The 72089-nt window shown below is 40.6% G+C and overlaps 2 protein-coding genes and 1 pseudogene across 5 annotated transcripts; 2 read left to right on the forward strand and 1 right to left on the reverse strand.

Moving 5' to 3' along the window:
* The first annotated feature begins 3568 nt into the window (after positions 1-3568).
* On the forward strand, positions 3569-4329 carry LOC127217876 (N-alpha-acetyltransferase 11-like; annotated as a pseudogene).
* Positions 4330-7494: 3165 nt separating this feature from the next.
* Zc3h12b (zinc finger CCCH-type containing 12B) lies at positions 7495-27307 on the forward strand. The gene is made up of 6 exons (XM_051178868.1): positions 7495-7587; positions 8194-8953; positions 21918-22057; positions 23457-23691; positions 24265-24371; positions 25519-27307. The coding sequence occupies exons 2-6, from the start codon at positions 8349-8351 to the stop codon at positions 26937-26939; spliced, it is 2508 nt and encodes an 835-aa protein (XP_051034825.1). The 5' UTR covers positions 7495-7587; positions 8194-8348; the 3' UTR covers positions 26940-27307.
* Positions 27308-34069: 6762 nt separating this feature from the next.
* Las1l (LAS1 like ribosome biogenesis factor) lies at positions 34070-53742 on the reverse strand. 4 transcript variants are annotated; one of them, XM_051178869.1, is made up of 14 exons: positions 53504-53742; positions 52693-52818; positions 51404-51473; positions 49117-49198; positions 47807-48088; positions 47425-47471; positions 46497-46606; positions 44573-44658; positions 44195-44245; positions 43680-43886; positions 43197-43344; positions 37793-38376; positions 35725-35875; positions 34070-34397 (listed from the first exon to the last, which is right to left on the reverse strand). In XM_051178869.1, exons 1-14 carry the CDS (start codon positions 53692-53694, stop codon positions 34274-34276), a joined length of 2259 nt encoding a protein of 752 aa, XP_051034826.1. In that variant the 5' UTR covers positions 53695-53742; the 3' UTR covers positions 34070-34273. The 4 variants fall into 4 exon arrangements, with proteins under 4 accessions (XP_051034826.1, XP_051034827.1, XP_051034828.1 ...); XM_051178871.1 differs by lacking the exon at positions 34070-34397 and adding an exon at positions 34658-34765; XM_051178873.1 differs by lacking the exon at positions 34070-34397 and adding an exon at positions 35322-35456.
* Between the last annotated feature and the right edge of the window lie 18347 nt (positions 53743-72089).

Below are 72089 nucleotides of genomic sequence, written 5' to 3' on the forward strand. Positions count from 1 at the left end.
TCTTGAAGTTTTTTCTATCAAATAAAGTAGGTCACTAGTCTTTAATTCAGTCTAACATTAATTCTTAAGATATAGGCAGAAAACAGCTACATTCTTTGATAAAATATCACATTAATGGGCTATTGCCAAAATGACTTCATATTGACATGCCTAGTCTTGTGTAGACTCCACACAGATAAACGCGGCTGCTATGAGTTCATGAGCTCTATGGCATGTCACACTTAAAAGACATTGTTTGACCCCTCTCCTCCCTAACATTTGGATCTTACATTTTCTGCCCCTCTTTTACAGTGTTTTTTAAGCCTTGGCAGGTCCTATGGATGTTTCATTGATGACTGAGCACTCAACAGTTACTTATTTTCAGCTCCCCAGGAACCCCGAGTCTGTACATTAGCTGCCATTGGTGGCAATAAGAAGCTTCTCTGATAAAGGCTGAGGGCAGCACTACTCTATGAGCATAAGCATACTTATTTAGGAGGCAATTTGTCATGTAGTTTTATAGTTTGAAAAAGTGAATATGTCTTCTTTTTCCTGACATGTGGCTGTTGGGGTGGCGAATCTCTTTTTCTACACATCTGTCAATAGCGTTCATCAGCAGAAGTTTGTTTTCAGTACTACACTTTCCCACATTAAGCATATATAAACTCATCAGCTCTTTGTCTTATTTTAACTTGCCACCATCTTGATTAATTTCTCTTCACATTGATCCATTATACTGATAGTGTTATGTTTATTCAATCTGATATTTAAGAAGAAACAACTATAGTAGAATTTATTTAAAAAGATATTTTCCAGACAGAGTATGAAAAACCTCACTACTACTCAGGGACTTTCTACACATGATATTTCTAGAAGGTCCAATGACTTGGGACCTTCTAGGTGAAGAGTATGTCGTACTAATTCCTCCTATAGCCAAGGAAGAGACATAATGTTTAATGACCCTCTTTCTATTTGAGAATCACCACTCTGCTGATTTGAAAGTGTTACTCTACCTCATTTACCATGTTACTCAAATATCTGCTAAATTTGGGCAGTTATTGGAAAAGAGAAGACTGTGGAATAGCATAGGGCTGCTCTGGAAGCAGTTTTTCCAAATGCACCATGATAATCCAGTAGGTCCAATGGTACTTGAAACAAAAGATGAAGATAATATTATTTTTCAATTATGGACATTTAAAGGAATGAGAAATTGTGATATATATATTAGGAAAAAGAAGGAAATAGAGATTTCCTTACAAAGAAACAGGTGCTGTATTTAACAGAAAAAGATTTCATGTTTGCCATTTGTTATATGACAGCATTCTCCTCCTAAACTTTCAATTGTGAAAGTACTAATTATCTGTACTTCAAAATATTGACTTATATAAAAATCATTTGGCTTCAGATGTAATTAGATACATTAACATAGAACCAAAACTTGAATATGATAGGTGTCCTCACTTAAAAAAAGGGGGTAGGGAATTTAGACACTTATGGGTATGGTGGCAGATTAAAAACTTCTCTATGTGCTCCAGTGAATGGGAAAAGTCATAATAAGAAAAAAAAATAGACTCAATTCCAAATGGAGATATAAAGGAAAAGCTTGAAAATTCAGAAAGGTAAGAAGGCATCCAAAAAATTAAGAAGAAAAGGAAAGATGTAATGAAAACAACAAGCCAAACCTTAAATGCCCTTCCCTGATAATGAGATTGATAACTACCATATATGCCATCCTAGAGCTTTCATCCATTAGCTGATAGAAGCAAAAACAGACACCCACAGCTAAACACTGAGCCAGACTCCTAGAATCCAGTTGCAGAGAGGGAGAATTAATAAGAAAATGGGGTCAAGACCTGGCTGGAGAAACCCACAGAAACAGCTGACCTGAACAAGGGGAGCTCATGCACCCCAGTCTGATAACTAGGAAATCAGCATAGGACCAACCCTGACTCCCTGAACTTGGGTGTTAGTTAGGAGGCCTGGGCAGTCTATGGGGCCTCTGGTAGTGGATCAGTATTTATCCCTAGTATACGAATGTACTTTGGGAGCCCATTCCACATAGAGGGTTACTGCCTCAGCCTAGACACATGGGGGAGGGCCTAGGCCCTGCTCTATATGATATGACAGACTTTGAAGATCCTCATGAAAGGCCTCACCCTCCCTGGGGAGCAAAAAGGGGAGGAGATAGGGGGTTGATTGGAAGCAGGGGAGGAGTGGAGGGAGAGGGAACTGGGATTGACATGTAAAAGAAGCTTGTTTCTAATTAAATTTTTTTTTAAAAAAAAGTAAAAAAAAAATATATAAGCCAAGCCAACCATAGCTCCAGCCCTGTTTGTCCACATAATGAGAAGAAGCAGAAGCTTCCTTTAGAAGATGATAGGCTAGGGGATATGTGATGGTTAGTGTTAATTGTCAGGTTGACAAAACGAGAATTACCTAGGAGATTGTCCTCTAGTTATACCTATGCAAGATTTTCTTGCTAATATAATTGGATGTGCAAATATCTGCCCACTATGAGAGAGCACCATTTTCTCGGCAGGAGATCTTTAGAGAAAGTGAGCTAAGTATTTTCATGCATTTATTCATTCCTCACTTCTGACTATGGACATAATGCAACCAGCTGATTCAAAGCTCCTGCCACTGTGACCTCCATACCATAATGGACCGTATCCTGAACTGTGAGCTAAAGCAAACCCTTCAGTTGCTTTTTCTCAGAGTATTTTATCACATCAAATTGAAAAGAAATTAAGATAAAGTCCTAGAGAAAACATTTGCACTACTACTGAAAAGACAACCCACAGCTATCAAAACCCTCAAATTCAATTGCAAGTTCTGATGAAAGAGTGATTATGCCAGCAGATGGGTCAGCATCATCAGTAATTATACTAGAAAAATAGTCACAGACTGAAAGATGCCTAGGAAAACCTGAATGTATGCTCTCATGCATCTTGAGACAAGACAACAGGAGTATAGTGTCTCTTCATTCATAAGAATGTATCATTAGTCAAAGAACTAAAATAAATAGATTTTAAGTGACTATGGAGAGCAGTAGTTGATACTGAAACTTCACACTTCAGATGTGACTTACATATCAGTTATTACAGCATTAAACATTAATCAAAGTTGCTAAGATATAGAGAAATCCTGGATGACCATCAGCAAACAAACAGAAAAGTATGGTATACCTATGCATACTTACAACAGTTTGATTTAGCAGTAAAATGAATGTGATTGTGCTATTTGTATGGGAATGGAGGTAACTGGAGACCAACCTGTTAAGTGAAATAAACTAGCTTTAAAAAGATAAATATGGGCTGGCGCTGCGCGGAGGAGCGGGCAGGCGGTCGGGCCGCGTGGGCTCTCACGAGGCGGCGCGCGGCCGCGCAGCAAGGCGCGCTCAAGATGTCGTACTTGCTTCCGCATCTGCACAATGGCTGGCAGGTAGACCAGGCCATCCTTTCGGAGGAGGACCGCGTGGTCGTCATTCGTTTCAGACACGACTGGGACCCCACTTGCATGAAGATGGGCGAGGTTCTGTACAGCATCGCCGAAAAGAAATGGAAGATAGTGGGGGATCTTTCTCATCTTGTATGAGTCCTGTTTGGATATCCCAGCTGTTTTAAAGCAAACGGTGTTGGTGTCGCTTGTGCTCCGTGGCATCCTCTCTTGTTCTCCGGAGCCTGACAGGCCTATCTGCTACCACAATGAATATCCGGCGTGCTCGGCCCGAGGACCTGATGAACATGCAGCACTGCAACCTGCTGTGCCTGCCCGAGAACTACCAGATGAAGTACTACTTCTACCACGGCCTCTCCTGGCCCCAGCTCTCCTACATCGCCGAGGACGAGGACGGCAAGATCGTAGGCTATGTCCTGGCCAAAATGGAAGAGGATCCTGATGATGTCCCTCATGGACACATCACCTCGCTGGCCGTGGAAACGCTCCCACCGGCGTCTCGGCCTGGCCCAGAAGCTGATGGACCAGGCCTCCCGGGCCATGATCGAGAATTTCAGCGCTAAATACGTATCCCTGCATGTCAGGAAGAGCAACCGAGCAGCCCTGCATCTCTATTCCAACACCCTGAACTTCCAGGTTAGCGAGGTGGAGCCCAAGTACTACGCGGATGGAGAAGATGCGTACGCCATGAAGAGAGATCTCTCACAGATGGCAGATGACCTAAGACGGCAGCTGGTGCTGAAGAAAGGCAGATACATGGTTCTGGGTTCCAAGGAGAGTCAGGGCAACACACTTGCTGGGTCTTAAGAGGCCTGTCAGCAGGAGAGCCTGGCTGGAGAGGATAGTGGGAGTGACTGCAGAGAAAGCTTGCAGGACGTGGGTCCCGCCTCCTAGAGCCTGCTTGAGAGTGATAACTTCTGGTATTTTTTAGCCACATTTTTCTTGGGAACCCTGGCTGTACTCTGCAGTGCCTACTCTGGGGTCATCTCACAGTGACCCAAATGGCTTCTCATTTCCAGCGCTTAGCAGCAACTTTCCACATGCCTGATTTGATCACAGAGGCACTCCTGGACACAGCCTGCTGTGCAGGAACCAAGGAGTCTTGAGGACTGCCATGGCAGCCCCTGCCTTGGCGTCTTCATGCTGCTGTTGCATTGTTTGGGGCTGTCCTGCATCGATTGTGTGTACCCTAGGGTTTTGTCTAGAATGCCAAACCGGAAGCAGGAACAACTCGGAACGCTCCCCAGCTTTTCGCCTTTGCCATTTATCTGAGTTTTCATTGAGTAGGCAGGACCATCAAGTTAGTCCTTATGCCCTCTGCCTCTGTCTGGTGGAAGTTAACTACTCTTCCTTTCTCTGGAAACTGCCCTGCCCTCTCTCCCTCTTTCTGAAGAAGTGTGTTCCCTTTCCCAGTGGGAGAAGGTGATTTGGACTTCTATACCTGAGTGTTTGTAGATCTTAAGGGAGGGACAAGCAGAAATGAAATTGTAATCTCTAATCTGAAGAAATAAAGTATTAAAAAGGAAAAAAAAGATAAATATGCTCAGACAAATATCATGTTACCACTCATGTGCAGAATCTAGACGTAAACATATATATGTTTACTTAACAATACAATGAGTATTCTGTTGAATAAGTAAGGAGTGTAACAGTGGGGGAACAAAGAACAAGGGTAATAGAAACAAGAAAAGACAAATATTGTCCATTATGTCTTATATATGAAATCTAGGTTTCAATATGTGTATAGCCTAATATTGGTGGTACATAACTATAACTCCAACATTTCAGAGGTGGAAGCAGGGGAATCAGAAGTTCAAGGTCATCCTCAGCTATATGTCAAGTTCTAGACAAGCTTGGGCTACATGATATTATATATATATATATATATATATATATATATATATATATGATAAACAAACTGGAGTGTTGGGGGGAGGAAAGGAACCAGAGAGAGGTAGAGGACAAGGAGGGATGAATATGAGCAAAGTAGAAACACTTTGAGTGTGTCTTACAATTACAATTATATATAAATAAATGAAATTGACATATATACAAGGTAAAATTACATATAAGAAAGTATCATAAATTTTAAAATTATGTGTTAAGTAACAAGTAATTAAACAATGATTATAGATATAGAAATTTGTTTCAGATTCCATTCTGAAACAAATAAAAATATGTGGCACATACCAATACAAGATATAGGACAAATAATAATTTTCTTTAAATTGCTTAATGGTTTTAAAGGTTGATCTAAGTTTATTTCTATTGAGCTATTTTTTCTCTTTGAGTAGGAAAATTTGCAATAACTATGAGTTAGTTCATTAAGAGTTTCTGGTCTATGTAGCATTTTCTGTGAGTTTAATCATATTATATGTCTTCATTAATATGGTAGAAATTTTCACAGAATATCAATGTATATATTGAGGAAATACTTGATAGAAGGAAACCAATATATAGCATACTATGTATTTGAAAGCAATATATACTATACTAAGAGCAACAAAATAGTCCTTTATAAGTACTTAATAATATATGCCGAAAATAAATATGAAGTCTTATAAATGGTTGTTTGTAAGTGATTTGGAGCTTTGAATAAATGCTAGATAAAAACATCAATACTCTTTGTACACTAGGTATTATTCCAAAGAAAGCAAAATATGAATCAATGAATGCAAAAATTACAAAGGAAATGAGCTTAAAAGTTTGAACAACCCAGATAAATGAGAAAACAAAATTAAAATTGGTAAGTTTGTATTGGCTATTTTGCTAAAGGAAAGTTTTTTTGAGACGTGGTCACACAGTATACCAGGCTTACCTTGAACTCATGGAATTACTTCTGTATCAGACTCCAAGTGCTGGAATTAGAAGCATGGGCCACCATACCCAGCTAAAAGAAAAATATAAAGCCAAAAACAGTAGTGTAGTCACTAGAGAAATCATTACACACTTCCTTAATACCAGTTCAGAAATTTCATTTCTGCATTAATGTTTCCAGATATGAACCCCAAAGTAAAGGAATAGTCATAACATTGTTAGACCTATTTGTAGCTTGTCTTCTTGCCTATGTAAATACAATTGACAATGAGCTGGAAGTCTCGGGTATATTGGTTACATAGATAACCTTGTTTTAGATTAGTGAGCACGGCTGATGTCTGAAAAGGTTTCCCATATCCTTTCTCTACTTTTTCTAGAAATAAACAGTATTTAAGAATAGTTCAACAAAGCTGGGCATTGGCCGTGCATGCTTTTAATTCCAGCACTCAGGAGGCAAGGGCAGGTGGAACTTTGTGAGTTCAAGGCTAGCCTTGTCTACAGAGCAAGTTCTAGGACAGGCTCCAAAGCAATACAAAGAAATCCTGTCTTGAAAAACCGAAAGGGAAAAAATTTCAATGAAAAAGAGGCCTTAAAACTCATTTAATTTAATCTCAAAAGTAAAAAATATGAAAGTAAACAAATAGGTGAGTATGGTTGTACATGCCTTTAATTCTGAGAGTGGGTAGGCGAGGCTTGAGGACTTCAATGAGTTTAAGGCCATTCTGGTCTATGTAGCAAGTTCAAGGGTAGCTAAGCTATGTGGTGAGAACCTTCTCAAAAATAAAATTAAAATGTAAAACCATCTGTGAACCAGATGTATTAACTTATATTTATAATTCCACTGCTCAGGAGGCTGAGCCTGGAGCATTCCTATGACTTCACAGCCAACCTGGGCTACAGTGACAGATCCTGTCCAAAAGAAAAACATTGTGCAATCTGGAATCTGCTGCTTCCTTTGAGAATTTTCATTGAGAATTTACTACATCCTATTTACTTTTCTAAACATCTTAATCACTCTGTGTACACAGTTCTTATAATTATTTTGTTAGATACCAATGATCTTCACTTTACAATTAAGAAATACTCTAATTCCTAGAAGAGAAAGAAAAAAAAAGAACTGAAAACTGCTGGGACAGGTGAGGTATGTGCTAGAAAAGTTAGAAATAAAATTGTATCTTCTATAATTAATATTTTAATGTTTATCAAACAAGTTAAGTTGATTTTTTTCTTTTTTCTAATTCACAGGGTCTCCCTCTGTTGCCTACGGGGAGGGATATCTCTCCCAAGGCTCAAGGGAACCTCCTGTCTTGGCCTCCTGAAATAATGGGACTTGAGGTATGCATCACTCTGTGCACAGCTGGTTTGCTTCTTTTGTTTACCAGTTACTATAAGTAAAAGAGGTGGCAGATATTTTCAGGAATGCTTGTGCTTACATGCACACACACAACTTTCCCATATCTGGAACATGTGTTTGTAATGTTTCCCTTGCATGATACTTTAATTGTCAAAAAGCAATTTTAGTCTTTATTTAGTTTCCTTAAAATATGAGATTCCTGACATTGTCTAAAATGTAATGATGCTTCTCTGGAGTAGAGCACATTCATAAGGAGGAGAATCTGGTGGGGTATCTAGAAATACTTTCCTAGAAAAAATGGAAGAAAAAGAGTCCTATCAACAACCCTCCCAAACACACACACGCACACCATTTGAGTGCAATTTCTTTAATTTGCAATAATAGCTTTAACTGTGCTTTCAGGAGTTATACCTTTATTACCCCTACTGAAATTGTATCTATATTTATGAGAATTAATGACTGTCTTTACCATTGTAAACAAGAATGTCAAATGCCAAATAGTCTGTAATTTCTGAGGGAAAAACTGTGTATTATATTTTTCCCAGAAGCTTATTATATATGATTATGCCATCTGTGTTTATTTTTAGAGACTGCCTAGCATCTAAACAGACAAAACCAAACAGACAAACTCTTGCACCATCGCTACCCCAACATTTTACTCTAGAGGAATGTCGCAGTACATGGATTCCAAGCAGGTTAAAAAGAAAACCAGCTGATTAGATCTGAGAACCCAGTGAACGGGATGACGGCCACAGCTGCACTGGAGACACCAAAAATGGAGAAGAGTGCTTCCAAGGAAAAGAAGCAGCAGTCGAAGCAGGAGGGCAGCACAGGCCGAGGCAATACTGATTCTGAAGAATGGGTGAGCTCCGAGAGTGACCCTGAGCAGAGAAGCTTTAGGACTAGTCACAACAGCTACCAACCTGTAGATACTCAGCTGAAGAAGAAAGAGATGCCCTCCAAGCCACATCGCCAACTCTGTAGGTCACCCTGCCTGGACCGGCCAAGCTTCTCCCAGAGCAGCATTTTACAGGATGGGAAGCTAGACTTAGAGAAGGAATACCAAGCCAAGATGGACTTTGCTCTAAAGCTGGGCTATGCAGAAGAACAAATTCAATCAGTGCTTAATAAACTAGGCCCAGAATCACTTATTAATGATGTGCTGGCAGAACTTGTGAGACTTGGAAACAAAGGTGACTCAGAAGGGCAAATCAACTTGAGTCTGTTATTGCCACGAGGGGCTAGCTCCAGAGAGATTGCAAGCCCTGAATTGTCTCTTGAAGATGAAATAGATAATAGTGATAATTTAAGACCAGTTGTTATTGATGGAAGTAATGTGGCAATGAGGTAAGCCTGGTTATTTTTTTCTCTGCTTTTAAAATGGAAATTGTCTGCCATTGCAAAGCACTATAGTAAGTTCTCAGTTGTTGTATGTGTCTTGCATTCCTATATGTGGAGAACTATCCTTCCCTTGCCTCTTCATTCTCCTTTGAAATTGCTGCCATTTTTTTCCTTCAAGTATCTTTGACAAAACATTACAGATTAGTGGCGCTGCGTCAGAGAAAAAATATGTAGTGCCAATGTCCTGTCCTTTCTAGATTAATCATCCTCAAAACTGCTGCTTATATATTGCCAGTTGAAGGCCTACTTAGGGACTTTCTGTAATTCCCAATCACTAGTACACCACACTGGGCTCTTTCTGTCTTCCTTCAAGGCAAATTGCGATCTGGAAATTATGTTGGTTTCTATACCTATAACCTGTATTCATGCCATTTCCCAAACCAGAAATGATGTTCTTCTTATCTTCATACCCTTAAAGATGCACCACCCCACAATGACAGCTGTGGTTTTTCTAAACTCGGTGATTATAGTAGAATAAATACTTCTGTGCTAAAGATATCCACATGATAATCCCTGAAGCCTGTATATCTGTGAAATAGTAAAATAGACATTATGTAATGTATTTAACTTCAGTTTTAGCTGGGAAACATTACCTTGTATGATTAAGGCTGGCCAAGACTTGTTGCTAGAGGAAGGTAAGAGGATCAGAAAAAGTATTAAGATGCGCTATGGAAACAATAAATGGAGTGTAAAAAGGGGGCCATGACGACAGGAATGAGAGTAGAATCTAAAAGCTGAAAGTCAAAAGAAACATTTGAAGCCTGAAGAAAGAAAGCAGCTTTACCAAAACTTCAATTTTAGATTCCTCATCTCTTCAACTATAATATAATACTTACTATACATGTAGCAATTTGTTATAACAATGTGAAACTAATACACTGACTCCTGATGAGACTGAACTAGTGTCATCATTTATGTGAGTCAGTGTGCTTGTTCCTGAAAAAACTAAAAATAAAAGAAGATATGGTCCAAGTGTACCAGTCCTAGGGAATATATATATATATATATATATATATATATATATATATATATGTATGTATGTATGTATGTATGTATGTATGTATGATCCAAGAAGACAACCAAGATACTTTCATATCCCCATTTATTGATACATTATTCAGAAAAGCCAAGATACAGAACCAGTCTGAATGCCCATAGATCAATTAGTGAACAAGGTAACCAGTGTATACAGAAAAGAATTTTGTTTTGGTTTTGTTATTATTGATGTTTGTTTGTTTGTTTGTTTTTTGAAACAGGGTTTGTCAGTGTAACATCCCTGATTGTCCTGAAACTCACTCTGTAGACTAGGCTGGTCTTGAACTCACAGAGATCCACCTGCCTCTGCCACCAGAGTGCTGGAATTAAAGGTGTGCGCCACCATCGCTCAGCTCAGAAAAGACTCTTATTTGAAGGAAAATTGAGTGAGCCAGAGATTATCATTTTAAGAAAAATCACTCAAATTCAGAAAAAAGAAAAGCTGTTTTTTTTCTTCTCTGTCTAATATAGATATAAATGCATAATTATTATTTATGAACATAGTAGAAAAGATGGATGAAGGAGGAGGGAGAGTTCTAAATTGAGGAAAAGGGGGAAAAAGAGTGTACTAAAATAAAAGAAAGACAGGCTATCATATATTTCTTTTATATTCATAACCTAGGCTTAAATATATACATTTATATGTACATACGGTATGGGTGTGTGTAGTCACACCACAGCAAATGAGAAAATTGGGAGAAAGAAAACCATTGAAAGGCAGGAAGAGGAGGGTGGAATATGTTAGTTATTTTTCTCACTCATATGACAACATATCTGACAAAAGGAGCTTAAGTAAAGAAAGGCTTACTTTGGCACACAGTTTGATGGTACAGTCCATTAGTTAGGAAGGTGTGATGGTAGAAACATAAGGCATTGCATTCACAGTCAGGAAGCAGAGAAAGATGAAGATTGCTGTATGGCTACAATGCTCCTTTTGTTCAGTCAAGGACTGCTGTTAATTCAGGGTCTATCTTTCTTCATCAGCTACATGTAAAACCTAGCAAGGAAACAGCAAATCCAGTCTTGGTGTCTTGTTGCTTGGATTTATGATGGCATCATCTGGGCTCCAATGAGCTTGAGAATCCTTACCCCTCCAGGGCCTGTTACCTGTAACATACAACTTCTCTTTGATGATGACTCCATTGGTACCCTCAACTTTTCTCAGTAGGTGTCTTTATAGTACCAGTACCTCCAACATCCTGAAGTTCCGGTTGGAACTTACACTACACCTTCCCTATTTCATGCAATGGAGTTTTAGGACCACCTTGTGACATTGGTACAAGACTTGATGAACCCAAAGTCTTTCATTTTAATGTCTGTGAAAGCATTACCATGAATATGATGCTTCCCAGTTCAGCTGGGATATCTAGATATAGTCTAACTCCTTTCTATTATGGCAGTATTAGCCTCTAGAGGCCATTTTTTGCTGGACCTGAAAAAAAACATGATCCTAGACAATTATTATTTCAGTAGAGAAATCCTTCAGATGAATTTTCAATTTAAGTTCTCTCCTTAAAATGCCATTACATTATCACAACATGGAACCTTACACCAGGGAAGTTTAGCCCAGAAAGAACACTTCTCATCAAGGGAGATTTTTCTTTAACATCCCTAATGTCCTTAATGTATACATACTTTGTCTCCACCTTCCTTCTCCACAGCTCTAAACATACTCTCATTTCCTCAACAAACTTTACATTTTTCATGCCTTTATGTTGTACATTTTCCTTTTAAAATATTTCTTTTTTATTTTTATTTTACATATCGATCCCAGTTCCCTCTCCCTCCCTCTTTCCTTCTCTCCCACCCTCCCATACCTCATTCACACCCTCCCCTCCCCCCCAGTCCACATGTAGGGTGATGCCTTCCAGGAGGGGTCATCTAAATCTGTCAAGTCATTTAGAGTAGGGACTAGGACTTCCATCCTGCCTCTAGGTTAAGGGAGTATCCCTCCATGGGGAATGTGCTCCCAAAGTCCTTTTGTGTACTAGGGATACATCCTGGTTCCACTGTCCGAGGTCCCTTAGTCTACCCAGGCTATCTAACAGAGACCCATGTTCAGGGGATCTGAGTCAGTCCCATGCTGGATTCCCAGCTATCAGTCTGAGGGGCCCATTAGCTCCTCCTTGTTCAGGTCAGCTGTCTCTGTCTGTTTCTGTAGCCTGGTCTTGTCCTCCCTCTCTTCATCTGGATTCCAGTTCGGCTCAGTGTTTAGTTGTAGGTGTCTGTTTCTGTTTCCATCAACTACTAGATGAGGGCTCTATGATGGTGGATAAGTTAGTCATCAATCTCATTATCAGGGAAGGGCATTTAAGGTACCATTTCCACTGTTGCTCAGATTGTTAGTCATCTTTGTAGGTCTCTGGGACATTTCTGTAGAGTGAGTTTTCTCTTCATGAAGTGAAGAACAATACACTTTTTAAAAAATTTCCTCCACCAACAATTTTAGTCATTACAGTTTAACTCAGTTCATTACTCAGTAAATTGTAGCAGAAATGATTCAAGAGATGGCTCAGCCATTAAGGTCCCTGGGTGTTTTCTGGATGACCCAAGTTCACATCTTCTTTATTTTATTTTCTTTTATTTAACATTGTTCTTTCCTTTTACATGCCCACATTCCTTATTTCATTTTTAAAATTACTTTTCTCCTAGTAGATGTAAAACTTCATAGCTTATTCTGCATTGTCATTGCCACTTTATTTTCTAGTGTTGTTGGCATAGAGAGGGCTTGTCTAGCTTTAAATTGTACCTTGCCTTATGGTTTAGTTTGGTGGTGTTGCTGGCACAGAAGTTTGATTTTTTCCCTTCTTTCAGTGTTGTGTTTGAGACCTCAAAATAAGGCTGAGGGGTAAAATATCACCCCCCCCAAAAAAAACCAAGAGGCACTCCCTTCAACAAATGTACAAACCACAACTTAAAACAACAGAAATATGAAACACACAAGAAAACACAACTCTGCTGAAAAATCACATTGCCTAATGGTTAAATCTTAACATATTGAAATTGTTGACTCCTACACAATGAAGTCAAAAGTTCAGTTTGGAAAATGGCCAGTGACCCAAGGATAGTTCATATGGATACATGAAGAATGGAAGCCAATTTAATGAGTCAATTCAAAGATTGCTTCAGAAAATCAGAAACATGGATGAAACAATTGAAATACCTAAAGTATAAACATTTGAAATGAAAAATTAAATAAAGCAAATTTAAATACAGCAAGAAGCATTACTGATAGACTATGTAAAGCAGAAGACAATTCGATATTGAAGACAAGGCAGAAACTATGATGTTCACGCAGCAATAAAGAAAAAATAAGCAAATATAAAACTATAGTTTTCAAGGATTTCAGGATAGAAGAGAGCAAACTTAAGAATACATGAGGTAGACAAAGAAGCTGAAATACACATTGCATGCTCCAAGTACATCCTTAATGAAATATAGAAGGAGATGGAGAAAAGTTTTGGAAGTTAGGGGTACTGACTGCTCTTCCAGTTGACCTGAGTTCAGTACCCACATCAATGAAGTAGCAACAAGAGGACATACCTTCAGCCACAGGGGATCTGACATCCACTTCTGACCTTCGCAGACACACTCACCCACACAGTGTACACACACGCATACACACACACACACACACAGAGAGAGAGAGAGAGAGAGAGAGAGAGAGAGAGAGAGAGAGAGAGAAAGAGAGAGAGAGAGAGGTGAAAAATTAAACCTCTTTTAAAAATAAGAAATTAGGGGCAGGAGAGATGTCTCAACTGTTAAGAATAGTTGTTGCTCTTGTGAAAAACCTGGGTTCAGTTCTCAGCACCTACATGTTGGTTTACAATGATCCATAACTTCAGTTCCAGAGGGTTAAATGCCAGTTTCTGACTTCTGCAAGTACTCGGGAAAAATTATCATAAATATAAATATAAAATAACATATATTTAAAATTTTAAAAACAAATTTATTGTATAAAACTCCCAAATCTAGGGAAGAATGTAGACATCCAGTGCAGAGATCTGTTTGGTATAAGAAGATAACTGGCTTCTGCAAGTTGGACACCCTATACATACACAGAAACACTCTCTGTCTCTCTCTCTCTCTCTCTCTCTCTCTCTCTCTTAAATAGTTTTAATTCTCCAATTTAAAGAGAATAGTAAATGATTGGTTTAAAAAGCAAGATCCACTTATCAGATATCTGTAAGAAATACTTTATATACACACATGGAATTTGAACATTGGGCTCTTGAATTTTTAGTGGGACATTGAAAAAAATCAAGGATAACTTTAAATTCTAGGGTAAATTATAATAAAAAGATGACTTTTCAGAAATTTTGGGATAGAGTACTCTTATATTTTCGAAGTTTATAGGTATGGTTGCCTATATCCAACAAAGTTTTCAGAAAGAACTCAAATAAATAATCTTCGATATCAAGGTCTCAGGAAATCAAGAAAAAGCCAACTCCAAAACAGTAGATGGAAAGAATAATAATATTATGGCTGAGCCTTAGTTGACTCCCAAAGTTGAAGGTAAGTTCCTATTGCTAAGGACAATACACACTTCAGATACAAGACTCTTAGAGGAACCAAAGACCCCACCATTGGATACTCACCTTCATAATACCAGAAGGTACTGTGCAATGTGCCAAGGGAGAAAAGCATTCAGTAGTCTTACCTAGCTATGACATTGATAAATTACAACAGTGGTTGACAGGGCAAAATAATCCCACAGATATAACAGTGAGACTTATATCTTGGTAGTAACAGCTGCCTAATTGGACTTACGGTCCACTCAATAGGATGGAAATCATGACTGATATTGTAAATATAGCCAACTGGTAGATCTCAGAGGAGAACCAACTGCTGCCATTTTCCTAATGTACTATAAGCCCCAACTACATTTGAAATATACAGATAACTGTAGCTCTTTCATCTTCCCAAAGAAGCTTCATTTCACAACAGTTGAAGAGCATTAAGGAAAACCACAACTATTCAAAATGCTGAGAACAACTAACTGTGGGATCCCATGTCCCACTGGATAAATCTATAATATAGCCCCAAGACTTAAGGAACTGGAAACATGGACGAAGCAGCACATAGATTGTAAAAGCCAGACACCCATGAAATCTGCAGCAACATTGTTGTCTCCTAAATATGGTAAGGAACTACACCCATGAAATATTAACAGTATGCTTGTTTAAACAAGTACTGAACATCGATAACATGGATGGGAGAAATTGTATAGGTCTCCATTCCTATATGAGGATCTACAGGCAATTAAAAATTACTGAGAGAAAGAGTATTAGTTTTCCCAAGGGAGGAGCTCCCAAAATGGTTATCGAACCTCAAGTGGTAACCTTAAAAAGTATACATATCTGTACATCATTAAACACACTCAGCAGGTTGCATTCATATATTTATTAACAGATATATATGTGCATCAATAAGTAAAGAATAAGAAGCTATGAGTTTGAAAGTGAATAATGGGTATGTGAGTAAATAGAGACAAGTCCCAGAGATATGGTATAAGTGTATAATTATATTTTAATCAAGTAGAAAGTCTCTAAATTGATTTCAGTATTATATAGATGTACACAGTTTACAAAGAATAAAAATAAGAATAAAAGAAAAAATAGTTATTTGAACAGGTAAACAATATTGTTAAACTCTTAGTCAAATCAATCAAAAGAAATAGAAAACAAATTAGCAAAATTGAATATGAAAGGAAAAGAGGGAGATTAAAACAGACACTTGTGAATATTAGGGGAAATGTTACAGAATACCCTGAAAATTTATATTTAAAAAAAGTTAGACTTTTTGGTTAAAAATACATGACCTATCAAAAATTGTAAAAGGAGGAAAAATGCAATGCACGTCACCCATGCAGCAGTTGCTACAATCTCCAGAAAATAAACAAGGGATAGTCAGAGGCCAGCTATTCTGTGAAGCAGGTGGCTGTAGTAGGGTCTTGCCTGTGAGCCTATAACAGTGGTCACGCCTCTTTGGGCGTGGCTTTAGGTGTCCAGAAATGGAAAGAAGAAAGCATGAGGTGTGGTTTCTCCTCTTTCTCTTGGGTCAGCAGACCTGATTGGAAGAGCAGAGAATTGCTGCAACAGTTCTTTATTGTTATGTGTAAGTGTTTCCTAATAAACACCCATTGATCATTTATCTTGGGTCTAGTGAAATCTTTACACCTACACTTTCAATCTGAACTGGATCTTCCTGATCAAGCATGTATTCCTCCCCTCTCCTCTTCCTCCTAGCTATCTCCCTCTTACATCCGTACTCCCAATTTGCTCAGGAGATCTTGTAGAAACTGGTAAGTTTCTTAATATATATGACCTAACAAAGTTAAATCAAGATCAGATAAGCAATTTAAACAAACCCTTAACCCCTAGTGAAATAGAAGCAATAATCAAATGTTTCCCAACTAAAAAGAGAGAGAGAGAAGAAAGAAAGAAATGAAGGAAGGAAGGAAGGAAGGAAAGAATACTAAAGAAAGAAGCCTGGGGCCAGATATATAGATATATACAACACAGAACACTGCTACCATTAATACTCAATAACAATTAACACTCATACTCCTAAAATTATTCCACAAAATAGAAAAAGAAGGGACACTATCTAATTATTTTTACAAGGCCAAAATTATCCTGATACCAAAACCATAGAAATACTCAATAAAACCAGAAAGTTATAGACCAATATTCCTTAAGAACATAAATACAAAAATTCTTAATAAAATATTTGCAAACTGAATCTAAGAACAGATCAAAGATTATTCATTGTGATCACTTAAGATTTATCCTAGAAATGCAGGAAAAGTATAAAATACATAAAGCAATAAATATAATTGACCACATAGACAGAAAGACAGCAATCATAAGATAATTTCATTAGATTCAGAGAAGTACTTTGTCATAATCCAACATTCCTTGATGATAAAAGTCCTGGAAAGACTAGGGATAAAAGGGACATACCTCAACCTACTAAAGTCAATTTAGAGCAAATCCATAGCCAACATCAACCTAAATGAAGAGAAACAAAAGCATTTTTATTAAAATCAGGAACAGGAAAAGGATATCAACTCTCTGAAAACCTATTCCATATAATATGTAAACTCTTAACTAGAACAGTAAGAGAACTTGGAAGAATCAATACACTACAAATAGCAAAGGAAGAAAAAGTAACTTTATTTGAAGGTGATATGACTATACTCTTAAAAGACTCTAAAATCTTCACAGATAAACTTCTACAAATGATGAACACTTCAGCAAAGTATCTGGATACAAAACAAATTCATAAAAATCAGAAACCACCCTAAATACAAATGACAAATTGACTGAGAATGAAATTAAGGAAACAGAACCTTTTGGTTTGAATAAGAATGTTCCCCCCATAAGTTCATATATTTGAATGCTTAGTCACCAAAGAGTGGCACTGTTTGAGAAGGGTTAGAAGGTACAATGTTGAAATAGCTGTGGCCTTGTTAAAGGAAGTGTGTCATTGTTCGTGGGCTTTGAGGTTTCAAAAGCCCATGTAAGACCCAAGTCTCTCTGTGTCTTTGTCTCTCTGCCTCTGATTCTCTGTCTAGCTATGGATCAGGATGTAGCTCTTAGCTACTTCTCTAGCAACACACATGGCTGCCTCCTTAATCCTTGCCATGGACTAAGCCCCCCAAACCATAAGAAAGCCCCAAGTAATTGATTTCCTTTTTAAGAGTTGCCTTGGTCGTAGTGTTTCTTTGCATCAATAGAACAGTGACTAAGATACCAAGCAACTGAAAGACTTGCATAATAAAAAAGTTAAGACATTGAAGAAGATATCAGAAGATGGAAAGACCTCCCATGCTTTACAGTCCTTAAAAGAACAATACTCAACTTCATATGAAACAAACAAACAAACAAAACACTCTTTTGGAGGTATCACCAGTCCTGATTTCAAGCTCTATTACAGAACTATAGTAATGAAAACCTCATAGTATTAGCGTGAAAACAGACAGATGAATAAATGGATTTGAAATGAAGATCCAGAAATAATTCTACACACCTATGAACATCTGAATTTTTAAAAAGAAGCCAGAGTTATACAAAGGAAAAAAGAAAGCATCTTCAACAAATGGTGCTGGTCTAACTGGATCTATGCATGTAGAAGAATGCAAAATAGATCCATATCTATCACCCTGCACAAAACTTAAGTTCTAGTGAATCAAATAACTCAGCATAAATCCAGATTCACTAAACCTTATAGAAGAGAAAGTGAGAAGTAACCTTGAACGCATTGGCACAGGAGACAACTTCCTGAATAGGACACCAATAGTGCAGGTACTAAGAACACCAATTAATAAATGGAATAGAATAAAATACGCAGACATAAGGCTGTACAACTATGCCCACCATATTTTTGACAAAAATGTCAAAAATATTAATTGGAAAAAAGACATCTATAGTTAGACATCTACAACAAATGGTACTAGAAGACTAGATACCATCATGTAGAGGAAAGTTCATATCTTTTGCCCTTTGCAAAACTCCAAATGATCATATGGTGCTCTAAAACTCCTAAAAGAAAAAATACAGAGTGCAGAAAGGACTACATATCCTGCTACAAGAATTATTTTCACATATATGTTCATTGCTGTTTTAATCATAGTATTTAGAGAATGTAATCAACTGAGACATTAGTTACCATTCCGTTGTGATAAATACATTTATAAAAGAGTCTATTTGGGCTTATAGTTCTAGAATGAGTTGGAGGGGGAAAATGAGAGTGGATATTTTCAAAATACACTATATACCTGTTTGAAACTCTTAAGAATAAATAAATACTAATTTTAAAAGGTGAATAAAATATAAATCCTTATAGCTTCAAAAACAAGATATCTATAAATAAACCTAACCAGGAAGGTGAAATGCTTTTACAATTATAATTTTTAAATGGTGAAGAAAGAAATTGAAGAAGACACTACAAGAATCAAAGCCCTCTCATGCTCATGGATAGCAGATTTAATATCATGAAAATTGCTGTTATCAAAGGAATAAATGCGATCTCATTCAGTATTTCAAAGGAAATCCCTGAAGAAATAGAAAAACAAAACATAAAATCCATAAGTAAGCACAAAAGACCTGGATATTCAAAATAATTGTGGCCAAAATAACCAGGTACTTTATTTAAACTCTACAGAGCCATATTAGCAAAAACAATAAGGTGCTGGTAGAAAAACTGACACATAGACCAGTATAAAGCATTATGCATCCAGAGGTAAGCCATATAGATACACCAAAAAAATACATATTGGAGAAAAGCCACACTCTTAAATTACGTTGGGAAAGCTAGAATCTAATATATAGAATAAAATCATATCTCTGTCTCACCCTTTATAAAAAATAAAGATGGGTCAGTGGCATTAATTTAAGGCCTGAAACTTTGAGTCTTTAAGAGAAAAACAGAGAAACAGTTCAAGACCTGGTTATAAACAGGTTGTGGTGTCTAGTTTTCAAATTGACATAAACTAGAGTCATTTTGGAACCAGTAACCTCAACTGAGAAAATATTTCCACTAGATTGATTTTGGGCAAAGCCATGGAATAGTTTTGATTGATGACTGACATAGATCAGCTCACTTTGGCCAGTGACATCCCTGGGCTGATGCTTCTGGGTATTTAGTAAGCAAGCCATTGGGGAGAAAGGTAGAAAGCAGAATTCCTTCATGGCCTCAGCTTCAGTTCCTGCCTCCAAGTTCCTCCCTTGTGTTCCTTCCCTGATAAAAGAGAAAGTGGGAAATGCACTTAAAATTATTGAGACAGAAAAGGACTTTCTGTATAAGACTCTAATAACATAAACATTAAAAAAACTAATGAAGGAACCTCGTTAAATGAAAAGACTTTTGTAATGCAACAGACACCAACCATATTTGAATAAAGAGGTAGCTTACAGAATCGGAATACCTTTACTTGTTATACATCTGAAAGAGGGTAAGTATCTCGAATATACAGTGAAAAAAAAAACCTAAAAGAAAATCAACATCCCAACTAAAAAGTGGGTCATGGGGCTAGAGAGATGGTTCAGTGTTGAGGAAGACAGTAGAAGATGGAAAGACATCCCAAGCTCATGGATTGGTGGAATTGATCATATGAAAATTAACAAAAAGCAATTTAAAGATTCAGTGCAATCCAATAAAAATTCCTAATTATTTACAGAAATAGAAAGCACAAAACAAAATGTGTATGTTATATCTTTATAAATTATCCCCTTTATTAATAGGTGGTGCCCTTCTATATATCTTCTGATAAGCTTAGGATTGAAATCTACTTATCAGATTACAGAATGATTATGTCAGCTTTATTTTAGTTTCCATTCATTTGCTAGATAGCTTTTTCCTGATTTCACTGTTATTAGTCTTTGTGCTGTCATTATTATTAAGGTAAGTGGGGTGAAGACAACAGCCACTCGTGTTTAAAATAGTAAGCAGCTTGCATCTCTTTATTGGTTAGTTGAAGCTATTTAACTTTCAAGTTCTTATTGAGCTATAGTTATTAATTCTAGTAATTTGATGACTATCTTACTTCCATTTTGGTAAGAAAAAGCAAAGTAATTAAGGTTATACACATACAGACAGATGGCAGCATGCTGAGAGCTCTGAGAATTCAGGTCCACAAGGCAAAGTGAGAGTTTCTTCTTATAGGTCTCAAAGGGAGAAGGTTTCACAGTAGGAGCAAGCTTGCAACCAGACTTTATATCTTCATGGAAGGGTGACGTGAATTACAGGTGTAGGAACAGGTGACTCTGAGGATGGGGGGGATGCAAAGGAAGGGCATATCTTAGTTGAGGTGTACCCACTATGCAGCTAGGGGATGTCTTCCAACTTTAGGTGTATGGAAATCTTTTCTTATTATATTTCTATTTACTTTTGAGAATTTCATGCAGTTTGACCAAATCCACCCCTTCACTCCCTCACCTTAAATTTCCACCAGAACTATTCTACCATGACTCCCTTCCAACTCCATGTACTCAGGGCTTTTTTTTGTTTTGTTCTGTTTTCTTCGCACTAAGTCCAGTTTTTGCTGCCAGTATGATCATGAGTGTAAGGTCAACCACTGGAATATGAGCAGCCTATTTGGGACCATATCTTAATATATAGGCTTAATGGCTGATAGTATGACACAGAAGAGACCCCTATAACATGACATTGTAGAGTGGTGTGTGTGTCTGTGTGTGTGCACGCACATGTGTGCATGTGCTTGTGTGTTTAAATTTCACGTCAACTGTGTTCCACATAAGCTTTATCTAAACCTGTGATAATTACCTTTCTTTTTCAGTATGTCATGAAGAGAATACATGAATCTTTGAGCAAAGGTGGCAGTAGAAACAGAAAGAGGAAAATGAAATTTAATCATAGTTATCGTGTCTCCTGTTAAGTGGAGGGTTGTTATTAACTACCTTTGACATTGAATTAAGTTTATAATAGTACAACAGTCAATTAAAAAGAACACAGTTTTCTCTTTTTAAAAGTGTTCTTTGGAATTGAGGTGTGACTTAATAGTAGCAAGCTTATAGAGTTCCTGAGTTTGATCCTCTGCACTTGAAAAAAAATATAAGTTTGACATCATCAAGAAAGAAAATGTTATCCAGGAATGATATTGGTACTCTGTAATCTCAGCACTTGGAAGGGTGAGGCAGGAAGATCATCACAATCGGGAGGCCAGCCTCTGGATAGCAAGTTTCACCCCAAACTATGCTATGTAGTAATCTGTGTCAAGAAAATTGTATAAGAAAAATAAGAAAAAAATGTCTTTCATTAATCTCAGTATTGAGAAAAGGGCTGGTAGAGTGTTTCTTTTTTTATGTCTATTTTTAATCTTTTTTTCTCTTGTTCTCTATTGTTTTTGAAGCCATGGGAATAAAGAAGAATTCTCCTGCAGAGGAATTCAACTTGCTGTGGATTGGTTTCTAGACAAAGGCCATAAAGATATCACTGTATTTGTACCAGCATGGAGAAAGGAGCAATCCCGCCCTGATGCACCAATTACAGGTACTGTTTCAAATTTAAAAAAAAAAAATCTTTTCCTCGAGGGTCAAAGATAGAAAGATAGTTTGGAGAATGGCACATGGTCTCAATTTTGATGATTACTTTTCTAAGTTAAATATCCTAATATGTCTTTTAGTAAGTGCATTTTTTTTTAAAATAAAGTGACCCATTATGAAACCATCCTTGTTTTGTGGTGATAGTTAAATAAAAACTTCAATTTATAAAACCATAAGGCACATAACTTTTTATGGAAATGGTGATGTGCACCTGAAATCCCAATGCTCAGTAGGCTTCAGCAGAAGGATGATGAGCTTGAGATTGACCTGTGCCATATAGTGAGTCCCAGGGAAGCCTGTTTGATAGATAATACATTTTAGACAATATGGAATAAATAGGGTTATCAATATGACTAAATTTTGCAAGAAACTAAAGGTTACATGATATATAGGCAATCTTATTTTGTAGCAAAGAAACATGTGGTGTTTACAAATTAGGTGTAACAGAGAGGAGAAAACACCACAGACAGTAAGAACCACTCTGTGTCCAAGGCAAAGAAGGATTGGAGCCTAGAGATAATCACACTTTTTAAATCTCCACAAAAAAAGAAAATGTTTTCATTTTTTTCTTTCACATAACAAGAAAATAGAGAATAGCAATGAATATACAATAAGACACTTAATTGAATTATGTTTGTCTTTATATTAGTGAAATTCTACAATGAACTTTTAATATTATTTCTTAATGGAAGAAAGAACTCATGAACATAAAGGTGTCTAAATTCCACAAGAATCGTGATGTGTATCCCGTGCAAGTAAAAGTAAAAAATGAAAGTCTTTGCTATTTCTAAACCTAAACAGTCATGAGCGGGGCTAGAGATAAGAATATGGAACAATGGTGGAGCACTTGCTTACTGTGCTCTTAATTCAACCCATGGGAAAGAAAAATTTGATGCTTCAGAAAATGGGCAAGACAAATATCAAGACTGCTGGGGTCAGTTGAAACTGTTAGCACTCATCTGTTATCACTGCTCTTATGCCATTGATATAGAAGATTATGAGGTCCCAGGTCTCAAACAAAAAGAATGGTATATCAACTGTTAGTTCTTACTCTTTGTGATAGTTTTTTAAAATTAAAATTAAATGTGTCTGAATATAGGTGTGGTTTTTTTTCATTTTACTAAAAAAAAAAAAAAGACAACAAAAAACCACTAAAGTCTGAAAGAGAAGATGACTTATCTAAAGTCACAATCTATTTGATGTTGCAGCCAAAAAAGTAGCACACTTGTTCTCCAAGTACAAATAAAAGATTTATCTAGTGCTAACTTTTGTTTTGGTAATATGGGGAAAATGTGGTAAATTTCCAAAGATGATTTCTACTGTGTGGCATAAACATATTTTGATAGATCAAGATATTCTACGTAAACTGGAGAAGGAAAAGATTCTCGTCTTCACACCATCCCGAAGGGTCCAAGGCAGAAGGGTGGTCTGCTATGATGACCGGTTCATAGTCAAATTGGCTTTTGATTCTGATGGCATCATTGTGTCCAATGATAACTACCGAGACCTTCAAGTTGAAAAGCCAGAATGGAAGAAGTTTATAGAGGAGCGGTTGCTGATGTATTCTTTTGTGAATGATAAGTGAGTTTCTTTCTAGTAAGCTCTAAACAGTTAAATACAAATTACTACTAGTAATGTATTACATTTCAATAAACATATACTGAACACTTATTGTATACCATGGATTATGCTGGTTGCTACAAAAATAAAAGTCTGAATAGGAAGCAGGAATCACCATCAAGGGGCTTTAAGTTATTTGAGAAGAAAGGTAGAAATAGGGGATAGAGACAATAATGACAGGGTGTTAAAAGTTGCTTTATCTTTTGAAATGAACTTCACAGAATAAAGAGGGCTGCTGAATATGACATGTGAAAAGAACACTGAATAAATCTCTGAAGGGATGGAAGTGGCTGGTGTACTGGGCAAAACCAACATTCATGGCAGTATGACTGGTACATGAAAGAATAATTCACAAGAAAATAATCCTTTCTGTGTGATCAAGTAGAAACAAAAGGAAGAAATACTGTCTTGGGAGGTAGAAAGCACAATTAGAAGGCTACGACTATAGTGCAGGCAAGGAGACGGAAGGCCTGAACTCTTATAAACTGTGGTAGTGACAGAAGGAAACACGTTCACTTCTTGTCTTGCTTTCAGATTTATGCCTCCAGATGATCCTTTAGGACGCCATGGTCCAAGCCTTGAGAATTTCTTAAGAAAGAGACCTGTTGTTCCTGAACATAAAAAGCAACCATGTCCTTATGGTGAGTACTTCTGGACAGAATTAAGTTCTGCTTGAAGGGAAACATACAGATTCTTTGAATACTTCTCATTTGGAGAATTCTCTTTCAAGTGAAAAATCTTGGTTTGCACACTGTCTGTGTATGGAAATCTGTGTCTTTATGTACTCCCAGTAAGGTACATAAGAAACATCTTAGAAACTGCATGAGTCAAAGGTAACTAGAATTGAAGGGGAGATTATTTGTCACTTGTGAAAATGTTCTTTAGATGCCTTAAGTCCTGAATGATGTTGCTCGAAGTAAGGCCAAGCAGAAACTGCATAGCCTATGGAAGCAGAAGGGACAGTTCCAAAGGGTTAACCCTAAACGAGATCATGTTTCTCAGGCAGATGACTATATCTTCTGTCAATGAATTATAACATTTTTTTTCTTCCCGCTTGCACTGCAGTTGCCTCCATTGTATCTAAAATACAATTCTTGTGCCCTAACCAAAATCCCCCTGATATAAAACTTATGAGCCTAACAGTGCAACATGAACTGTTTAGTCTGAGGCTATTTAGGATGTTTATGTTTGTTGATTAATTACTTGCTGAGGGGTGTGTTATTTTTGTTGTTGTTGTTTTTGATTTTGTCTGCGATTCATGTTCAAATCAGAGTATCTTCATGTGTGTTGTCTCATTTCATCTTGACAAGGACCCTGTAATATAGACATGATCATGAATCTTGTTTACCAAAGAGGAAAATGAGCCTTAGAAAATAGTCTCTCGTCCAGGTCCCACAGCCAGTGAAGTGCATAGCTGCATTTGAAATATAGTTCTCACTCGGCTCTTCCCACCACATCATTCTGCTTTCTGTTCCTCTAGGCTGCCTCAACATAAAGATTATGCCTAAGAAAAGTTGTTCATCACCAGAAAACTAAGGCTAGTCAACTCCTCAGCTCTTAGCTCTTAACACTGCAATTTCCTGCGAAGCTTTCCACTCTCCCTCTCCCCTCACTGTATGTGGTGACTCCTTGGTGTTGTCTGTTGCTCATCTTTGTGGAGTTAATTTTCTGCCTTAACCCTGAACAGTATAACCCTAACCTGTGTGACCAGAATGTTAGGACAATTTCTGGAACAGAGGGTTACATCACTATGAGAGAGAGTCTTACCCCAAGGCATTATTTTTTCAGGCAAAAAATGCACCTACGGCCACAAGTGCAAATACTATCATCCGGAGCGGGCCAACCAACCCCAGCGTTCGGTGGCTGATGAGCTCCGCATCAGTGCCAAACTGTCCACAGTGAAAATAATGAGCGAAGACACCCTGGCCAAGTGTGGCACAGGGATGTCTACCGCCAAAGGTGAAATAACCTCAGAGGTCAAACGTGTGGCCTCCAAGCGCCAATCAGATCCCAGCATCCGGTCTGTGGCTGCAGAACCTGAAGAGTGGCTGTCCATTGCCCGTAAACCCGAGGCCAGTTCTGTTCCTTCACTTGTGACTGCTTTAAGTGTCCCTACCATCCCTCCCCCTAAAAGCCATGCAGTGGGTGCACTCAACACCCGTTCAGCCAGCAGCCCAGTGCCAGGGTCCTCCCATTTCCCACATCAAAAGGCCTCTTTGGAGCACATGGTCAGCATGCAATACCCCCCTATCCTGGTTACCAACAGTCATGGTACCCCTATTAATTATACTGAGCAATATCCAAAGTTTGACACCATGGGGGACCATGACTACTATTCAGTGTTAAGCGACTTCTCCAAAGTGAGCATCAACAGCATGCATAATCATGAGTACTATACAGCTGAAGCAAACCAGGGGGTATATGTTCGGAGTCCCAGCCTATGTACTGACAGTCACATGAGCCATACCAGGAATGACAACTATTCCTCTTACAACAACTTGTACGTGGCTGTAGCTGATGCCCATCCTGAAGGCACTTTGAAGCTGCACCGCTCAGCATCTCACAACCATCTTCAGCCGTTTTCCCATGGTTACCATGAAGCCTTAGCGAGAGTGCAAAGTTATGGTTCAGAAGATTCCAAGCAAACACCCCACAAGCAGTCAGTCCCTCACTTAGCTGTACATGCCCACAACTCAGCAACTGGAGCACACTCTAGCTGTTCTGGAGACTACACTATGCCTCCCAATATCCATCCTGTGGGACCCTCCCAGCCAGGCCGTGCTCTGGTGATGACTCGAATGGACAGCATTTCTGACTCCCGCCTCTATGACAGCAACCCCATGAGGCAAAGGCGGCCTCCTCTGTGCAGGGAACAGCATGCTAGCTGGGACCCATTGCCCCGGGCAGCTGACTCCTATGGATACCACTCCTATCCCTTAGGTAACGGTCTCATGCAACCATGTTATGAACCAGTCATGGTAAGGAGCATGCCTGAAAAAATGGAGCAGCTTTGGAGGAATCCTTGGGTTGGAATGCGCAATGATGCCAGGGAGCATGTGATACCCGAGCACCAATATCAGACATACAAGAACCTCTGCAACATCTTCCCTTCTAACATTGTCCTTGCAGTGATGGAGAAAAATCCCCACATGGCAGATGCTCAGCAACTGGCAGCCTTGATTGTTGCCAAGCTTAGGTCTGCTCGTTGACATAAGACTTATTTCTTTACATAAATATGAATAGTAATAATACACGATACTATAATTCTAATAAGTAATACTTTGTGTTGTACTTTTAAAATTACAGAATGTTTCTATCATTTTAGTACATAACAACTCTGTGAGGTAGATCTTGGAAACATCTAATTTTAAATAGAAGGAAGCTGAAATTTGCTGAGATTAGCTGACCTGCCAAGGCCACTGCTAATAAATGACCAAGTCAAGACACAAACTTAAGTTCTCTGGCCCAGTGTCCCATGCCATTTCCACTGAAGTGTGGAGATAATGGAGGACAAAACCCAGGCTTTGTCTAAATGCAAGAAACCCCAAGGGATTTCATTACCATTCTTTTTTTTTTTTTTTTTTTTTTTTTTTTTGAGACAGGGTCCTTCCTTGTAGTAGCACAGGCTTTCCTGGAACTTGCTATGTCGACCAGGCTGGCTTTAAACACACAGAGTGCTAGGATTGAAGGCATGTGCCACCATACCCAGCCACCAGTGTTTTCCTAGTCACACATTCCATATTATAAAGTATGGATCATCTGTCCAATTTAGAGAGCCAATACATGAGGATCAGCTTGTATTGTGAATTAACCTTTTAAGGGTTTTATAATAGAGGTATTTAAAACTAAAAGTAAGCACAGATTTTATTGCATGGGTATCTGATCATTCAATATATTTAGCCAAGTATAGGGTCACATTGAAGCTTCTAGAGATATAGTTTAACCCTCCTCTTATCAATTCTACTGCATGTATGAATTTATATATTTGGTTTGAGATGTGTTTGTATCTCTGGTATCAACTTTTCTATTGTGATAATAAGACGGCAAGCTCTATACAGTCTATAGTTTACACCTGTATAGATCACAAATACAACTTGATTTTGTCACATTTTATAGTTTCAATTTGATTCAAAAGTGAAGTCACATGGCAACATTTAAATTTTGCTTTCTTAAGCACCAGAGTAAAGCAGCTGTATTTCCTTTACATATTTTACTTGACCATGTTTATTAACCATTCTTAGCTTTCAAGTCTCTTCACTTTAGCAAATTAGGGGTCAGCCTGAAGCTTCTTATAGCAGAGGTACTCTTGAAGTGCATATTCAACCCTTAGTATGTATATAATACACAAGTACTAAAGAGCTGGACCAGGTCCAAGGAACTTACTACCAGAATCTACTTCCCTAATCCCAGGAGGGTTGACATTAAGCGATATTTATCAAGTTGGAATTTCTGACCAATTCAATATTACAGGACAAAGCTTAGCAAAAGAGAGTGCATAGCCATGTATGACCACTCTCTCCTGTTGTCCGTTTGAGCAATAAGATCAGTCATTGGTGGAGCAGAATTCTTTTAGGAAACAAAACCAGGGTATTTATTTTCTAGGTGGCAGAAGAGCAGCTTCCCAAGGGGAAGTGCTCTGCTATGCAGCACTTCAAATCCATGCTGAGGGCACAGTGGGGTAGATAATTCCGAGGTGCATTATTAAGGAGGGTCTGACTTTTACATCAGGCAGCACCATTTGCACAATTTGAATCTTCCTCTGCATAGAATTATTTGTAGCTTAATGCCTCTACAAGAGGTCTTTATTGTTTTGTTTTAAGATGCGCCAAATGAGCCCTCCTTTCTGAATCCATTGTATATTTCAACATTTTGAACGATGACCAGCTTGCAATTTCCGATGCTGGAACTTACTAACTTCTACAGTCCTTTTTCATGAGAGTTGAGAAGGCCTGGCCTTGGCCTTTTGTTTCTTCATGAGAAGGTATAATACTGCCTATAAATGTTTCTTACTGTGAAACACTCTGAATGTGAGATGTAGTCAGGGTTGTTTCTGGTAGTTTGAATAATGGCTTTCACGCTGCTTCCCAGCTTTCTCTCTGTGAAAGTTGAAGAATAGTAAGTACATCTTAAACAATAGTCATTTAGCTACAACTTTACATCTATCTCTTCCTACCTGCTAATTCTTCCATTCCCCAGGATACTGATAAAGTGTAACATTATGTTCTATCAGTTGGTCCACACAAACTGACAATTGTCACTGCCATGCTTCCTATCTCAGGCAAGCATGGCTTCATACCCTGAATTTCTTGGCCCTTCTAAATCTGCCCCTTGACTAAATCAGGGTCTTTGACAATCTCAGATTGTTCTGATGCCTTTGTACCAATCAGTTCATCTTCCTACCAATGACACTGCAGTGTCCATTAGCCTCCCATATTATAGGGAAACACAGGGTTGACTTGTCAGCTGCAATTCATCTTGGAATATGTTCCTGTTTAAAATGTGAAAGAATAGTAAGCTCCTCCCAGTAGGGGGAATTTTTTAAGATAGCATATGTAATTTTTACTTTCTAAGAAAGGATTGCCATTCTTCTCTCCTCGTAATATGTATATGAACCAAAGCAGCTAAGAGCAATGCCTCAAATAACCAGAAATGACCTTTTGTTGATACAAATTGTATCTCTTTTCTCCTGATTGTATAGAAACAAATATACAAAACTCATCTTAAACTATGTTTAGTACTTAATTTTCACCATATTTGTGGCACTGTGTGTCACAGGAAAGTAGCCCGGGGGTAACGAGGGAGCTTTTATTTCCAAAGGGCGGTAGTAGTTTATAGACAAATACAGTTTTCAAGGCCTCTTTATTGTTAGATGCACAACTATTGTGTGTACAATCTGCAACATTGTGATTCTCTTTAGCCTATTAAATTTAATATGTCCTTATAAAGGGGATTTTTATAAAGTGTTGATAGTAATAAACCATATGTAAGAATCTTTAATGGAGCTGTATAATTATGAATGCATAAATCCAGTGTGGTTCTTACATTAGAGAATTTTTTTATAAGACCTCCACACTTCTTGACTTTTCCATTTTGTCTATAATTATAAAATAGTAATTAAAGAAGAGCACTGAGAGCTTGTTAGCACCCTTCAAGGGGCTAAGTGTGTGTCCTTCCAGTTACTTACCTCCAAGTACACAGCAGGGGTTAAGGCACAGTGTTCCACAGTTTTCGAGAAGCAGCAGATTCTGTAAGAGGTGCTTTGTCATTTGAATTCCTTCACTGATTTTCTGACCTCATAGCAAACCTGTGCCTGTTCAGGCCTTAGACTTTGTAGATTTTCTGATTTTCGTTTTCTTGTTGTGACCTTATTATTGTTGTTATTTTCATTGCCACCTAAAAGGAGAAATGTGACTCTGGAGAGGTATGGTCAATCCAGTGCACCCTTTCTATAAGACAGCTCAAAGAAAAAGGAGCCTTTTTCAAAGGTAACATGGAAGTAGTGAACTCACATAGGGTACCACATAAGGAAGGGTAAATGGTGAATTACTTATTGAAATGGTCTGTATAACTTTTTGTCTTAAGTAATGAAGCATATAGCATGGTTTTTTTCTCTCCCCTCTTATTATCTCAAGCCCTTCTAGTTTCCAAGAGACTACTTCCCTACAATCCATTTTTTTTTTCATTTTGGAATAAACGACCTTTATAAAATAATTCAGTCACTCCTATCTATTCCTCTCTGTTCCAGTTAACTTCTAACATGGAACAGTTCGTTCTGAAGAGGCTTTCAGTTAATATTCTGTCTGTGCTCTCAGTGTGCAGTTTTGTACAAATGGCCTTTTGGAGGGCCGACAGTTTCAACAGTTTGTTTTGCTCTGTAAACCAGGTTTGGATTTGCACAGGGAAAGTAATGCCAAGTTGTCCAAAGAGCCCCCTGCTCAGGTCTTCTCCTAAGCCTTTTCTTCCTCCTCCTAGTTTGCTTCTCTTTGGGTATGAAACTGAGGAGTGCATAAACTTTGACTGACTAAAATGGCACAAGTGTTAGTTTTTATTGGAAACAAAACCAGTGTTTCTCTAAACCTTGCTTGTCTAAAGTAGTCAATGCCTCCATGAAGACTCTGCATATTTGATATCTACTGTATTATAGCTAGCTATACACATAGGCAGATTGACTATTTTTAGTCCTGGTTTGTGTATCATTGAGCTATAGTAATTTGTTTTATCCATTTGTGGGATTAAACAGTATTGTTTAATGGTTGTAAACTTTTTATAAAACCACTTTGGGTTTCTTATTTGACCCAAACATAATGTAAGTCTCAATGACAAAATACAAAGCCAAGCTGAGGTGAGTGAAAATACAGCCCTTCTCCAGTTTTGTCTGCCCCAGGATGCATGTGCAATGCTTTATACAATATTCTCACTAGCATGAATGTATTTACAACTTCTTCGTGAGGTTTTTGTTTCACCTCTAATTGTGATGAAAATGCTGTTATTGTTGACAATGAACTGTAAACCCATTTCTTGCATAAACTATTTGTCTACTAATCACTAATGGCTCTTTCTTTATGAACATCAGCAACAAAAGTCAATTTGTTCCTATAATATTAAACATATGTCCTTTCAGCTTGCATTATTAAATAAATAGGACCCAGATCCCAATCCTTTCCACCCAGAATGTACCTGAAATGTAAGCAAAATCATCTAATTTTTGTGTTTGTTTCTTATGTTTCTATTGGTCAAACCCAGTATCACATATGCTAGGTAAGTATTCTACCAGTCAACTACATTCTCGGTCCTTAGTGTAATAAGAAAGAACTTTGTTACATACTTCAGACTGGCCTTGAACTTTACACCACACACAACTTATCTACGTCCATGACCTCTCAGTTCTTCTGATTTTGCCTTTCAAATATTGGGACTACAGGTGTGCTTGGGAAAATCATTTTCTCCTTCTTTTTTGAGAAAGGTTTGTGTCTAGCCACTAGTCACATATGTAAAACATGGTATGCTTCAGAAAAACAATTCATTCATTAAACATTTATTGAGGGCTTGTCATGTATCAGGCAGGCACTGTTTTATATTTGTAGGAGCTGGCACCCTATATGGAATTTTCATTTTAAGTGGGTTACTAATGTTTTTTTTTTCCTTTTTCAGAAAATGTTTGTGTGTGCATCCATATACGTGTTATGCATAGATGTGTATGGCGCATACCATGTGTGGAAGTATACACCTGTGTGCAAACATATAGAGGCCAGGAAACCTAGTGTTTTCCTTTATTGCTCTCCACCTTACTGCCTTGAGGCAGGATATTTCAGTGCACTGGAATCTCACTAATTTGGCTAAGCTGGCTACCTAGACAGCTCTTGGAACACAGCTGTCATTTCCTTTACATCAGGGTTACAGGCATGCCTTGTGTTTTATGTAGCTACAGGGATTTGAACTCAGGGCCTCAACCATTCTTATCTACTAAGCCATCTCCCCAGATCTTGAAAAGCATTTTCTAATCTATCCTGTTACATACGATCTTTATAAGTTTCTGGGGTAAATATCCTGCAGATTAAGAAAATGGCATGACTTGCCCAAGATTGCTCCAATTAAGTAGTGGGGCATGGGCATGCCTGGAACCTGTGTCATTAGGAAGCTTTTTCCTGTCTCCCAGTGTATCTCAAACTCCACTTTGCATCAAAATAATCCTATCTACACCAAAATTATAGACCATGGCTTATTCTTCAACCTTTAATTCATAACAGGAGTGGGGTCTAATAATATGCATCCATAATGATCTCAGATGCTGACAAGGAAATCACTTAATCTACACCAACCTAACAGCTGCTCTCTGGCCATTAAGTAAATCACTTCTCTTCTGTCTGCCTCTGTATCTCAATACACTTCAGGGGCGGGGACTAGGTTAGAGGCCTAAGAAAAAAAGAAATCTCAGGATGTCTGAAAAGAAAAATTGGTGGAAAAAAAAAAGAGACCGTATGCACATAACATTGTGGGGAATAGACCAAACAACTATTTCTTCCAAACATTTTTCTAGCAGAAATTCTAATTTTTAAAAAGCAGTATCATGTAAGGTCCCAAAACATATACAGTAAAGCGAGAGCTACTCTGATGTAGACTAGGATGGACTATGGATATGTATCCACACATTTTCAAGTCCCTTCTCCATGTTTAAACTAGAAGTTTCTTGATCTTTCAAGCTTTGACTTTCTAGTACACTAGAAAACCTTTAGCCCTTGAGGAAAGAGAGCAGCATTAAAAAAACAACAACACATAAAAAAAAAAAAACCTTTGTATTAACTAAGGCGCACAAGCCTGCTTTATCAACACCTGATTGGTTACATGGAAAAGTCTGCTGTGCTACTGGACTCATTGAATGCGTATAACAAAAGTAGACTAGCTCCCTTGAAAAGCAATATATCAGATCAAGATGTATGCATGTATGTATGTATATACTTATATACAAACACACATACATAAATGTATATATACATTCACATAAAAATACACATGTACTATATATGAAGTTTGGTGATGAAAATGCCTGAGGCTCTGGGTACCATCCTCAGCTTGGAGTGTCTTGGGGGCAAGGCAGGGCACAGAACACCTTGACTGTGTTGGGTAATGGTATTTCAACATTTCTTAGAACAGCTACTTACAAAAACCTCTTAAGGTCCTTAGAAGAGGCATAAGTAACTCTGTCCTTCCTCACCAGGCTAAGGTTCTACTTTGATCTCTTTTCAGCTAAGGGCTAACCCAGGGTGAAAGTTCTGCCTACGTCTCTTGGTAACTAGAGTCTGATATAGAATAGGCACTATGAGATGAGATGACTGAAAATTGGGTGACCCTAGGACAGGGGCTGACCTCACTAAGATATTTCTTAAAGCTCTAAGCCCACTGCAGAAGTGTGCTATATCTTTTCTAGGCCAAATTGCAGAAAAAAATGACTAAGTATAACATGTTTTTAGCTTTCAATTCCTGTTTGCTGATCACTAAAGGAAAAGCTGAATCCTCCTCCCACTCAATACTTCCATCCCCAAAAAGCCCCATGCCCCAGTTGTTTACTGGGCTCTACAGCCAGCTATACTTCTTTTCCGGAGCTTGATGGTTTCATGTAGGCTTGCCTGTATGACAGGGGAGGAATGCAAAAATAAGTTTTAGTGGCAAGGCAGAAGGTATGCCTACAGTCTAGCTAGGAAAACTGGTATACTTAATAGGTTCCAGGCTCCAACTTCTACTCAGAAGTCTTGTTACCATCTCCCCATTTGTAGAATAGCCACAAAGTTAAGGGAGAATTACACTGGTCTATCTCAGAAGACACATCCCCCAACTCACAAACACCATGACAAAAATCAGTTTATTATTTTTAAAAACACAACAGAAAATCTGGGAGGAAAACTTCAAATTTCCACTGTGGTGGAAAGCTGAATTGATGGAAGTGATCTGAACTATCTCCCAGGTTGTCCAGTCTGTACCACAGATGGACTCTGGACTGAGCTGTGATTATAGTGGTGCTGCAAGGACACTTGCATCAGGACAGCCATCAGAAGAGCTGCAGGCCAGCTTTGAGCCCATGGAGTTGTCCCTGGTTCCAGAGAAGGCCTTCCAAGTTGGCGCTGCTGCTGCTAGAGTTGTTACTGCCTCCACAACAACTTAGGTTCAGAGCACTGCAGAGAAAATAGGCAGTCAGTCAAGGAAAAGTGGCAGCTCTAGACTCTGAAAGAGCTATGGGAACTTGCTTTGTGTGTGCCTGTGGGAAGGGTCAACCTCCTGCCTGTCTTTATAAAGAAGAGATAGGAGCTACCCTGACAAATGATTTCAGGTGAGAACCAGGGGTGGCTCGGCCCCTGGCCCCAAAGGAAGGAATAGAAGAGAACTTCTCAAATGAAGCATTAAGCAGAACTGCACTACAGAACCTAGGTTAAATCCCATGGAGATCTGTACTGCTTAAGATTAAGGGATAGAGGTCCCGCCTCAGTCCCAAGAAGATAACAGAATGGCTGCCTCAGTAGGGCCTCTTTCCAAGGTCCTAGAACTTAGATACAAAGGAATTGGGCTGGATCCCTCACACATCTAATAAGGAGCTCAATATGTTGCTTGCAAAACAGAATTAACATGACCCAACTCTACCCCATATTTTAAGACTGCTTGAGGTACACAACTATCCTTTGCTCCCTAACCTAGCTCGAAAACACTCTTGAGTTCCCATTTCCTGTAGATCAAAGGTCCTTCCAGCTAGATGAGGTGCCATCTAGCTGAGAGCTAAGCTATCAGCCTTCACTCAGGCAGATCTATAGTTATACTACTGTAGCTGGAAAAAAAAATTCATAGATTGTCTAGTCCCACACCTTCTAACTTTACAGACAAGGAAACAGGTCCAGAGTTGAGTAAAGAGAAGATCTGCCTAAAGTCAAACAGCCAAGTCAAGGGTGAAGCTGAGCAAATAAGTAAGGGTGGGCATTTCATGTACCAAGAGCTAATGGAAGGGGCCTATAAAGCTGAGCCAAGTCAACAGCTCTACCAGCCCACACATCCCTCTTTATACTCTGGCACTCGCTGGGGCAAGCTTTCCTAGGGTCAAGTTGGAGGAGAAGAGGGCCTCTTACAATGAAATCCCACTTCCAATTGGCTTCCCCAGCTACCTCCTCTATTCATCTGCTTCTGCGGCACTTGGGTTCTAAGCTCTCTTCCAGAATGCCCAAGTGAAGGGGACTTCAAGTCATCTCCTGGGAAATAAGCAAGCAGAACAAGAATGGACTCTCAATTCCAATCACCCACAGACAAAATGCATACACAGAGACACTTGGATACAAACTGTACTCAACTTGGAAGAGGTGTCACATCATCTGTGTGGCAACTTCATTGGTTCCCCAGAGTAGGGTAAAGGAATACTAACAAGGGCACAGCCACTAACTTATCTGCCCACTTTGTTCCTTCTTCATCCATCAGGTAGCAGTCAAAGGGCTGAGAAATCTCACTTCAACAAGTACTCACCAATTCCGGGACTTTGGGGGTTCTAGCCGCTGCTCTAGTACAGGTTGGTCCAAAAGATACATGGTGTCATAATTATCCAACACAAACTCTGTTGGGTCGTCAGTCTGACCTGGTATTCGGCCTATAGGAAATGTACCCCATCGCACATCTTCTGTAGAACAAAGAGAGATGGCAAGAGTGAGCTTGGGAAAAGTCAAAACTATACTCAGGTTCTGTGTTACACAATCAGAATGGCAATCATTATATAAAAAAAAGTAACAGTAAATATTGGCAAGAATATGGTAAGAATACACTGTGGATGGGAACATAATACAGTCCAGCTACTATGGAAGTCAGGATAAGGGTTCCTCAAAACCAAAACAAACAATAACAAAAACCTAGAGTGCGGTATTTACCCAAAGGACTTGAAAATGAATGTATCATAGAGATATTTGCAAACCTGTACTTATTACAGCATTATTCATAGTAGCTAACCCCGGAACCAACCTAGGTGTTCAAGAACAGAGGAGTGAACAAAGAAAATGTGATGTATAAAATCAAGGTGTTTTTCTGCTCTAAAGTACTAAGTCACCTTTGAAAGAAAATGAGTGCCATTGTAGAAGACCATATCAAGTAAGCCAATCTCAGAAAGACATGCTTTTTCTCATTTGTGGTTTCTAAATCTTATACAGATGCATAAAATCATGTCCTATATGTCCAGCATTAAATTACACATTTTATCTGTCTAGAGAAACAAATCGAACTAATGAAAGAAGAGTACAAAATAAGGATAGGGAGATATGATGGGAATATATATAACATACAATGTATACTTTCATGAAAACTTAAAAGATTAATTTAAAAATATGAAATAAAAATATTTACAGAAAAAAAGTGGCCTGATGGATTTCCTAATGGTATAAAGGCCCAACTCCTGTCCATCTAGCCAGCCCTCTTAGCCAGTTCAGCATGGGCTTTCTACACATCCCTAAGCTCACTGTCTTTACTGTTCTCAAGAATACCTTTCTGTACACCCTAGCACTTTCTAACTCTTAAGCCCATGTGCTTCCATTCTACACACATACACATAGCTATGGACATTTTTGTTCCTTCTCACATTTTTCTCAGGTAAATCACCACATAAACAAAGACATCTTCAAATGGGGCATTGATTAGCAGAAATCTCAGCATTCTGACAGCATTCTATCTCTGAACCCACCAATCTGGAGGATTATCTGAGTGATCGAAATTATTTACACAGCTCTACCCCACTCCCCATGATGTGTTTGAATGCCATATCCTTTCTCAGTGGCCTCGCCCAAAGATACATATGCACCCCCTTAATGATAGGTGCTATCTCTCAGAAGTTACATGTTTCTCATGCTCTGTACAGTGTTATCACTCCCCCGGATGCACAGAAAGACCAAAAATTTTACCTCTCATGGGTAAGCACATACATCCCACTCAATGAATGTCTCCTACTCAACTCCATGCTTCCAACAACTCTCATTCTAACTCTCATTCATAGGTACAAACCCCCATAAATCTTAATGTTCCTATTTTTACATGCGCGCGCGCGCGCGCACACACACACACACACACACACACACACACAGGGAGGGAGGGAGGGAGAGAAGGGAGAAATGGGGAGAAGGGAAAGAAGAATGAGAGCAAAGTGGGGAGATGAAGGACTTAACATCATAACCTTTTCTAATTCATAATTGACATCTTCCCCCAAAACATACTAACTACATGAAGATGTTTTACTTTGGGATGAAACCTAATTCACTCAGTGGTATGAAACTAAACTCCACCTACTCAGGAGGCTAAAATAGGAGAATCACTTGAACCTAAAAAACAAGAGCAGTGTAGGCAACATAGCGAGGCCTCCACCTCAAAAAGAGTTAAAGCTGAAGGTAGTGGGGCATGCCCTCACAAGGCTAAGGCCACAGGATCTCAAGTCTGAGGTTACACTGTGACACTCAATCTTCAGAGATGGGAGGGAGAGGGCTAAAAGGAGAGGAGGGACCAATCAAGAATGGAGAGACTCAAAGACAGGAGAAAGTGAGTGGGCTTAAGGGCTGCTTACCAGGGCTTATTTGCCATGCTGAACCCTGCAAAGCTTCTCTTTTCCTGGAAACAACCCTAGTATTCTCGAAAACATAGGCTCCCCTCATGAGAGAGAAAGGCCTCCACTCCATTCTGTCTTCATCGTCATCTTCATCTTCATCGTCGTCGTCATCATCTTCATCATCGTCATCTTCATCCTCATCGATTTCCTCTTCTTCCCCTTCCAAGTCACTTTCCTCTACATCTTCTTCCATCTGATCTTGAAATACCTTTTGCTCCTCTTCCTCTTCCTCATCCTCATCCTGTGCCTCCTCGTTCTCCTCCTGCTCCTCCCCCTCGTCCTCCTTTTCCTCTCCTTGGTTGGCATCCTTAAGGCTGCCTTGGTCCTTCTGTTGAACATTTTCTTCAGACTCACAGTTGGTACCAGATGGTTTTAGGTCCTGATGTAAGGTATCCAATGTGTATGGACTTTTCCCAGTGGAAGAGGGAGCTGCGCTTGTCTTTGCGGCATCATTCTCTCCATTCTGAGTATAAATGGAACAGACACGCAGCAGCTTCTCCTGCTCCCCATCTGGCAAGACCTGCCCCATGGCTTTGAAGACTCTAAGCAAATGGAGGGATGGAGTGGGAAAAGGTCAAGGTTTCAAGTTACTTCATAGCCCAACACTCTGGGGTTTGAACTTATTCTCTGTGAACTCCCACACCTGCCTCTAAAAGGCAGCGCAACAGAACAGAGAGAATGCCAAACAGGACCATGTATGCTAGTTCAGCTATCTGGCACATCTCTATGATTTACTGCTAGTCTCATTAAAATAAAGACAACAACAGAATCTAATTTTGAGGGTTCTTGGGAGGAGGAAATAAGAAAGCTCACCTAGAATGCCTGGCAGAGTGTCTGGCACACAGTGACAGGCAATAAGTGACAGCTCCTAGTCTGCACTGAAACACTACATAAATAAATATATAAAGTAGCCTAAGTAGGCATACGGGGCTGTAGTCAGAATGAGAGAACACTCTCTCCTTTGGGGCTAACTGAGTAATCTGTCCTAAGGGCCAAGGATATGGTGAGGAGTGTGCTAGGCTTCTTCTGCATGGAACACAATGTGTGATTCCTTATGGGAACAGCTACAGCCCAGCCTGGAATGGAGGGAAAGAAAGAAAACAGCAGCAGTTGACGAGACAAAGCAAATGTGGAAGGGAGGCCTGATGAGCACTATGAATCAGCTGTGCGGGCTATAGGAACTAAAGGGGAAGCAGAAAGTACAAGGAGGGAGCAGAGATTGGGAAGGGCTTCATGTCAGTGGCCCAGGTGGCCCAGGGACAAGAGGAAGCACACTGCCTGTGGCCAGAGTAGCCTGGCTGGAGGGCAAGGCCTGTGCTGGGGAGCTGTGGGAAGAAAAGAAAGCTGGGAAGGTAAGTGTGTGCATCATGGGGCAGGCCACCTGCCAACTCTGAGGACAGGTCAAAGTCACCATTTCTGAAGATCACCATGTTAACCACATGGGGGATGGCCAGGGCAGGGCAGCCTAGAGGCAGGAAGACCAGGGAGGCACCTGTTTTCACAATTCAAAACAGCGGATTAGGGAGGACCTAGGGTACTGTTGGTAGACATGGCAGGGAGGAAGCTGTAAAGGACAGACACACAAAGAGCACAGCTTGGTGACCAACGGGAAGGGTCCAACAGAGGAGAATTCAACAAGATGATACTGTGCACACAACAGATGGTGCTAACAACAAACCCACTAACAGATACAGAGCTGCTGGGGAGAATGAGGGTGAGCACACCTCACAGAGCCTGGCCCCTGAGAGGTAGCAGCAGGCACTGTGGGCCACACAGCAGGAAGGAGGGATGGGGCATGTCCTTCTAGAAGTGTAGAGTGTGACTATGCATATTTTTGCAGAGGTAGCACAAGCAGCGCATGCAGACTGGTCACATATGGCTGGCCACTGGTCTCTGGGGTCAGGGCTGGGATCTACTGACTAGACTGGGAGTCCCTGTTGGCAGGACTTATTTCATATTTCAAGAGGACACTGGTTCAAACGGAATTGATTGCTTGGCTGGGGGAAGCTCCTGAATAGCTTACAACTTTATGTGAAGAAAGGCCAGGAAGAAACCCTACCCACTCACTGTTGTCCATTAGTGGGATTAATAATAAATATCCCCAGGCACTTGATGTTGGCAAGCTGCCTTGTCACTGCTGCTTATTACCCATCAGCCATCTCCCTAGCTTCTAGCCTGCCCGTTAGGTACTGTGCTGATAGGAATCATAAAATGCACCTCTTTCTCCCTGTCACAACCTGGGACTGAGGTCACAGGTTTAAGTAGAAAGAAGCCTGAGTTTAGACCTTCAGAACTCAGGCCCTGATTCTCATCCCATTATTCACAAACCACTGTGAGTTTAAGGTACTTCAATCCTCAGTTCCTAGATACTTCATCTGTCAAAATGCATTATACTTCCACCTCCCAAGATTATTGTGTCAAATCAAAGGAAATAGCCTCTTTAAAAAAGAAACATGATGTTAGATACTTAATTATCAGGGGTATCTTTTATATTTTCTCTGCAAAAAAGAAAAATAGAGTTTTGTATTCACATAGTAACAGGCTTTCTGCCATAGTTCAATCTATGCAGAACACTATGGAAACCTCAGATCTAAAGGGAGGCTATAGGGATTTTAGGCTCTAACTGCAACATACCTAGGCAAAACCCCTCTATTTCCCACTCTGTATAATGGGTGAGTTGATATAAAATCATTGATTATCTGAGAAAGGTAGATCTGTGTACAAGGAATCGTACCCAAGTGAGCCGCTGTTACTGCTGGCATGTGTCGCATCCCTCTGATATGCTTGGGTTGGGAGATCTCTGTGGTCCAGACTTCTCCAAGACCAGCAGCATCCACTCTGCAGGCACTTAGGATTGGAAAGTACCTTGAAGGCCATCTAATCAAACCTCTCCATTCTGCTCTTCTCAGTCCCTCCCCCAAATACATACACATCCTACATTCCTTCTATACTTCTGAAGCTTCCTTGATTTTCTCTTCTTAAAATGCACAAATGCTTCTCCTTTGATGCTCTAGCCTGACTCTTTCAGAAGCTGCTTCCCCATTTCTTATTCATGTCACATATAGTCCAGACCTCACATATCTGGGAACATGGCTGTACATCTTGGTCCAATCTCTTAAAGTTCTTGTTTTGGCTGAATTTGTCTGTAAGGCCACATTTTTTATTGTATAAATATGACTATAGCCCAGATGCCATTAAGGGTTCAAGAAAGACTTTTTGGATCAAATAAATGGATGAGGAAATTAACCCAGTCTTGGCATCCAGTCTCCCACTTCACTCATTCCTCAACACAGGTACTATTGTAAGGAGACAGCAGAGGATATTTCATTCAGTTCAAGGGCATTTACTAAGGCCTGCTTGGTGCCTGGATTTGTGTGTATAGATAGCTAATGCAGAGTTCTTGCCCTTGCAAAGCTTAGTCGAGGAGAGGGAAGGAGACACAGGGGGTGGGGGGAATAGACACGGCAACATAAATCTCAAATTTGGAAAATATTTAGGAGTCAACAGAGGATAGACTGTGCCACCAAGTGAGATGTGTAACAGTAAAGAAGATCGCTCTGGCATTGCACTGCCCATCCAAAGGCAGATATTGAGCATGCAGTTGAGTAGAGGAAGTTGAATTGTAGAGGAAAATGACTGGACTAAGGAGATGTGGGCTGAGAAGTGTGTATGGACCAGGAATAAGCACTGGCATTTCTAGGAGTATGTGGCATCCAGCAGTAATGTAACAGATACAGGAATTAACGAGACCTGGTTTGAATAATTAGGTCAAGGCGGCTTTGGGACTGAGTACCAATAAAAGTGCAGCAGGCAAGGAGGAAGAGGAGTGAGATAATCAAGATGGTAAGTGAGAACCACCTTTTGGAAACAGGAAAAGAACATGCCAAGCTGGTAATAAGCAAACAAAAATATGCATGGTCACAGCAGATGTTGCTTGTGTTATTATTCTTTTAAGATTAAAAAAAAAAAACCTCAGACACACCCATAAAGGATAAGAAGCAGCTAAGCAAGGGAGAAACTGGGCTGGGACCCTGACAGTGCTGGCAGAAGTGGCTCCAGAGCACAGACAGAAGAATAGGTTTTGATGCAGGGCAAGGCCACCTCAAACTGAAACTGGTGATGTTGATTGTAGAGACAGATCAGCTCAAGAAGATTCAACCTCAGATTGAAAGAGACCTGGAACATGCCTTCATGTACTGGAGAAAGCTAGGGTGAAATGGAGAGACTTGAGGACCAGAGACAAAGTGGTCAGTAAACAAATGCCCAGACATAGAACTGAAGCCTGGCATGAGACTAAGAATTGTAACTCTACATAGGGGCAGCAATGAGCAGTACTTTTCTACTTTTCTGTTATGTGTTTTTCTTAGGGAGAATTCAGCTGGCTACCAAGGCTGAGGAATGAAAGAAACAGAGCAGGGAAGCCAGTCCCACTTTGGGAGTTTATAAGTCAGACACTGCCAAAGGATCACTAGAACAGAAGGTGCCAAGAAGTGATTAACTACAGATGAGGCTGAGGAAGCAAGAGGAAGGAAAGAATCAGGGATGGAGGTTGGGACATAGGTATAAAGCCAGACAAGACATGGTGGTCACCAAGTAGGACACTGGGATGTCAGCTTTCAGAGGAAAGCTCTGGATAATGGAAATATGCTGCTGTATACAATGGAAAATGAAAATCTCTGAAGGTGAAGAAATGCAGGGGGCAAATGGGTCACTCATATGAAACAAACCCTGCTTCAGGAAGCAGGAAGAAAATGAGGTACTAAAGGTTCCAGGCAAATAAGGGAAGAAGGAGCTTAGGGCCAGGAACTGACAGAGAAGAGGGAAAAGAAAACAACCATGGATATTTACAGGAATCGAAATAATACTCCAACTGACCACACAACCTAGAGAGAACTGAGTAAAGGGATATGGTTACCATGACAGGTAGGTTCAGAAACACAAACATAATTGAGTGTCAGTTAAACCTTCAGTCTGCTAAGAAGGCATCGGGGCTTGTTGAGTAACTAGCGAAGGTGTACTTTGGGAAGCAAATAGAGGAGAGTACTGACTGGGCTTGGAGCCAGAAGACCTGGGTTCAGTAATAAACACCAGCTACCATTTATTGTGCACTCACCCTACCCAGCCCACTATGCTAAGCACTCTCACACCAGACTCAGCTCAGCCAAGTCTTAAACTGAATGATCATAGGGAGAAACACCCTACCCCTCCCCTTTCCACACTCAGTTCTTCCATCTGTTACTGGAAGGAAGGGGATACCAGAGTAAATATCACTAAAAGAGCCTGCCAATTCAGCCAGTCTAATGCTGTGAGGCCCTGAGGCTTCCAGGGCCGTCCCCTATGACCAGATGGAATTAAGACTTACAGCTGAAGGAGTTGGGGGCTGGCCCAGCAAGGTGAGCCCAAGCAGGACTCGACCACCTGGGGCCAATCAAGGGAGGCCGAACAGTTGAACAGCCTCCAGTTTTTTCTTGCTTCCCACTGGCTTGCAGAAAACCTCCGAGCATTCCGTCCTGAAAGAAAACAGAGGCTTAATATAAAAAGCCATGTGAGGCCGCCACCCAGACTCTGACTTCAAAAATTAGGTTCAATCTCTCATTCCCCCAAAATCTCCACCTGCATTTTCCAACTACTCAAAGCATCCAGAGTGCCCAGTTTACTTGGCTCTGAGAAGAAAAAGAAAGAGGGAGATTTGTCCACTACTCCCTACAGGACTGTCTTGGGCAACTTTAACCCTTTAACAAAGGAGACGCCCACATGGAGATACTTCAGAGCAGAGCTGAGGACAATAGCATATGCTTTCTGCTTGTGATACCTGGGCCCTGGGACTAGGGTTAGTTTTCCTCACCAGTCTTGGTGTTGGCCACAATCAGTTCAACAGTCCATCTAAGGATGTAGGTAGGCCGAATCCCACTGTTCCCCAGGGTAGACAACTCAGAGAACATCCTCTCCAGCAGGGCCTGTGTGAAGGTCTGGGAGTGCAGGCCCCTGAGCAGGGGCTGCCAGAACTGAGAGAATGGCTTTGGCACCAAGACGTCATTCAAGTCGATGTTTTCTGGTTTGTGAGGGATACCCGTTGATGGACGGGAAGGGCAATGGGATCAAGAGCAAGAGAATGAGAGAGCACCAAAGCAAGCCAGCAAGAGGGGGTGAGGAAAGGAGAAGAAAAAATGCACACCAAAGAGAAAGAACAGACACACCCAAGTCCCAACAACAAGAATTGCCATTGCAGAACAAGAGGAAGGAAAGCAGAACAGCAGGGAAAGAGAAACCAGTTAGTATCTGGCAAACAACAACTGGTACAAAATCATGTATAAAAGAAAAAGAACTCTGTTTCTGACTTCAGCTTTGTCAATAACTCACTGTGTGAATTTGGTTCAGTAACTTCCCCTTTCTTGACCTCAGTCTGACCATCTGTAACATGAGGATGTTGGACTAGATGACCTCTCAAGGCCCTTCCAATGCTGCTGTTCTAGCTCTCTAGCTAGTGACTAAATCATATTTAACAAGGCACAATAACAGTGTTAAGAAACCCCCACCCGACCCATTCCAACCCACCTTAACCAATTCAAGACCACTTAAAGAAAGTCCCACTACTACACATCAGCAGGACTGCCTATTCAGTTCAGCCAAAAGGGCTGAAGTTTCAGCCCCACCACACCCCACACTCCAGACCACTTCTGGAGTTCCCACACAAGACACAAGGAACCCTAGGATTGCAGTGAACATCCAGGGCCCTACCTTCATACTCTATCTGCAAAGCTGCCAACTGCTCGAAAGTTGGAATGAGAAAGCCATCATCCAGAAAAGCATCCAGCACAGCATTCCTAAATCAAATGGACAGTACTTTAGAGAGGCATGGTTGCACATGCCTGCAATCCCAGCTATTCAGACACAAAGGAGACCAAGGTAAAAGCAAAGCCACCCTGGGTAACATAGCAAAACTGAGTCTCAGAGGGGGAAAAAGGTGACTTTTGCAAATATGCTGGTTATTTAAAGTTGAAATGACTTAAGGAGGTTGTACCATTACCTATGACTCAATGGTACAAGACTTACCATAGTGTGCATAAGGGCCAGAGCCTGACTCCCAGCAGCAAGCCAAAAATATTGAAAAAAAAAAAACCCAAAACCATACACTAGAATGCAAATTGACAGAAGACTCACCTATTTCTGCGCCATTTTCAAAATAGCTAATGTCTCTGGTTCAAATGGCCAGAGTAAAAGTAGGAGAGACTAGGCAGATGACAATAGCTATCAGGCTTCAGGCCCATGGGGGAGGGACTGAGCCAGAGTCTGGAATCAGTGGGCTTTGATCACTCATGTACCGAGCACATGGTGATGTGAGGCTTATAGAGTGATTGACTAACTCAAATCACAAAATAAAAGTCTTAGGCTGACAGAACAAATTAAATGACTGGATTAGAAATCAGTTCCTACAATAATTTTGTTTCTTGCCTGTTTCTGTCCTCTACACATTCCATTCTTACTGGCTACCTTCTTTTAAAGCCTAGAAGTGGAAATGTTAGGTACTCAACTGCTAGTCCAAATGACTCAGACTTTTGTACTGAAAACCCAGCTCAAAGTTAGAGGGGTTGAAAACACCAGCATTATGAGAGATTTCTCAGCTTCGTCTAGCTCAAATCTAAACCAGCAACTGAATTCGCTACAGCTATTGGCTTGCTAAGAGCCTCTCTGACTAGGCCTAGAGGGAGCCAATAAGCTTTCACAATGTCCTAATTATCTAGAGTGCTGACAACACAGCTTGTTCTATCCAATAGACCAAATCTGAGGGAAAAAAAAAACCTGTCCCTCCAACCATCCCTCAGGTAAGTGGCCTAGAACTTAAAGCAACCTACCAGCTGTCTTCTCAGCACAAAAAGGCAGGTACTATCATGTGGGGCACAGCTGCTGGGGAAGCTGCCCTTTAGACTTTTGCTGAAGGGTAGAGCCAAGAAGTCTAGCAAGTGCAAAGGAAGCATGGTGGGATGCACACATTTAATTGGAGTACTCAGAAAGCACAGGCAAGTAAATCTCTGCATTCCATGACAACCTGGTCTACATAGTGAGTTTGAGGCCTGCCAGAGCTATAGAGGGAAGCCCTGTCTCAAAACAAAATAAAACAAAACAAAAAGCAGACAAACACCTCTAACAGCATCATTTTATTCCTAGTCTTCTAGGAACAAAGACAAGAAGACAACAAGAGTAATCCCAGCTTACATGACAAGCCTGCATCCAAATTCACCTCCATCTGATCTAGTACAAATTCTTTTCAATTCTGTATCTTAGATATCTTTTAACTTTCCTTCACTGTAGGACGAGAATTAGCACCATAGTTTTTTGTTTCGCCTTTTCTTTTTTCCTAAAGCTTAGTGCATACTAGGCAACTGCTCTAGCACCGAGCCACACTTTAAGCTATATCCCCAGCCACTTTTTATCCTCTTAACTATTATTTTGAGACAAGGTCTCACTAAGTTGCCCAGACTGACTTTGAACTCATTCTGTATGTAGCTCAGGCTGTGAATTTGCAATCTGCCTACCTCAACCTCTCATGTAGCTGGGATTACAGGTCTACATCACCAGGTATGGCATGGAAACCAATTTCATTCAACAAGAGTTTTAAACCTCTACCCTAGAGAGCAGGTGACAGAGTTACCAAGTTACAAACCTGTTCTCCCATGTAATGCTCTTCAGTTCTTCCAGGATACACTGGACACATGGGGAAAGGTTATTCCACACCTTAACAGCTTGAGGTAAATGTCTATATTTCTCCAGCACCTGATAGGAAAACAAGTCAAACTCCTTCAGGATCCCTTCTTATAGTACCTTGGCACTGCCCTTAAAAGGACAGGACAAAGCATGCAAGATGGACCCATAACTCCTTTATTGGTCCAGCAACAAAAAATGACTAGCTTTTCTCCTTTTCCTACTCTCACCCCTCCAAATCCTCTATGGCTACCAATACTCAGCTACTCTAATAATATAGGAGAATGTGGTTTGAGATGAGCAGAGATTTTTGGGCCAAAGTATAAGGAACAAATGGCAGAAAAGAGTTAGGGAAGCAAGAGAATTGTTGAGGTCCAGGTTCTTATCGTAGTTCCATTATTAACTGTATATATAACCCTGACTCTATCCCTTCCCTCATCTAAACATCTAAAGTTTCAATTTGTCTGTGAAAAAGAGAATGAACTACATGGTTTCTGAGCCTTTCTATAAAAAGTGCACCCTAAGTCATCTAATCTAGGGAGGCTCATAAGCACCATCTGCTGGTCATCTTGAGAATCACAGGGATCTACAACTGCAGCCTATTCCAGTTCTCAGGACCAAAGTAGAGTCCACTAACTTCATTCATTATCTGCTCCTCCCTGGCTTCAGTTCACAGGATCGTCTGATCAGACTCTCCTTGTCTCCTTCCTAGTTCCCACCCCCTCCAAGGAGTACCTTCATGCTTTGTCACTTTTCTTCCAAATTCTCTGAGTAGTTCCCTCATGCTTTGCCACTTTAATATTCTTTCTCAAGATTTCTCTCTCAGGTAGCTGGCAAGAGGGAAGAAATGACTGGGGCAGATGACAGCACACTACATCAAGGACACTTACCTTAAACTGCTCCTCTTCATATGATACCAGCAATTCCCGTGCTTTTTCTGAGAACAGAATGGAAAAAAATTAGGGAAGGAAGCCCAGCCTCCCAGGCCCTCTAGGAATCTGAGCCTCTTGTACCTCATTTCTTGAGCTGTAATTGAGAACTAAAATTCCTTCCCCACTTACTTCATGTAACTCTAGAAAAATGATGGGGCAAATGCAATAACCATTATACCATGCAAACTACCCCAGTAAGAGTTTGTAACAGTAATTTCTTTATTCCAGAATGTACCACAGCCCACAGAAAATGTTCTGAAAAAAAAAAAATAAGTAGTACTGACCTCAATCTTGAGTGTTCTAGGCACAAGGGCCCCTCTTTACCCACATGAGTACCTACCATACAACTCCTTATGTCTTGGAGTCGGTTCTGGATGAGAAGCCGCCTCTTTAGTGTCTTTATTGTTTGCATCATCCTCAATAGCCAACTCATCATCTTTGTCATCATCCTGAGGCTCTGGAAGCTCTTCCATTACATCATCAACAATAATTTCACCTCCCTCTTCTTGTTGTTCTTCTGTTTCTATCGGGTCCTCTTCTAACTCCCAGGTCTCTTTCAGGCTGTCCTCCAGTTGACGACTCCAGTATGTCTTCTGGAGCCAGCTCAGGACAAAGTAGCAACCTAGAAGAGGTGTGCAGGGGAGATATGCCATAGGACCAATTATGCAAGTAACTATCAGGTGCCAAGCTCTCTGGACCTCTAATCTCATTCTGTATGTATAAATGGGAAAGTCTAAGAAAGAGACATGGCTCCAGGGCTCAAATAGCCACATACAGCCTCTCCTGCTTTAGCCTGTTCTTTGTATTCTCCTGCTCACTAGTACCTTTCCCAAGGGGAAAATAATAGTAGTGTCCTTAGACATGGCTGCCAAGTAAAGTAAGGGGTGGTTAATGAGGGAACTGAAACCTAGCTACACCAGATACTTATATGGCCTTAACCAAGTTGCTTTCCTTTTCTAGATCTCAGTAGTCTGAATACAACAGGAGATAAAACAGGGATTTATAATCAAGATGGAATGAATATAAAAAGAATGCCTGAGTTCAAGACACTATGGTTTACACCTCTCAACCCACCCTTTCAGACTACTATACTACCTACACAGCAAAATTTAAGAGGAAAAAATACCGTATAATTAAAATATCAAAAAGACCAGAACACTGGGGCTACAGACATGGTTCATCAGCTAAGAGCAATTGTTGCATTTATAGAGAATCCAGGTTCAGATCCCTGTGCCCAGAATTGGCTCATAACTGCCTGCTACCCTCGTTTCAGGGGCCCCAGAAACCTCTCCTTGCCTCCACAAGTACCCACAAATAGCAAACACAGTCATATAATAAACAAAAGTAACTCTGAAATTTAAAAAAGGACCTGAATAATGAAGAGTACAACGGCTAGCCATATTGAAATACTAATTCTGGTTTCATTTTTCATACTTCCCACATGGATTTTGCCATATGAACATACTATTGTACTCACTAAGCTTGTGAAAGCCCCTTATACTATAGCCAAAATGAGTCTACAATATATTTCACCCAAGTTCTGGTCCTGACACCAGATACAATCCTGATTTCTGTCCCCTTTCCCCAAATGCCACCCAGTCAAGGCCCATGAGCTTAACTATGATAGGTATCACATCTACTGACACCCACCTCTGCGGCAATCATTTATATGCGGCATTTTCTTGTGTGTCAATTTGTGGCGAAGTTCAACAATCCAGTCTGGAATGTTTACCTGATTAGGGGTGGAGCATGAGTTTAGTTAGAAATGAGAAAATAAGCCAGGTGTTGGGGGTGCACACCTTTAATCCCAGCACTCGGGAGGCAGAGGCAGGCAGATCTCTATGAGTTCAAGACCATCCTGGTCTACAGAGCAAGTTCCAGGAAAGCCTTTATAAAACAATGCAGAGAAACTCTGTCTCAAAAATCAAACAAACAAACAAACAAACAAAAAGAAAAAGAAGAAACAAAGAAATGAGAAAATAATAAAACTTGCAAAAACTCAGGGATGAATCACCCTGACTATCCTTCCCCAGTGAAGACTTCAGTCTTACTGATAATCAAGATTAAAATGCAGGTTTTCTGATTTTACTTTACTGCTCATTGGAAGTAGTGCTAAAATAAGAAAGGGTAACTATATGCACCCATTCGCCTTCAAAATATTTCTGTGAATGAGCGCTAGCAATTACCTTCTCAGCTTCCTTTTACCCTTTCCTTCTTCTTAGGTACCTTTATCCTTTCTCACCTTCCACAAGAGCTCCAGGAAGTTTTTTCCTGCTGAGAACACACCTACCTTCAAAGTCCCTACATAACTAACATACTCACTCAAGACAGAGATATCTGGCATTTTCTTGCTACTTGGCTGAGCTGTTTCTTTCCTCAGATTGTCAGCTCCGGGAGGGCAGGCATTTTGACTACTACCCTCTTTTTTTGTGTCCCTACCCAGTGGTATGGTCAGGCTCCTTACTTTCACAGGGCTACTCCAAACAAGCAGGGCTCACCAAACCCACCCACAGAAATGCAAGTTATTAGAAACATGACAGCAATCTGCTCCTTTGAAAGTGGACATTCAATCAAGTCAAAAGCTTCCTGGTAAGGATTCCAACAGCTCTAATACTAAGATTCAACAAATAGGACTGCATGACACTTAAAAGTTTCCACACATAGGTAGGGCAGTGGTGGCACAGTTCTTTAATCCCAGAACTTGGGAGGCAGAGAGAGATGGATCTCTGAGTTTGAGGCCAGCCTGGTCTACAAGATCTAGTTCTAGGACAGCTTTCAAAGCCACAAAGAAATCCTGTCTCAAAAAACCAAAAAAAAAAAAAAAAAAAAAAAAAGAGATAGTACAGCTTAGAAAAGGGGAGAAAATCTTTGCCAAGTACATCATATAGGCATTAATAATTATAAAGAATCACAAAAATTAAATACATTATCAAATCAATAAATGTACAGTTCTCAAAAAATCAAAAATGCACATGTTCAATATTTGAAAAAATGTTTTTAACAGCCTTAGCATTTTAAGGAAATATAAATCAAATCAGGATTTGATCTCAACCCAGTCAGAATTGCTATCATTAAGAAAACAAGCACCAGTACATGCTGGTGAGGATGAAGGGAAAAGAATACCCTTATTCACTGCTGGCAGGAATTTAACCTGGTATGGCCACTATAGAATCAATATGGAGGTTCCCTAGTAGCTAACATTAGAATTATCATATGATCCACCTATACCATTCCTGGGCATATATCCAGGGATTCTAAATCAACATACCATATAAATACTTACAAATCCATGTTTACTGATACCCTGATTCACAACAGCTGCAATATATAATGAGCCCATAGGTGTATCAACACATACATGAAAACATAGAGCATATACAGAATGAAATTTTATTCAGCTATAAAGAAGAGTGAAAGTATGAAATTTTCAGGAAAACAGACAGAATTGGAGATTAGTATGTGAAGCAAACAAAATAAGCCAGATTCAGATCAGAAAGTCAACTTCTTCATAAATTTTCTCATATGCAGAATCTAGACTTAAATTTATATACGTATGTGTATTGTTTAGGGCATGAATATAAAAAGTAGGCTGTGGGGGAGGGAGAAAGGATCTAATGAGAAGGACAAGGAGAACAAGTGAGACTAATGGAATGTGACATGCAAACAAACAGAAGGATCATATGAGAAGAGGGCAATAGGAGACGAAAGCAGAGAGAGGGACATGTAATGAAGTATAACTATATATGTATGAATGCTGCAGTGGAACACATTATTTCACATGTTAACAATGATACAAAACTTGAAAGCAAAGTGTCTGAAGCTCCTACTGGGTTTACCTGGTGGTAATGAGATTAATCTGTTTGCATGTTACCCCGTGACCTATTTAGGAAGCCCTCCTACTAACAGGAAATGTGTAATGCCATCTTATCACACATACCTCCTGGGCCAGGTACTTGAGGGGGAGATTAGAACATTTGGTCTTCCTCTCTGAGATAAGATTCACAAACCTGGGTTGGGAAAGAAATAAGTTGTATAGTATTAAAAAACTGTTTTACTCCAAATTCCTTGTGAAGTTACTGGCACCTTATATTTCTACAATCTTTTTTGCTAACTGGCCTATTCTTATGATTGGTGTCAGCCAGAGCAGGAACATTTTAATCCACCCCAAAATTTATTAAGGTCTATGGTTTATACTAAAACAACACAGATAAATAAAACGCTGTTCTTGTCTTGGCAAATTTGGTCTGGAATAATCATGACATATTATGCTAGAACACAATATTCTATAACTGTCAGGACAAATGACTACATCAAACATGGGGAGGACAGATAAATGACAGAAACAGAGAACAAAGGGAAAGACATCAAGACAGAGAATGGAACTATATAAGGCTTTGAAATATGACAAAACTCAATGATAATCCTCCCCCAACAATGTATGAAATTGTCAGAACCACTGTGATTCAGTTAAATTGGAAACTCCCAGCCTGTGTCTTTTCTTCCACAATTCAGCAACTGTTCAGCTTTCAGAATGAAGAGAAAAAGAAAAAATATACTTCAAGGAACCCACTCCACCCCCATCTGTATGTGTGTTGGTGGTGGGGGTATGGTGAGATGGTTGAACAATCCACAATTACAGCAATGAACCACTCAGAAACATTTCTGAGCAGGGAACAATGGCAGAATTCTGGAATTCTAACACTAGGGAGACAGAGGCAAGAGGATCGCCCTGGAGTAGAAAGTTGCAGACCAATAAAGGGCTACATAATGAAACCCCATCAAAACAATTCTTGGTGAGAAGTTAAGAGAAGTTAATAGGGAAGGGGGAAAAATCAGATTGTCAAAGCTGGGTTGGATCTAAATACCTCACATGTTCTTAATTTCACACCCCCTCACAGCCTTACACTTGGATCTGAATATGCCACACTGTCTGAATTTCATATCCCCTCACAGACCTACACATATCCCAGAAGGGAAGGAAAAACAGAAGAGAGAAGGCTTTCTGGAAAGGAGGGAAATTTTATGTGGACAAGGCACAGCTGTGAACAAGGCATAGTCATGGCCAAGATAAACAATCACAGGTTGATTCACACACAAGGACCCACCCAGGGTTTTTAAAGTTTCAGGTAGCACCTGAATGAAGCCAAGCTTTTTTTCATCCATGTTTACCCACCTCCAGTCCCCAAAGCCACCCCCTCTCCCAGTCTTACCCCATGAAGGTCTTACCTGACCAATGCCATGCCATAGAGCAGTCTAAGTTCATCAGTGCCCAAGCCACCAGCTACATCCATGAGCTTACATCGTATCAGGTCAGCAGTAGAAGCCACTGCCAGGGGCAGTTCGTTGCCTAACCTAAAGGGCCACAGTCCAGCACCATCATAAAAGTCCTTACATTGTTCCACCCTCTACCACAGAATCTTGATTGTTGCACTATACTCCCATTACATGCTGAAAAGTGCATGGAGATACAAAACAGTGTGGCAAAGACAGGGTCTAGCCCCTGAGAGCCAACAGTAATAAAGGAAATGAGAAGCTGGCTGGGTTACAAAGGATATCTTAACGGCTACATTCACCAACAGTTGTGTGGACACAGCTCATTCTCCCCCGCCCCCCACTATTTAAGTAGATAAATCTCAAATCTCGATACCCACCCACCCCCAAATCCCCAAATCCACTTCAATCCTGTGTCTAACCTAAAGGACTACTGCCCAATCCCTACTTGGAATCAGAAAGCCACCCTAGGATGTCAACGTACTCCTTCAGTCCCGGCTCAGGTCCCCTCGACTTGGCAAGTAAAGCTTAAACCTCACAGACACACACAAAAAAAAAATATTGGACGTACACCCCATTTTTCACCCACGGGATGAGTACAAGAGCTTGGCTGCAACTTTCCCCGCAGGCATTTGGGAGAGAGAGGTACACTAAGGCAAATTCAGGGGAAGGCTTTAGAAAATATAGCTGTTGGGGAACTCAACCAAGGAAGGAGTGAGACATGGCCAGCAGCCAGTCAAGAGGGCTGACCCCGCCGCCACCTTACCTGCTCCTCCACACTGTAATACGGTTCAGCGCGTACTGCTGCAGTTTCTGGTCATCACAGAAGAGATAAACCGTCACTTGATCCCACTCAGCCCTGCTTAGCCAGGAAACCACGATACCCTCGGGACACGGCGGCTGCGGCTGATCATCTTTGAAGGACTGCCCGTCCCACGCACGCCACACTCGCTCCATCCCCTGGGGACCAAGACCAAGTCTAGCCCTGGAATCCCACCAGAACTGAAGAATACCTTGTGCCGCGCGATTCCAACACTTTATCGTTAACGTGTAACCCTCGCTTTAAGCGGTGGCCACCTCATCAGCCAATTGGAGAGCGCAACCCAGACGCAAGCCCGCCTCTCAGCGTCAGGGTGGCCAATTGGAACCTGGGACATGGGCCCCACGTGCAAGATTACGGGCGCATTCGCCACCGGAAGTGTTCTTTTCACAAAGCAGCCTTACCAGAACTACAAGTGTTCAGCTTCTAGGTTCTGCTCATTTCCGGGGGATTGTGCGCCTTCTGTCCCTGACAACAGCCAGCGTGTCTGGACTGCAAGAAGAAAAAAAAGTACTTTGCGCCCCTTGGCGGTCTATGGAGGAATTGTACTCGATTACTGAACTTTCCTGGTTATATGCTTTGTAAGCAAAAAGAGCCAGCCAAAGAAATACACCCTTAGCTGAGCCAAAGAAACACACTTAGGCACTGCAACCAGAACCAATGAAATGCACCCTGACCGTGAAACCAGTGCCAAAGAAACACACTTTGGCCCTGGAATGAGAGACAGTGAAAAAATACACCCTGGCCCTAAAATTAGAACCAAAAGGCTAAAATGGACCCTAAACCTGTGCAGAAAACTAAGCAATCGCTGAGCATGAGATCTAGTCAACCTGAGCTCAAGGATTGAAATCAGAGCAATCCCCACTCTGGAAAAACTCCACCCCTAAGAAGCCTATATAAACTCTCTACTTGTACAGTTTATGCCTGTCTGGCTGTAGGGCTGTTATCTGCCACGATGGTGGAGGGCAGCCACTCTCCTGGATTCTTCCCTCCCTATGGAGCTATTGAATGAAGTTTAGGTGAGACCTTCCTTTTCCAGAATGGAGCAGAGGAGAGAAGTAACATCGCTGGAGCCAAAACAGAGCTGACCAAGCAAAGCGATTGCAGGGGAAACCTTCCCCTAAGGAAGCAGAGTTGTTATACTCCACTCTGGGGACCAGAGCCAAACCATAACACCTTCACTGGGGAAAGCCTCTCCTTGGAACAGGGCTGTAACACTTTCACGGGAGAATCGGTCTCCTAGAGAAGCAGAGTTGTTACACTACACTTCAGGCACCAGAGCCAAACTGTAACAACTTCACTAGCGAAGCCCTCTCCTGCCAGACCAGAGCTGTTACACTGGGGAAGCCTTTCCCTGGAGCAGGGATGTAAGCTGCTATGCTTTCTGTGACCTGTGACATTCTTTGGCTCCTGAGTGCCCTTTCCATCTGAACTGAAACATTCAGTGTTCTTTGGCTCCCAAGTGCCAGAATCCCTGTCCATCTGATCCAATCTGCTTCAATGCTACATGCTTAAAGTTATGAATTTATCTCCATATACAGTTCCTAATCCAATAGACAACCTTGGACAACGAAAAACAACTACAAAGAAAGTAACATATATTTAGGTAAGAGTGAATAGAAGAAAATTTGCTTTCTTGACAAGTACTGGTACAGAGTAAATTGATACCAGCCTGTTTGAAGCAAAGAGAACAGTGTGAGAAAGTTTGGGACTGGCCAAAGATGGTAATGTGGCATGTAAGAAGTGAATATGAGCAAAGCACAAGACTGCATGTATGAAAATGTCATAATGAAGCCCATTATTTTATATGCTAAATAAAAACATCAGTAAGAAATAAGTAAGTTGGTATGTGCCTGTTGCATGGTGATTTGAGGCCAGAATAGTGGAATTAGAATTACCTTGAGAGTATAGCTGCCACTACCAGTGTGGCTTTGGAAAAGTCTCTGGCCCTTTCCTGAGTGGGTTTTGTTTATCTTTATCTTGAGGATTTTAGTCTAGACTCCACTTATCTACCATTGCTTACACTTACAGGATTTTTAACTCTTTGAGTCTTCTGTGTGGATGTTTTCAGTATATAAAGAGGCAAATTTACTGTTTCTGCAGAATTACTTACGATCCCTTTATGGCTTACTTCTATAGCCCCAGCACTTGGGAAACTGAGGCGAGATTGCAGGAGGTCTAAACCAGCATATGAGTACCAGGACAGACAGCCTGGACAACGTTGTGAGACTCTGTCCCCCGAAAACTAAAATATCAACAACAAAAGAATTCCTTAGGACTTGGAGCTGCGAGGAAGAAAACAACATAATGAAGTGTTTCCAAGAATTTGTGGACTGGCTAACATATATTTAGGGCCTTCGTTCTTCTCACAGAAGTTATTTGACAATTTAGTACTTTAGAGAGAACAGGAGGTGCCTGTCATATCATTGCTGTGATTGGCTCTTTTGTTCTCTGCAGCAAGTCTTTGCATGTACTTTTCTCTGGGCAACTTCTCCTGAAATGTACTTTACCCAGAGAAATTCAGAGGCAGAGTGGCAGAGGCAGAGGTGGAAGGGACAGAGGCAGAGAGGCACTCTGGGAGGGGTAGATGTGGAAGCACATGCAGAGAGAGGTAGAGGCAGAGGGACAGAGGGAGAAATGCAGAGGTAAGAGGTGAGGAGGCAGAAAAGCATTGACAGAAGCAGACATTAAGAGAGGCAGAGTGGCAGAGGCATGCTGGTGCTTGATGCTGTCCCTGCCTCTCTCTGTCTCTCTGCCTCTCTGCCAGTACTTCCCTGCCTCTACCCATCTGTTTCCTCTGCCCCTCGGCCTCTCCACCTCTTCCACTTCACCACTCTGCCCCTATGCCCATCTGTCTCTCAGCATCTACATTTCTGCCTCTACCCCTCTGTGTCTGTGCTCCTTTGCTCCTCTGCCTCTGTATTTCTGCCTCTCCCTCTATCTCTCTGTGTCTCCCACTCTGCCTGTCTACATATGCCTCTTTGTGTATCTGTCTCTGCCCCTCTATCTCTTTGCCTTTCCCACCTGCCTCCTACCCTCCTGTCTGCCACTCTGCCTCTACTCCCTACCCCCCCCCATATCTATGCTCTTCTGCTATTCTGGCCTGCTGTGTCTGATTCTGCTCCTGTGCTCTTTTATGCCTCTGTCTCTCTGCCTCAGCCACCAGCCCTCTGCCTCAGCCACTAACCCTCTGCCTCTCTGTCCCACTGCTTAGTGGCCTTTCCTTCTTTTGCAATTCTGCCTTTGCCTCTCTGTCCATCTGCCTCTGTGCCACTGTTTCTGTCCCTCTGCTTCTACTGGCAGATTAGCAGGTCTTCTTCAGAGACAGGTTTCTTGGTGGAAGGATCAGGAGATGAAGATGACAGAAAAGTTTGGAATCAGGAGGTCTGGCAAAAGCTATGTTTAAATGCCAAGCAAGTTTATTAAGCGACACAGCTTCTCATGTGCTGTTTGCTGAGGGGGAGTCATAGTCACAGTCAGCAGAAAGCTAAATCAGACAACAATGACAAAGAAAATGCAAGATACCTCACTCATAGCTCCTTAGGACTTAAAACCACAGGCCAGAGGGAAGAGTCGGATCCCCAGAAACTGCAACCTTGACTTCTTTGAGCCCCTGGCCCCAGGGCAAGAAAGGACTCTGCCAAGTCTGCCTCCTTGTTCTTTCATCAGCACCTCTGACTACAACCTGGATGGGCCTGAATCCCAACAAGTTTCACCCCATTTTTAAAAAATAATTAAGGCCAGATGAGTCATTAGTGTCTCAATGTCTAAGAGACCCTGATATTCCTTAAACCAACAATGCCTCTGAATGTTGTCAAAAGAATCACTAACACACATAATTGGGGAATAATACTGAATGAATGTTGAAGGATATTAAAGGGGTTAAATCCTTGTAGCTTGTTTAATAAATATTTGGCCATCTACAGAGGGGAACTGAATAAAAGATGAACATGGCCCTTGTAGGGTCAGTAACTTATGTTTGAATGCTAATAAATCTAGACTAACATTCTCATGATGTCACATTCTATGCAAATGATTGTAGTTCTATCCCATTTTCATTAAGATTCGTTATAGCTTAGAGGAGTAACACAAACATATATAAAGCCAGAATGGTGCTATAAAGTGATGCTGGTACTGTAACTTGTAGGTGTAATACCACAACTTTTAAGACATTTAACTTAGCTTTAAGTGCTTTATATGTACATTCTTCTACAGAGGTATTACACGCAAGATGATTTTTTTTCATTTTTTTTTATTTTATTTTATTTTATATAACAAAGTCCAATTAAATGAAAACAAACATTTATACACAATATTTGGGAATTTGGGCGTCATTCTTTCCAAACTACTTCCTGCTGGTAAGGGGCGCTGTCATGGGGGATTCGAAGAAGATTCAGATATCCTGGCTGTAGTCTGTAGGGCTGTTTTGTCCAGCTGTTTTGAATGTAGGATCAGCTTGTACTCTGTTTCAGGCGGTCTGGCATGATCAAACCACATTAGTCTGGAAGGAATCCACATCTTTTCATTTTCTGTGGAAACAAAAATAGAAATCCTTTTCCCCAGTAACTTGTCCTTCAACTTAAATTTTGGAGTCAAAGCATTTTTTTTTATTTAACTTATTATTGTACATGTCGATCCCAGTTCCCTCTCCCTCCCTCCCTCCCTCTCTCCCTCCCCCCAGCCCTCCCTCCCTCCTTCCCTCCCTTTTACCCTCTCTGCTCTCTCACATGCACTCTAAACACCCTCCCCTCCCATCCCCCCACCCCAATTCCATATGTAGGGAAATGCCATCCAGTTGGGGTCATGTAGATCTGACAGGTCCTGTGAAGTAGGGACTAGGGCTTCTCTCCTGTCTCTAGATTAAGGCAGTTATCCCTCAATGGGGGATATGTTCGCAAAGTCCTTTTGTGCACCAGGGATACATCCTGGCTCCACTGTCTGAGGTCTCTTAGACTGCTCAGTCCTTCTGGCTGAGACCCATATTCAGGGGGGCCTGAGTCAGCCCCATGCTGGCTTCCCAGCTATCAGTCTAGTGGCCGTTAGCTCCTCCTTGTTCAGGTAAGCTGTCTCTATGTGTTTCTGCTGCATGGTCTTGTCCTCTCCATCTGCTTCTGGGTTCTAGTTCTAGTTCTAGAAACTAGTCAACAAAACACCAAATAACCCTATTAAAAATGGGGTACAGAACTGAAGAAAGAATTCTCAATGGAGGAAATCAAAAAGGCTGAAAGACACTTAAGAAAATGCTCCACATCCTTAGCTATCAGGGAAATGCAAATCAAAACAACTTTGAGATACCACCTTACCCCTGCCAGAATGGCTAAAATTAGAAACACCAGTGATGACTCATGTTGGAGAGGATGTGGAGAAAGTGGAACACTCCTCCACTACTGGTGGGAGTGCAAACTCATACAGCCATTTTGGAGATCAGTATGGCGGTTCCTCAGGAAAATGGGAATTAGTTTACCACAGGACCCGGCAATCCCCCTCTTAGGCATATACTACCCAAAGGATTCACATCCATGCAACAAAGACATCTGTTCAACTATGTTCATAGCAGCACTATTTGTAATAGCAAGAACCTGGAAGCAACCTAGATGCCCCTCAATTGAAGAATGGTTAATGAAGATGTGGCACATCTACACAATGGAATACTACTCTGCAGAAAAAAATAATGGTATCTTGAAATTCGCAGGCAATTGGATGGCACTTGAAGAAACCATCCTGAATGAGGTAACCCAGTCACAAAAAGAGGAACACAGTATGTACTCACTCATATATGGATTTTAGACCTAGATCAAATGATCACCAGCCTATAATTCACATAACCAGACGAACTGGGATACAAGGTGTATTCTAAGAGATTCATATAAAGTCCCTCACAGAACTGGGAAGCCACAAGTCCCCCAGAGCTCAGGTGAAGTGGGGGGGGGACAGCGAATGGAGAGAGAAGTAAGAGAAAATGAGGGGGAGGAAAGGAAAACATGTGCGACCAAGAAGATTGAGCCTGGTTAGGAATAGAAGATAGGAAAGAGAGAGAGAGAGAGAGAGAGAGAGAGAGAGAGAGAGAGAGAGAGAGAGAGAGAACATAAAAGAGGGAGCCAATATTGGTTTGAAGATAAAATTGAACACAAAGAAAGGTTGAGAGAACTACAAGACTGCTCCCAACTAACAATCTCAGCTTCCGTGGAAAGGCTATCATAAATGCCCTTCCCGGAGAGTGAGATCAACAACTAACTTCTCCATGGAGCCCTCAACTAATGCCTGTTGAAAATAGGAGCAAATACCCATACATAAACACTGAGTCAAGCAAGATGATTTTTTAAAACGAGCAGTTTGTAATTGTTTGCTAAAGGCCACTGTGGAAACAGCTATAAGTTGTATATCACTGACCACTGCAAAAATTCTAGATGAAAACTGACCTAAAGATCTCCAATTTCTTATAAAAGCTTGATTTATTTCAAGGAGAACATGTCCAAAAGCACCATACCATGTATATTTTAGGTTCACAGGGATAGGCTGCCAAAATAAAAGAAGACTCCTGTAAGCAGAAGAGGAAGTTATACAATAAGAGAGGAGACAATTGATACAGGTAATTTTGAACTGTCCCCCACTTTCTTGAATAGAGGGATTCCCAGTTGATATCATATATGGAGGGTTGGCACAGGCAATGAGTCCAAACATAAAATGATGTCCATGCCATAGTTGTTCATTTTCACCAAAAGTCTCATAAACAACCACATTGTACAGGGCTGTGGCTAACAACCAAAGATCTGACTGAACTTTTCCCTCTGAGACATTGTACCAGGACATGGCCAATGAGGGAGTCCTAGGAAGTCATCTTCATTAAGACCAGGTGGGCACCCCAAAGACAAATCCACCAGCACCTCAGATCATCCATTTAGAGGCACATAGTTGTTTAGAACTGTGGAGCATGCCACCCAAAGGGGAATTCCATTCTGAAACCAGGGCATGGGATTCTCATTACATACTAGGAAGAATCCATCCAGGGAGATAACCTGTGGGTGACTAGAGACTGGAAAACTCAAGTGATGACTGAATCAATGATGCTTGAAAAACTATACACCAAAACTCTCCTGCACCCCAAAGCCACAAGCTTTACAGGTCACTTGGATGTGAGGGACATATCCATAGTAACCCACCAATGACAAATACAAATGGTGGATGATATCCCAGTGTAGTTAAAGAGAGTAGTGAAAGACAACACGCCTGAAACATCAGGACTGTTTAAATACTCCATATCATTAGTAAACACTCTAATTGGTGGACCCCCAAGTAACTGGGTGGGTTAGAGTGGGGTCAGGGACATAAGCTCAGTAGACCCTGGCACTGTCTGCCAGCAGGATAGAGAATAATGCCAGAATATAAAAAAAAGAAAAAGAAAAAGAAAGAACAAGAGTAACAGGTTGCCCTTTGTCCTTGACTGCTTAAATACTTTCAGCAGTGTTTAATTTGTCTCCAAGTTGGGAGCCTATCTCTCTGGGTAGACTAGAAAGGATGCTCTGCTCTCTCCCCTGCCTCTAAACTCATCATCATCTATGTCTTCAACTTCTGGCAACAGTGCTAAAGCCATCTCTTTGTAACTACGCAGTGTTTGATGAGACTCTTGGGAAGCCAAGATGGACCATCAGCTTCCTGTAGGAAAACATAACCATAACCTTTCCCTCACATTAGCATAAGATCAAGTCCGTACTATATTCCTGTAGCAAGATCTTTCCACATAACCTTTCCTTCCATCGCCTGTTAGCACCCTAAATGTTTTGTAGCTTGTCAGGTCAGCCAATGTGTTAGAATGTGCATGAAAGTGGGGGTGAGGATTGAGAAAAGAAAGAAAAGAAATAGAGTTGGGAGGGCACTTGCTAAATCCTGCAGGTGCCCCAAGTTTATTATTCACAACCCTTATATACATCAATCAAAAGGGGAGGTCAAAAGACTTCCTTATAAAAATATAGGGAAGAAACAAATGTAATTATACCCCTGCAGTCAAAGTTTCTGGTAAACACACCCGAAGTCAAACATTCTGTAATTTAGTCTTGAGGATCAAGACATCCAGTAGCCACAACTTAGGCCAAACATTCTGTCATTAAACAAGAACAGGTTTGAACTCTCTAACCTTAAGTCAAGATGGAATAAAATAAATAATAATGGCTCGCAGCAATTCCTCCTTCATAATTTTTTAAATTAATGCCTGAGCTTCTGCCACAGGACAGATGACTGTGCCTTTCTTAAGTTGTCCTTTTCAACTTTCCGGACTTACCCATCATTGGCACACACATTCCATCATGTGTGTCCTGTCTTAGGTTGACTGGAGGCAAGAAGATCTTACTCTTCTTGACTACCAGCCTCTGTTTATAAAAGGTTAAGGAGAGTATGTAGCTTGACACCATGTACCTCTGGGCCAACTTTCCATTGAGAGTGCACAAGAAAACTTGATAATCATAGGCAAGCAGATAATTCTTAGCCATACACACTATCCTATAGCTGCAATAGCTCCTAATAAAGCAGTAAAGGATGACCAAGATGGAATGGCTTTTAAAAATTGGCCCACGATGTCTCCAGAAGTTTTAGCTGCATCAAAATCTGTGGGTGCCCATAAAGATGGCTGCACTCCATCTTGGCACAAGGACAGAGTTCAAAGCTGTCAGCAAGTCACAAGACCTAAAGGTGTGGCTACAGAAGGATGTTTAGGCTGTCTTAGTCTAAATAACAACAGACCTGAACTGAGGTGTGGCTACTCCTGACTCTCAAGGCTAGGGAAGGAGAAGTTGATTCTGAGGTGTGGCTACTACTGACCTCAAGGCTAGGGAACTAGAAGTTTAGAGCTAAGGGGTGGTTACTGAACTCTTAGAATAAGGGAGGAACAAAAGTATGTTTGTTCTATATACATGATACTGTATTCCCCTTTTTGGTTATGGTATATAAGAATGGTGAAAAATAAACTTGTGGCATTTCAGTATTGACTGATCTGCACTCCTGACCTTTATTCTGTCTCTCTTTATTATCCATAGCTAGCCATTCCCCCACTCAGGTACAGACTTGGGACCACTCGACTGGTTCCAATTGCAGCCCCGCAAAGACTGCTCCCGACAAAAATACAAACTTGCTTCTTTAATCATATCAAATCTAAGGACTCATTAGCATCCTGCCACATTCTTCTCAGAATGAGCTCTAACTTTTTTACATCTAGTAACAATTTCATTGTGAACAGAAGTGGTTATAAACATTAACAGGTTAACACCATAATTCTAGTATAATTATTAACAATGGGCATACAATTGGTTAATTACATTTATCATAACTTCAATCCAGAGACAAGAAAATGTTTTTGTGGTGGGTGAATTATAAGTAACTCCAGAATTCTAAACCTTTGCTCCTCCCCCTCAAATACAATGCATTGTGGCTGCCAACTACCAAAATAATGTTTGAGCTGCTCTAGTCCAAAGTACCAAATAATAACAGCAAAGCTTTAATCCCATCCCTCCCCATCAGTTTGGGGAATCTCTTCAGTACTTTCAGTTTTGTTTCTCGACCAGTCTCTAGCACTTGATCCTGAGTTCCAATAATATACTGAAGAGGGGCTTTAGCTACACATTGCCTGCATAATAGTGTTCAATTACTCCAATGGGTCTCTTTACCACAGGAGGAAGATCTCTGAGATACCGGTTCTACAGAATTTCTATTTTAACAGCAGATGAACACTTATAATGGCAGAGATGACTTCTGTGTCCTAAGATATAGTGTGAATAACCGGCTGTGTGGATAAATGGCTAAATATTCAGTCACAAATTCAGAAGAAATTGGTGCAGCAGGTCTATCAAGAAGCTGGGAATCATTAACCATCACTATAATCTCCTTCCTTTCCCAGACTACAGAATGATGATATCACAGGATCAGGAACATAGGTTCAGTAAATCTCACTCCAACTCTTCTGGGGGAGTACCCGCAGCCACAATATCATCAAAGCTGGTACTCCTTTGTTCTGCACACTGCACCAAGTGCTCAGGCAGCCATCAAACTTCATTTGAAAAAACACAAATATGCCTTCCACCCCATACCTAAAGAGGGTATGTTTCCAGTGAAAGGTTCTGCCCATTATGTTTGAAAAAAGTTGCTGAAGTGCCCTCCTGACAAAATCGATCCACAGAAGATAGCTCACAGGCATCCACATTCAAGACATTTTAAAATGAAGAGAGTATGATTTAATGCAATGTATGGTGACTAGGGATAAAATCCCCCTTTTTTATTTTTTTAAGTTGTGTTTTCAAAGTGCCTTGAGCATGTTCCACAATTCCTTGTCCTTGAGGATTATAAGAAATGCCTGTTTTACACTCAGTTTTCCATTGGTATCAAAAATGCTTAAATATTTTACTAGTATATCTGGATCCATTATACCTTTTTATAATTTTAGGAATTCCCATGTACAGAAAATATTTTATGCAATGAGCTATCACATGCTTGGTGGCTTCCCTAATTTGTGCAATGGCCATCAAGAACCCTCAATAGGCATAGACTGCAACATGCATGTATCTCAATTTGCCAAATTCTGTAACAATAGTAACATCCATTTTCCATAGATGATTAGGAAGGGGCTTCAAGGATTTATTCCTAAAGGAGGCACAGGAAAATACCATGGGAATACAACACATTGCTTAACAATTTGATGAGCAGTTTTTCTGGTAAGGCCAAATTGTCATAAATTTCTGCTATTCTGATGATGATGATCACTTGACTGTTGAGCTAATTCTACCTGGGACAAAGTGACCATCTTTGTTAATTTGTCAGTTGATATTATTACCATCAGCCAGTGGGCCAGGAAGATTGGAATGAGTTCTAATATGACCCACAAAGCATGGTAATTTTCTCCGATGAATGGCATCTTGAATTTGCTGAAACAGTATGCTAACCTGACCATTACTAGTTCCAATACAGAAAGCTGTCTCCATAACTTGAAGAGTGCTAAAAGTATAATAACGGTCAGTATACAAATGAAACTATTTACAAAAAGCTGTAAAACCATAGCTACATACAGCTCATAATTCTACTAGCTGAGCTGAAGCAGGAGCTGTTTGCACTGCATAAACTTTATCATTAACATCATAAGCAGCTCTTCCATTGCAAGAACCATCAGTAAAAAACAGCATAGCATCTTTTATGGAACCTTTAATCACAACTTTAGGAAATATAACAGAATGCATTTGTGCAAATTGCAAAAATCTATCAGCTGGAAAATGATGATCAGTTTGGCCCAAGAACTGAACATTGCCCAATAATCATTGTTGGGAAACAACCAATCAACTTGCTATTTAGTATAAGGAACCTTGATCACACTTGGTTCTCTACCAAAATACCAGCAAGATTCTATACAGCTTTTCTGTACTAAACAAGCCACTGCTTCATAATAAGGGTTTAACACTTCAGCTGAGGAAACAGATATATGCAACCACAACAATGGCCCATTTTCCCATAACACAGCTGTTGGAATATTTTGTATAGGAGCACATAGGTTTCCCATGGTTTTGTATTGTCAACTTATCATACCTACTGATGTTAAATTTCATACTCCACCTGAGCCATCACTTGTCTAGCAGCATCATCTGTAAGATGCCTAGGGGAACTTTGATCACTATTTCCCTTAAGACTCACTGAGGAGCTCAAGATCACCTGTAAACAACTTCAAATAGGGCCATAGACTTTGAATATTTCCCAATAATTTCTGAAAGTAATTCAAAGTTTGCAAGCTATCTTTTCTAATTTCCAATATCAGAGGCTAGCTGTTTAGCAATCAAAAGTCCAACCTCAGTAGTCTTTGTTGCATGGATGTGAAAGATGTGGCACATCTACACAATGGAATACTAATCTGCAGACAAAAATAATGGAATCTTGAAATTCACAGGCAAATGGATGGAACTTGAAGAAACCATCTAGAATGAGGTAACCCAGTCACAAAAAGAGGAATATGGTATGTACTTGCTCATATATGGATTTTAGACCTAGAGCAAAGGATCACCAGCCTATAATTCACACCACCAGAGGAAGTAGGATACAAGATGTATTCTAAGAGATTCATATAAAGTCCATCACAGAAGGGGAAATGCACAAGTCCCTCAGAGCACAGGGGAAGTGAATGGAGAGAGAAGTAGAAGAGAAGGTAGGAGAGGAAAACACGTGTGACTAGGAAGATTGAGTCTGGGTAGGAATAGAAGACAGAAGAGAGAAAGAAAGAGAGAGAGAGAGAGAGAGAGAGAGAGAGAGAGAGAGAGAGAGAGAGAGAGAGCGAACATAAAAGAGGGAGCCATTATTGGTTTGAAGAGAAAACTGAACCTAAAGAAAGGTCTAGAGACCTACAAGACTGCCGCCAACTAACAATTTGAGCAACAGTAGAAAGGCTACCATAAATGCCCTTCCCAGATAGTGACACCAACAACTAACCCTCATCTAATACCTGTTGGAAACAGAAGCAAACACCCATAACTAAACACTGAGTCGAACTGGAATACACATGCAGAGGGAGAGGACAAGACCAGGTTGCAGAAACACATAGAGGCAGCTGACCTGAACAAGCAGGAGTTAATGCCCCCCCCCCCAGACTGATAGCTGGGAATCCAGCATGGGACTGACTCAAACCCCCTGAATATGGGTCTCAGCTAAAAGGACTGAGCAGTCTGGGGGGACCTCAGACAGTGGAACCAGGATGTATTCCTGGTGCACAAAAGGACTTTGCGAACACATCCCCCATGGAGGGATAACTGCCTTAACCTAGAGACAGGAGAGAAGTCCTAGTCCCTACTTCAAATGACTCGACAGATTTATATGACCCCACCTGGATGGCATTGCCCTACATGTGGAATTGGGGTGAGGGTATGGGAGGGGAGAGTGGCCAGGGTGCTTGTGAGGGTAAGAGAGGGTAAGAGAGAGGGAGGGAGGGAGGGAGAGGGAACTGGGATCGACATGTAAAAAAAAAATAAAAAATAATACAAATAAAAAAGAATGAATGAAAGACTTTCACCTTTAAATAGGTGGATGTGTCTTACCTACACAGGGGGAATTAATGGACTGTTTGAGAGGAGTGGCAGTGTGAATTCTAAGTTGTTTTGTAATTGCAGACATACCTATAAAGCTTTAATTATGGGCGGAGCATATGCAGTATGATGAAAGTAATAGTATTACTGCACTGATTAGGACATTTTATATTAAGAAAACAGTAATAACGTATGACTTTGTACTTTAGCCTACTGATATATATATAAAGCCCAGCCTCTGTATCCCCAATTAACCTGCCTGATATCTGCATCAGCCTAGAAATAAAGTCCTGAAATAATTCATCAGGTCCCTGCCTAATTTTTGACAAGGCCTCAGTCTGCCCCCCAGAAGTTAGAAGTTTGTTCCAGGCCCTCTTGGCAGCTGCATTAACCTGGGCATACACTGCCACATCAAAATTTAACTGCTGATCTGTTTCCTAAAAAATAAACGCCTTCTCCAGCAAGCATACCAAGTGTAATTGGAATGTGTTGGGCCTTATTTCTCTCAGCTGTGGCCTTACATTGTTCTGCAAATTCAGTTACCACAACAGGTAACTAAATTTGCATAACAGTCAAGTTTTGGCCATCTGTTTCCAATCCCCCCAGGGGGCAAGGGAGGAGCAAAGCTTCTAAAGCAGTGGGCCCATATTGACAGCATGCTGTTTTTAATTCCCTGAGTTGTTTAAAGGGAATTGGCTCCTGCATGCTGACTAAATTTCCCTGATAATCCCTTGCTTTGTAACTAGAAACACCTGAAACCCTTGAACATCCTCTCCTCTGCTAGTTGCCTCTCTTACACTAGTTTGCACGGGAGAAGCATGACTAACTGTGAGTGTTTGCCATGCACTGGGAGGTCTCTGCACCATAGATGGTCCCCTAACCCTAAGTGGATTTAAATCAGCCACTGGAGTGGGAAGAGGAGACTTACAAAGTTTCCTTTTTTTGTGTGTGTGTGCAAGAGATACTACTAAATCTCTCAAACACTTTAGCTCCTGTTCAATCTCACCACAAGGTTTCTGCATCTCAGCATTCATGGTCAGAAGTGAGGGAGGTAAAAACTTATTATGAGACTTAGCGGCTTCTTCCTCTAGCTCACTAGGAAGGAACTGATTATAAATAAGTCCTGTAAAGGTTTCTGTCGGGAGTGGTCTTTTCGGGGCTGCAATTGGAACCAGCCTAATGGCCCCAAGTTCGTACCCGAGTGGGGGAGTGTGGATGAGGGAATGGCTAGCTATGGATAATAAAGAGAGACAGAATAAAGGTCAGGAGGGCAGATCAGCCAATACTGAAATGCCACAAGTTTATTTTTCACCATTCTTATATACCAGAACCAAAAAGGTATATAGAACATGTATATAGAACAAACATACTTTTGTTCCTCCCTTATTCTAAGAGTTCAGTAACCACCCCTTAGCTCTAAACTTCTAGTTCCCTAGCCTTGAGGTCAGTAGTAGCCACACCTCAGAATCAACTTCTCCTTCCCTAGCCTTGAGAGTCAGGAGTAGCCACACCTCAGTTCAGGTCTGTTGTTATTTAGACTAAGACAGCCTAAACATCCTTCTGTAGCCACACCTTTAGGTCTTGTGCTTGCTGACAGCTTTGAACTCTGTCCTTGTGCCAAGATGGAGTGCAGCCATCTTTATGGGCACCCTCAGGTTTCCTCATCTAGCAGTGAAAGACCCCCAAGAGACCCCAAGAGTTTGGAGCCTGTCGGGCGGAAGGCCCTTGCCCCCAAGAGACGAGACCAGACCACTGGATGCAAGTGCAAGAGGTTATTTATTGTTTACACAGGTACCTGTGGATGCTTCAGTCTTTCGGGGGACTGAGCAAGTGTGCGTGGTTAAAGTATATGCAGTTTATATAGGGTTGGTGTGGCAAGAAGCAGGCTTACAGAAGCAGAAGCATGGTTACAGGGGTTTCGTTTTTTCATTTAAATGTAGCACTTGTAGTTAATTAACCAAGGACAGTTGGTTATTCCGGTTGGGCACAAAGAATACAAAGAATTCAGTTATGACTATCTCAGCATCTTGGATACCGTCCTGCTGACCTTGCTTTAGTCCAAGCTGCAGACCACAGATATCTGGTTGGCGTTGGATGAGAGCAGCACCTGGTTCCCTCCTGTACTTTTCTCATAACTTGACCTTGGCAAATTAGCAAGAGCAATTCAAACAGGCAATAAGCATAGTGGGGGGGTCTTTCAGCAGTTCCTCATCTAGTAGCTCCTCCTTAGGTGGCACAGATGGTTTTGCTTGACTTTAACCAGTTTAGGGGGGGGGGGAAACACCTCCCGCTGTTCAGGAAAAAAAACTCCAAACTTCCCCATGTAAGTGTTCACACACCAAGGGCATCCACTGGGATGCTTCCAGGCCTATACTCATCAAAATGCTGCTGGATTTTCACTCCAACTCTCACCCATGAGTCCACATCCAAGGTTCTATGCTCAGGAAGCCAAGGGCACTGCTCTGTAAACTCTAAAAATTTCTGTATTTGCTGCTCCCCTACTCTAGCTCCTTTGGCCTTTAAAATATCTCTAAGCAAATGCACAAGCAGCTGACTACTATTACCCTGCCCCATATTTACAATTTTACTCCCAAATTATTCACCACACTTCAACTTTACTATTATCGGAGTGCTCATGTAAGGATGGAAAAATTTAGCCTAACTCTCCCTAGACTCTGCCCACTAGCAGTGAGTAGGCAAAAGGTCATTCTTGAGTGTTTATTACAGGGCGATGTTACGACAGCACCTGTGAGTGAATGAACACAGAATATGAGCCTTGTCACACTACTCAGAAGCCCTAGCAAAAGCAGACTTCCTGGGCTAAGCACTGGCTTGGATAGTTCAAATTGATTGATCTTCACTGGATGCTATGAGATGATTGCTTTGTGATGTGCGGGCTTTGTTATAACCCTATTAAAGCTGTCTGAACCCTGTACCCAGGGTTCCCAGTCCTCTACCCCACATGGAGTATGGCTGCGGACCCCAGTGCACTGGAATATAAAAGACCTCATGCTTTTGCATCAAGACTGCTTTGAGTGATTTGGGGGGGGCGCCTTTCCTGAGTAGGGGCGTGAGGGTCCACGCCTTCTGTGGGTCTTTCACTCACTCTCACTTGTGATCTTCATTTCTGTCATATATTCAGACTTCACATCCAGGGCACCATTTGTTGGGTCCAACCAATGGGTTTGAATGTTCCTGAAAGGGAAAGTGAGGATTGATAAAAGAAGGAGACAAGAGACAGAAGATAGAGTCAGAAGAGCACTCAGTGAATACTGCAGATGCCCCAGGATTATTACTCATAGCCCTCATACACCTCAATCAAAAGGGGAGGGCAAGATATAGGGATAAAACAAACATAATTACATCCCCAATACTCAAAATATCTGGTAAGCACGCCCTAAATCAAACATCCTGTAATTTGGCCTCGAGGGTCAAGACATCCAGTAGCCACACCTTATGCCAAATATTCTGTCATTTAATACTGAGGAACAAGAATGCTTTTGAACTCTCTGACCTTACATCAAGATGGAACAGAATCAATAACAATGGGCCTGACAGCAGCTGTCAGTATCTGTTGATCTTCTCTCAAAAAGTTTTAAGAAAGTAAACTATAATTATGAAGATCAATAGGCCGCTAGAATCAGGAACAAGACAAAGTTGTCCACTCTGTATCTATTCAATATGGCACTTGAAGTTCTAGCTAGAGGAACAAAACAACAAAAGGAAATCAAGGGATACAAATGAGAAAAGAATTCAAACTATTGCTATTCACAGTTGATGTGGATTATACAAAATGAGTCCAAAATGTCTACCTGGGAACTCCTATAGCTGATAAACACCTTTGCACCGTGGCAGGATATAAGACTAAATAAAAAAAAAAAAACAAAAACCCCTAAACAACAAACAAAAACAAACAAACAAACAAAAACAAAAAAAAAAGTAGCCCTATTATATACAGATGGTAAATGTGCTGAGAAAGAAATCAAAGAAACATCATCCTTTATAATGGCTATAAATACAAAATATCTTGGGTGGGGTAACACTTATCAAGCACGTGAAAGACCTGTATGACAAAAACTTTAAGTCCTAAAGAAAGAAATTAAAAAAGAAACCAGAAAATGAAAAGATCTCCCATTCTCTTGAATAGGTAGGATCAACATAATAAAAATGACAATCTTACCAGATCAACATAATAAAAATGACAATCTTACCAGATTCAGTGTGATCACCATCAAAATCCTAACACAGTTCTTCACAAATCATAAAAGAATAACGCTCTACTTCATATGGAAAACTGAAAGAACAAAAACAGAATAGCTAAAACAATTTTGTACAATAAAGGAACTTCTGGAGGCATCACCATCACTGACTTCAAGCTCTATTATAGAGCTATAGTAATAAAAACAGCTTGGTTTTGTGTAGCTCCTGCGTTACAATCTGTTCCACGAATCGGGCCAAGGCCTAGAGATTGAAATAAAGACAAGACAGCGGGTCATTCATTCAATGGCAAAGTCGGAACACCAAATGCCGAATGCCGTTTATTGAGGGGCAAGAATGGGCTTAAATACCGACTTATAGCACAGTGGAAAATTACAGGAATTTTTTGGCTTAGTTCCTTCCTGTGTTGTCACGAGGTATGTTATTACAAGGTGTGTGTCACGAGGTGTGTTGTCACGAGATGTGTTGTCACGGGAAGAGTACCAACAAAAGCTTTGGGGCAAAGAGTTCTGGCCAACAGCTTCAGACTAGCTCAAGGCACTTCAGGGGTCCATGCAGGGCCCTACAGTTTTGGAATTAAAACAGATAAGGGGGCTTGTGGAATTGAATCTAATACCCTGATATCAATGCACATACCTATGAATATCTGATTTTTAACAAGCCAAAATTTCATAATGGAAAAAGTAAAACATCTTCAACAAATGTGCTAACATAACTGGATGTGAACATGTAGAAGACAGCAAATAGATCTATATATCGCCATGCACAAAACAAGCCCAAGTGGATCAAAGACCTCAAAATTAATCTAGTAACATTGAATCTGATAGAAGAGAGAGTGTGAAGTACTCTTGAAAGTATTGGCACAGGAGAACACTTCCTGAATAGAAAGAACACCAGTAGCACAGACACTGAAAGCAACAATTAATAAATGGGACCTCCTGAAACTGATAAGGCTTCTTTAAGGCAAAAGACACCATATGACAGCATATAGCATGCGAAAAGAACTTCATCAACCACACATCTGACACAGGACTAATCTCTAAAATATATAAATAACTCAAGAAACTAGACATCAAAATACAAAATAGCCCAATTGAAAAACGGGGTACAGAGCTAAACAGAGAATTCTCACCAAAAGAATCTCAAATGGCAAAAAGATATTAAAGAAATTGCTCAACACACTTAATCATCAGGAAAATGAAAATCAAAATGACTCTGAGATACCCAATCTTACACCTGCCAGAATGGCTAAGATCAAAAATACTGAGGACAGCTTA

The sequence above is a fragment of the Phodopus roborovskii genome, unplaced genomic scaffold (assembly GCF_943737965.1).
Source record: "Phodopus roborovskii unplaced genomic scaffold, PHOROB, whole genome shotgun sequence".
Lineage (NCBI taxonomy): Eukaryota > Metazoa > Chordata > Mammalia > Rodentia > Cricetidae > Phodopus > Phodopus roborovskii.

Coding starts and splice junctions, on each gene's coding strand:
- Las1l (XM_051178869.1), bottom strand. CDS start 53,694: ATGGAGCGAGTGTGGCGTGCGTGGGACGGGCAGTCCTTCAAAGATGAT. Junction 52,819..53,503: donor ATTACAGTGTGGAGGAGCAG/GTAAGGTGGCGG, acceptor GTGGCCCTTTAG/GTTAGGCAACGAACTGCCCC. Junction 44,246..44,572: donor TTTGCAGATAGAGTATGAAG/GTAGGGCCCTGG, acceptor CTCATGTTACAG/ATGGTCAGACTGAGGTCAAG.
- Zc3h12b (XM_051178868.1), top strand. CDS start 8,349: ATGACGGCCACAGCTGCACTGGAGACACCAAAAATGGAGAAGAGTGCT. Junction 8,954..21,917: donor GGAAGTAATGTGGCAATGAG/GTAAGCCTGGTT, acceptor TTGTTTTTGAAG/CCATGGGAATAAAGAAGAAT. Junction 24,372..25,518: donor AAAGCAACCATGTCCTTATG/GTGAGTACTTCT, acceptor TTATTTTTTCAG/GCAAAAAATGCACCTACGGC.